Source organism: Diospyros lotus, chromosome 5 (assembly GCF_014633365.1).
Source record: "Diospyros lotus cultivar Yz01 chromosome 5, ASM1463336v1, whole genome shotgun sequence".
NCBI classification, from domain to species: domain Eukaryota; kingdom Viridiplantae; phylum Streptophyta; class Magnoliopsida; order Ericales; family Ebenaceae; genus Diospyros; species Diospyros lotus.
The window spans coordinates 8,767,740-8,839,828 of record NC_068342.1 but is presented as its reverse complement, the minus strand read 5'-3'; the positions used below and the strand labels follow the sequence as shown (position 1 = coordinate 8,839,828).

The following is a 72,089-nucleotide window of genomic DNA, read 5'->3' as shown; positions in this document are numbered from 1 at the left end:
TGTTGGTACTGTAATCGAATAATTAAGGGTTAGGATTGGCAAAATTCATGGGCTATTTCCATAAGGGAATGACTATTTCCATAGGAGTCTCATTTCCTCAGTTTCCTACCCAATCTCTCTCTCTCTCTCTCTCTCTCTCTCTCTCTCTATAGGTTGCAAGTCATTCGGATTTTGATTGAAGTATTGAAAAGTAATTGGGCAATTCGCTTGTTATAGATGCATGCATGCATGCATGCAGTATATATCTACTACCACGACTAAGAAATACAATTTGTTTATTTAATTTATGTCATCATCATCATCAGGGCCACTCTTTTCTTGAGGGTGCAGTTTCTTGCATTATTATTTGTGTGTGGGAATAAATGTTTTTTTTTTTAAAATAAAATAATAATTTCAGATTAAGAAATACAATAAATAACAGTGTATTAAGTCTTAATAATCTCATAATAATAATAATAATAATTTAATCTGATTCTAACTCATTAATTATTTTTATCTGTGGTTGATTTATTTATCTTTTATAAAACCCCGGCAATAACTCACACTTGATAAGAGTTTTACTGCAGCATATATAGAATACAAAAACACTTTCCCATTTTAATTATTATTATTATTATTATTATTATTATTATTATTATTATTATTATTATTATGCCTTAAATCAATCAATGGATCACATTCTCATTAGTCTAATTATTTCCGTTAACATTTTCTTGTATCCAAAATTGTGCAAGAATGCCCTTTTCCCTGCTAACAATAGAAAGAAGATCTTTCGTGAGCCTCATTTTAGAAATTTAAAAATAATAATGTTTAATCTTGCTTTATAATTTAAATTGGTGAATTTATTCGATTAAATATTTAATATATTCTTCTATTAATTTTAACAATCACATCATTATTAACATAAATACAAAAATATATCAAATAAAATTATTAAGTTAGACTTACAAAAGCATAAATTATTGTAACCACCCTTGAGATTTCATATAACTACAAAAACACCCCTCATAATTCATAAATGACAATAACTTCCATGTTGCTAGAAAGTAGAACCTATGGTAACATAGAGTGATTCCCTATAAGCTCGGGACTTTTTTCCCCATGAATGTATGATTTGATAGTCAAGTTAATACTCAAAAATCAAAGAATGAGCCGAATAATAAGTGAAATTAAAATTAATGTGTACTTGGCATTAGAGAATTAAGAGCTATTATAATCCGTTTAGGCATGGTTCAAGTTTGATTTTCGTTGGACATTAGACATCTCATCGTGGATATGCTTTGGCATGGCAAGGACATGGGTTCAAGGCTTTGGGCCATGCTTGTCGGATCAAGCCCATTAAGTGCAAAGGTGTATTTGTTCGCTAGTGGTAGGTTGAAAGGTAATTTAGGTGATAACTAGGCTTTTTGTTGGTGTGTGATGCCATATGTCTTTTATCTAATGGTCTACTTGTCTCATTCGTTTTATGTTTGTCGACGTTTAGAATTGGTCGACTCGTACTAATCGAAGGATCACGAACACAAGGGAAAGAAAACAATAGTGCAATCGGTCAGAATGATATCTAGTCCACGACTGTTCTCTAATAATTTTGGCAGAGTAACAATATGCATTTTTTTTTTCTCTGTACAATGGTTTTTGACCCCCTATTTATAGTGTGGGGGTGTTTACAATTTACACGAAATTCAAAATAGTGGGGTTACATCGTGAGAGACAATGTGTCCTTATCATCTCCATAAAACATGGAGAAAAAGTTTCGCATTATCTAGGACCATGGTTTACCACGGATAAGACAGGTGAACATTATCTCCAGTTATCCTACTTTATGGTTTTTCTTGCGAGCTAATCGGTTCGGCTAGCGAGCTAGAGGCATCGCTAGGAGCTCGCTTGTTATCGCTGTCGGAGCTCGCTTGCTATCGCTGTCAAAGCTCGTTTGCTATCGCAGTCAGAGCTCGTACTTTAGCAATTATACGACCTCGCTGAGATGTTTTAGGCCTTTGGTCTATTGGACTTCGAGAGGTTGGGCCCAATTTTTGGACTATTCCTAGCCCAAAGCAATCTAGACAATAGCCCAAAGTGGTCTAGAAAATACCCATAAGTGTCGCATGGCACATTGGGGTTAGTTGGAATGGATGATTATTTAACTCATATTACCTCCTATTTTGTTAAACAAATAAACAAAATAACTATTTTATCCCTTTTCTTTTTTGTTCTTTTGTGTATAAAAAATAAGTAAGGTCTTCATTCATAGCTTGATCGTGACCACTAGGTTTGAACCATATGATTGAACCCAAATGCGAGGGCTCAAAGAGAGAAGGGTAATAATAATACATCAAAGTTTAAATTGAACCTTACTAAGAAGAAAAAGAACATCATGCTAAAAGAAAGCAAAAACGATGAAGGTGGTAACTAGGGCTGACAATTTTGGACACGACCCGATTACATGACATGGAGTTAAGCGGGTTAGGGTTGGGGTTAATCGAGTTCGGGTCATAAATAAGTCAATCCGTTTATGACACGATTATTTTCGTGTCTTAGGCGGGTCAACCCGTCTAACTCGTTTAGATACAAATGACACATTTAATTAAACTTGTTAACAGGTTGACCCGAACACGTTAACACGATTATATACGAAATGACACGTTTAATTAAAAGGGTTAGTGGGTTGATCTGAACACGTTAACACGATTATATACGAAATAACACGTTTAACAGGTGACACAACACGACCCGTTTAAATTAAACGGGTTAAACAGGTGACACGACACGAGACGTTTAGTTAAACGGGTCGTGTCGTGTTACACGTTTAATAAACGTGTCGTGTTCGGGTTTAAGGAATTTGACACGATTATTAAACGGGTCATGTTCGAGTTAGCCTAATACGTGTTATACGTGTGTTTCGACACGACACGATTACGACCTGCCAACACGAATTGCCACCCCTAGTGGTAACCTTTGGATGGCCGATGAAGGGGTGAGAAGATACAAAACATAAGAAGATAGTAAGGGTACAATTGGAGAACACTTGATTGTCGGAAAGAAAGAGAAAGAAAAAACTTGTAAAATATGAGGGTATTTTATTTATTTAAAAATATTTAATTAGAATTAATTAATAAAAAAATTGCAACACAACATCCAATCTTAAAAATACTCTAATATGACTTTAAATATCAAGGATAATTTTTATAAATGAACTTTAACCTCAACCATAGTAAGCATAATTTTCCCCGTACAAAATTAGACCACAATGCAAGGTGGAAGGAATAATTGTGGGCATAATTTGGGGTTGGAAAATCTGGAAGGTGTTGGATCAATGACAACACCACCCATCAAATACAGTTTAATTAATGAAGAATGGATGAATGAATGAATGAATGAATTGGGAGAGCAAAGCAAAGCAAATCCGGTATGATTTGACATTTGCCTGGCAGCCCAGCCCCCGCAATTACGACTCAAAATGAATCCCATCGCGCTTATCTGTTTAACAGCCGCACCACCGCCACCGCCACCAGCAGCCACAATATTCATTCACATTCGCATGTACTAAAAACGTTGTAAATGTAACAAAACTACAACTTCTTCATTCAATTTCCTCCGCTTCATTTACTTTCTTCCCAACCAACTCGTAACATGTTTTTTGTTCCTTCCTATCATCGGCTCCTGACACGTCATCCCACTGCTTACCTTTCTTTATAATAATAATAATAATAATAATAATAATAATATAAATATGATATCATCTCGTTAGTGTTAATATGATACTATCGTGTATGAGTAATTTGGAATGAATTTTCAATATACGATAGTTTTTATTTAAGTTTTAAATTAATCAAATATCAATAATTGACATTATTCAAACAGACAGTCAATATGTAATTAACTTGTAATAATATGCCAACACCATGATTTGGTATCAATTACCTGTTGGGTTGGGTTAGCCTGCCTAAGGGTTTAAATACCAAAGCAAAATAAGATGCATTTTTTTTTTATTATTTTTGAAATAATATAGCATACTAACTAGTAATTATTTTGAATGAATGAATGAATTTTTTATAATTGTTGTGTGTTTGGTATTCAATTTTATTTGCTTTGAATGAAAACTAAGATTGTGTTACTTTTTAATAAAATGAAAATTAAAAATGATGTAAGAATTAAGATGTTATAATACATTTTGACATATAATTAACTTCTTATAATTTACGTTGGTTATATATATATATATATAGGGGTTGTTGTTGGTCAATAGGATTCAAATTTTTAAGGAAGCCAAATACCCAATGCTCATTTCATTTAATTGCAAAAAAAATTGGTGTTGTACAATACTTAAAATGTTTGATGTAAAGTAAAAAAATAACTTTGATTATGTTAATTGAATAAATGTGGTTAATTAGTCCTACATTAAAACACCAAAGAAAATGTTCATCTTTTTAGAAATATAAACAATATACTAAATGTCATTTTCCTAATAAATATATATATATAATCCAATAAACATTCAATTTACATAACATTATTATTATTATTACCTTGATCGTAAGACCTAAGAGCCAAATGATCATTTTTTCAGAACACAAGTTAAGTGGTTAAACCATAATAAGTTGGGATTCGTATTAATAGATCATGAATTTAACTCCTTATCTTGAGCAATGAAATAAAATTTTCGTCTATAATTTATCTTTTATGTTAAAATTAAGAGCACAAACGATGGGGTACACACGCAAGGGCGGTAATGCAAAAGGCCAAATGATCATACTCAGGTCGGTGTTCAATAAAGTCGGCCCAACCCTAAAACCATATATGTCATGGCATAAGGCTCCCAAAATTAGAAGGGCCCAAATTTTAAAAAATTGTAATATATATATATTTTTATTTTTTAATAATAAATATTTTATTAAAAAAATTAAATACAAAATATTATAAATCTTTTTAAATTCTCTTCATAAATGTAAATATTTTTTTACGTTAATGTTTTGTTTTGTTTTTTTCTATAAATGTATAGTTTTTACTTGCATTAACCTTATTAGCGTTTCAAGAAAAATTAGTTTTATTTTTCTTTGTTTATTGTAGTAAGTTGTTTGGCTTTTTTTTTTTTTTAAATCTCTAGACATTATATTTTAGTTGAAAATTTATTATCGTTAAAGAGATTATTATATTTTATACTCGATTGAATTTTAACTCATTTTTTTATTTAAAAAATAATAAAATATTTATATAAAAATATATATTATTTATTTTTTATCAAAAAAATTAATACATCTCAACAAATCTTTTCGTCCGAGACTCCCAATTCTATTAGGCGGGCTCTAGTGTCCAACATCATATAATTTTCATGGGTGTTATCAACTACGGTGGAACCACCATACAACCATAAGATCATACCAACAAATGAAGTAATCTCCTCATCCTCAGCTCAGGGCAGATAAAGGGTGATGCAACTCTTAACTCCACGGGGTGGTCTTAGCAATCAATTACTGGGGGGGAGAGGTGGGCTAATCAGGTTTTCAGGTTCAAATCCTCCCCAGCATAGCCGCTAATAGATTATATTTGAATTTATCTTTTCATTACTAAAGAAGTGCGATAATGGGGGCGTAAGTAAGGAAACGGGTGATGCTGCTCTTAATCCTAAATAAAAAATAATAATTAATTAATTAATAAATAAATAAGGGACAATAGATGTGTGTGCAATGATTCAGTGCAGCAGAGTGCAGACATTTTAACAAACCAACCACTCGTCATGATGGGAGAAAACGCAAAACACCATCACATCATCATTTGTTTGGTTTTTAGCATTCCTCTGAATAATAATAATAATAGGCCACCCTCCCTCTCCGTCAAAATTCAAGAGCCTCCAAACACGGTGCCCAATTTTGCCTGCCTCTTCTTCTCTTAAATGAGGTGCCAGTAATATTTTTAAAATATAAACTATTTGAGTGGTGTCTCTTTCTTTATGTAATAATAATTTAAAATAAAACTTTGATATATATATATATATATAGGTAGTCATTGACAAACACCATGCCCCTTCCGTTTGGACCTCTTGCCTACAATAAATAATAGATTATTTGATTTGAGATTTTTCTCATCAAATAATATAATTTGTGTAGGCAGCGCCAATGCCAATGCCAAAGCCCTTGACTATTCCATCACAAAACAGCGTCTCTGCATTGATATTGATATAAAAATAAATAAATAAAAATAAAAAAAGGGTAGGATAATTATATCACACAGTTTTATTCAGAAAATAACCCTTGCCCAGGCCAAGAGGGTACTGTTGGCATCATCTTCATTACTATATAATAATTAAATAGTAGTTTTATTAGAAGTAACATATATAATAATTTGTAAAGCAAAATTAATAATATATATATATTTGCATAAAGTTATTATTATTATTATAAAAAAAAATCAATTAATTGGCCTTTCCCGTTTCCCAATACTTCGGTCCACAAGGGGTCTGAAAAAGGTTAAGACAGAACAAGCTTTACAAGACAAATGTGGAGCAAGTTCTCGGCATGATAGTGAAGATGTGGTTTTGCCTTGTTTGGATGGGCAGGATTCGACTTGTCCCTTTACTGCCAAGATCACTTCAGAAAATAAAATAAAACAAACAGCACCTTCTCCATCCCCACTTTATTGCTCAAAGCCAGACTCCAGACCCCCCCCCTAGGGCCCCCAGGCCAGGCCAGGCCAGGCCAGGCCGCAGCAATGTCAATGACACTCAACTCACCCGCTACCAAGGCGCGTGGCCCGAACCGCAAACATGGATCCTGCCAAATCTAAAAAGTATTAGGGTTTCACGTGTGCGTTTTGTCAACCTGGTTTTGTCGGTCAAACTGTTTTTTTTTTTTAAATAAATAAATAAACGACAGATTAAATTAAAGAAAGAAAATAAAGTATAAAATGGACTGTTTGGGACTACAACTCCACCTACTTTACTAGGCTTGGCTAAAGTAGCTTATTTTTATTTATTTACTTTATTAATTATATCTTTTGGATTGATATAATATGTACAGACAAGTAATAAATAACAGATTGCTGGATAGATTCTTTATAAAGACTCTTTCCAGTGTTTTCAATACAAATCGTCCTCTCTCTTTCTTTTTTCTGCTTTGCTTATGAGAGATGGAGCTGGGTTTGAGCTTGGGAGAATCGTCCAGGCCGCCGTTTGGGTTCCTGGCAAAGGATCGAGGCGTAAGAGCCACCGGCAACGGCGGCCTGGGTCTGGCCCTGGGCTTCAGCTCCAACGGAAAACAACCTGAGAGCGGGCAAGCAAGCGGTGTACGCGATGATGGCGATAAATCAGAAGAAGCCACAAAGAGAGGCTCAAGAAATGGCGATCATCATCACCACCCTCTCCAGCTTGATCTCCTCCCTCTCGCTCCTGTTTCTCGCCACAGTTCTTCCCATCAACCGGGGCTGTCTTGGCCTTCCGATAATGGTAAAGCTCATACGTGTCGATACATATATATATATATATATAAACGTTAAATATTATGTGTTAGAATCATTTTGTAGTTTCTTCCGTGTAAAAAAGAAACACTTTTTTTCATCGGGTTATCTCGTTGTCGCGGGATGCTAGACGAGTATTTGTTCTTTTCTCTTGATTTTTGAGTGTGTGATGTGCACTAACAGATAATCTTAGTAAGTGGCATAAGAGGTACTTAATATTATGTGTTGATTTTGGGGTTGATTTTGATTTTGAGTTTGTTGTGGGTCTGGAGCAGGGAGTTCGGAAGGGGGTTCATCGGGGATGAGGGGCCTGGACGTGAATAGGCTTCCGCCGCCGCCGCCGCAGGATCCGGAGGATGGGGCGGCGGTGTCTTCACCCAACAGCGTGGCGTCGTCGTTTCGGATGGATTTCTGCATGTATAGAGGCGCCGGCGGGAGCGCCGGAGCCGGAAGCAAGAGGGACTCGGAAGCCGCCGGCAACGACAGCACAGAGGGCGAGAGAGTGGGCTGCAGAAACAGCGATGACGACGACAACGGCCTCACCCGCAAGAAGCTCCGACTCTCCAAGGAGCAATCTGCTTATCTTGAAGAGAGCTTCAAAGAACATAGTACCCTTAATCCCGTGAGTAATAATTTGCGTGTAAATGTATTTAATTAGTGTTCAGCTTAATTTGGATGTGTTTTGATTCTAATATTGTAACTTAGAGAGAGCTCGTTTGGTTCCTGTTATGATTTCTTGTTCTAATGATGCAGAAGCAAAAGATTGCGCTTGCAAAACAGCTTAATCTTCGTCCACGCCAAGTGGAGGTCTGGTTTCAGAATAGAAGAGCAAGGTATATCATATATGAACATTGATTTTGTCCATTCAATTAATAGAGTTCCTTTTCTTGGATTTTGGCTAAATTTATATAAAATTAATTAATCTGATAATATTTATTTATGCAGGACGAAGTTGAAGCAAACGGAGGTGGATTGCGAGTACTTGAAGAGATGCTGCGAGACGCTAACAGAAGAGAACAGAAGGCTCCACAAAGAGCTCCAAGAACTAAGGGCTCTGAAAACTTCAACCCCATTTTACATGCAGCTTCCGGCTACCACCCTCACCATGTGCCCCTCCTGCGAGCGCGTCGCCACCACCACCACCACCACTACCACCTCCGCCACAGCCGCAGCGAACTCCGGCGATCCATCTCCCAAAGCTGCTGGCCCTTTTCCTCTCTCCCGGCCCAGGTTCTACCCTTTCTCTCAACCTCACCAATCTGCAGCTTCGTAAAAGAGGCAAGACATGTTGCCATGGATAGAGGTGTAAATATACTGGAAAGCCGAAAGCTTTGACTGGTTTTGCTCCAGATCGATCATGGTTGGTAGATAAAGGTTTTGACAATGATATAGGGCTTGTTTGAGGATGGTTTGTGAGTTTCTGAATCCTTAATTATTCCCCCTTCTCTGTGAATCTGGCAAGGGATACACTTTAGATGTCAAAAAAAGAACAGATATCAAGTAGTAGAAGAGATCAGTTCAAAGTTCCCCCTCATTTTCCTTCGTTTTCTTGGGAAGTAAAGAAAAGCCGGGGAAGCAGAAGAAAATACAGAACCAACAACTTTTGTATCTTTTAATCGATATTATTATTGTTAATTGTTATTGTGTTTAATTAATGATGATGATGATGGTCATTATTATAATATAAAAACTTGGGTACGTAATTGATCCGTCCGTGGATGTAGGCATGCTTTAGGAAAAGGGAGTGATGGAATTGTGTCCTTTTGTGGTTTGATTTCTCTCTCCTTGATGCCTCGTTCAAAAAGCCCATTTGCCTTCATGCCTTGACCCCCAAGGGTAAGGTTGGCACTTGGCCCCCCTTCTCTTATAAAAGTATATTTGTATGTATTCTATAATATTCGTAATTTTTATATTATTGCAATCGTTGTGAGAATAAATGGAGCCATTGATGGGTGGGTAGGGTGAGGGGACAAAGATGGAAAATTGGGAGGATGGGTGTTGTGAAGTTGGGGAAAGCCAAGGCGGAGGCCCCAATTATGAGCACACGCGAGGACTAGCACCAAGTCTAAATGAAATCATTGCAAGTTTTCTTCTAAACGTTGGGAGGCACGTGACCACCTCTCTCTCTCTCGAGGATTCTAATGCTTTTTGGCACCTTATTTAATTCGCTGGTTAACGTTGTCTCGTTCTTTAAGGTTTGTTTGGTACACCGCATGACCACCACCAATGCCATTCAATTCCATTAGCATTAGCTGCCACACATGCATGCCCGCTGGCCTCTGCTTTCTCGCATTTAAAATTGCTGGAAACTGGAATCCACACGGCAACTTCTGTACAAACCACTGCCAGGAGGAATGATGCAGAGGAGGAGGAGGAGGAGGAATTGAATTCACATTATTCTTACTTATAATTAACTAGTTTTACTACTACTACTACTACTACTGGCTTTTAGATCCCTCCTCCCTAATATTTGAAGGGTAAAAATTGTAAGATATTATTAAAAAAATGTCAAGTCTTTTTAATCAAACACATGAAATTTTCTATATATATAATAATTAATACTTTATAGGAATGGTGATCCTTTTTCATCTAGGCCAGACCTGAACCTAGATGATGAATAGCTATGAGAATAAAAATGATGTGGTCTCTGGTCAAGACAATTCCCTGGTTTCTTTCATGATGCATAACTATCATGACCATCATTTTCTTGATGCTTTTGGCCCATTCACTTGGCAAATGTATACCTTTGCCACCAAAAAAAAACAAGACTTGGCTACTACTCCTATATGTTCTCAAGGATATCATGAAACTATAGTCGACTTTGATATATATATATATATTAATCTTATTGAAGAAAATATATATATATATATATTCTCAATGACAATTTTATTCAAGTTAACATAAGCTATATATAATAATTAAGTTATTTGGTGAGTTGGGGCTATTCCTGTTTCAACCGGCCGTGATTATACAAACATGTTTATAAATCATTATTATTATTATTATTATTATGTCATGTTTTTCTATTCCACAACAATGGAAAAAATCAAGTATGATTGCGGTTTCCATTTCCATGATATGAATTTGAGAATTACTTTTGACTAGAAAATTAATATGCATCGGCTGCAAAATTTGGACCCATCATTTCGATTTCTAAACTGGGCAAGTCAAATGCTATATATATATATATATATATATGCAGTAGTCCAAGTCTCCCACACTATTTTCCATAATTCTTTTCTCACACTAAATCATACATTTTCTTTTCTCTTGAATTAATTAATTAATTAATTAATTAAATTCTCATACACTACAAGATCGATCGAGTTTGATCATCCACCTTAGTGGTTTCTTGCTTCTTTCTTTCTTTTCTTTTTCTTTTTTTTTTTATGATTTTCCGTCAAGATTGGTGATCTGCTCAGCTTTGGCCACTATTTGAGTTTTTGAGTCTATAGTACACCTCCGTTAAATCATCAAAATATGTATCAAAATCTTATCTTGTCCATTAATCTCAACCTTTGTATGTATGTATGTATGTATGTATGTATGTATGAACCAAACCAGAATGGCTGTTGCCTTAAAATTGCCAAGCAAATTAAACTGAGCACAGTGCGCGTGTGCAAGTATATTTATTATATATGTAATGGATGATCATGCATGCATGCATGCAGGTAATTACATTCTCCTCATTATGAATGATGCATGCATGGGTCACATGTAACAAAGGGTAATCATGTTTTGACACATAATATTACCTTGTCCACAGGTTTCTATATATATATGCTCTCATTATTTCTATCATCATAAATGCATTTATATATTCTCTCCCTCTCTCTCTCTCTTCCATCCTTAAATTATGAGTTACAAATGGAGCTTAAAAAGAAAATAATTAAGAGGGCATAATAGTTAAGGGAAATTATAGTTTTTTTTTTTTTTAATTTTTGTATATATACATATTTATTTAAAGGCATTAACCTGTCAATTTTTGCTTTTAACTTATTTGTGTGTATGTGTATCGAATGTGAATTATTATATGTATTTACAATTTATTAGTGACTAAGATTACTCACTATAAAAAATTAAAAAAAAAAAAAAAAGTTATATCTTAACCAAAACTATTCAATTTTTATCTTGTTTTCAATTTAGACTCAACTTTTAATTTTATCAATCAAAGTACAGGTATGTCCAACTTTTAATTTACTTTCAATTTTCTTTTATATACTGTGTTAATATTATTACATTAATTTTATCATTAATTTTAATTGAGGGCTAAAACTCTTCAAATAATTAACATGATATTTTCATGTAGTTCCATCTAAAATTTTAAAAGAATTTTGTTTATATAATACTAAACAATAACCATTTAATTAGCCATCTCAATTTAATTTACAAGAATTCTCAAGCATAGAAATAATGCAACATGAAGTTTTCGATCCTATGATATTCACACAATTTTTATACTGAAGAAATTATACAAAATAAATAGTGTGATAATATGTTTCTCTCTTAAGCTACAAATTATTTTAGGTTGTGTTTGTATAGAGAAATTTCAAATAATATAATTTGAAATTAGAGATGATGGAGATGTCCAAATTCTTCTACTCTTTTATTAGCTACAATCCAACCCTAAATTTAGACCAAATCTAATTAATACTTTCCAACAATAATATATATATATATATATTCAAATAGTAAAATTTTCAAATTTTAAATTCTAAATAACAAACACAAAATTAAACTACTACGTCCATATCCAAATATATATATATATATATCCTTATAACAAATTTGAATATAAAAATTCGCATCTAATTTTCAGGCCAACCACCGTGTAAAGCAACACTTCTGATTAGGCCAGCACCAAACCCTAGCCATCAAGTTTAATTAATCATCCATGCATAGGCAGATAGGCATGCAAAACACACACACACAAGGTGATGAGTCCCCCAATTCATGGCATATGAAAGGGGTTAGATGATGATAATGATGATGAGCAACGGACAATGGAGGGGGGACCCTTCAACACAAATCCTCATTGGGAATTGTATAATGGCAAAAGGGCCATGACCTAATCACCCAAATGGCAACAATTCAATTCAACCTCAGCACCCCCCACCCCACCCCACCCCACCGATTATTATTTTATATGTCGCCCAATGATTTGTGCTGGGTTGGTGCGTCTATCTATCTATCTATCTCACTCATTGCATAAGCATCTTGGAATTATTACAATTATATATTTATTCAACACTTCCTTTCTCTAATTTGTTCTTTTCTTCTTTCTCGATATCCCCTACCAGACAACCATGATTATCAAATACCCATTAATCATATCCATGAGATGCATGACTTGGTCTCTCTCTCTCTCTCTCTCTCTCTCTCTCTTTCACCATCACTCTCCATTTTTAAAGGCTGTGATTGAGAAAATAGACCACATCCACATATGTATGAAGATTGCATCTTTATTTGTGGAAAATCATTCCCTTTAAATAGAAATTTCATTGAAACACGCACGCTGGCTGGCTGGCTGGCTGGCTGGTAGATCAATGATCCCATCTCCTATACAATCTAATTAAAACGATATCATTCATTAATAATTATGTATTATAAAAGAAAATAGGCATAAACGTGAGCTTTTTGCCTTTCTGTAATAAGTATATAATTTACGTTTTATGCTACTATTTCAATTTGAACTCAATCTTCTTCTTTTTTTTTTTTTACTTTCTTTTCATCTAAAATTCAAGCTATAATAATAGATAACAAATTAATTTTATTATTATTATTATGATGATGATGATTTTTACTTTAACTGTCCTTATTACAATTTCTTAAGTTAATAATATATATATATATATATATATATTTGATGGAGGAGATCAAAAGTGTAGCAGTTGGGACGGATTATTCCTTGTCAACTGCTTCAATGGTGAATTATTTGTTATTTGTTGTACAGATAGAGGACAACCTAAACTGCCATTATATATATATTATACATACATTGGAGGTGGAAGCAAGGCATGGAGAGTTGTACTAGATTGACCCTTGTGGGATGGGCGGGCGTCGTTTGGATGATGGGAAAGTCAATCGAGATTTTCTTTGGTAAAAGTCAGTGAGCCTTCTTCGAATTATCATCATCTGAATATTAATAATTAATTAAAACTGGAGGACATGTTTTTAGAATGTGGATTCCAAATAATCAACACGTTTGCCAAATTGCCAACCCAAAGTCATGCAAAGTCAAATTATATCATCCAATTCCAATATTTTAAAAGATTAACAAAGTAACAAAAAAATTATAATAGTTTTTTTAACCAAAGTTTAAACCTCTATCAGAACAAATTTATATATTAATTATATATAAATTTACACTTACTTTGTGGTACGTACCCTTTCATATATATATATATATATATTGACATTGTGGTAACTTTTCTATATTTTATAAATCTATACGCACTCAATAACCTTTGATATTTTTACTTTTTTTTTATTTTTTGGTAATTAAGATGGGAAAATTTTTAAGAATATAGTTAATGTAGCTAGTGATTTTTTTTTTTAGTTTTTACTCGAAAGGGTATAGAGGCACATCAGTCTATATATAATTAAAGTGATGTATAAAATTCAAATTTTTAACATTGAGGACTTACCAATTACCTTACCATATCCATCTTTAATTAGCTACTTGAGCTATTATTATATATATCTTAGTGGTTAGAAGAACAATTTTTCTTTTTTAAATATTTGCAAGATTTAATCGCATCATTTCTTTTGATTGGATTACTTAAAATTTTTATAAAAGATAAAAGCAAATGTATTTTGTTTATAATAACTGATATTTAAAAAATAAATATTGTTCAAGCAAAATAATTATAGAAAATCTCACTTTTCTACCAACTCTTTTCGCAGGGATAATAAACTATGCACTTTTGGGAATATTTGCAAATATAAAAAATTGAATATATGTAAATCTAATTATTAAGAATTCACATGACTGACTATATAAAAAGATTTTCTTTATCAATTATTACGCTATAAGAAGTGTGAATTTGGGAACAATTTTGTCAACCGTGAGGAAATTGGAGAGAGCGACAGAGAGAGAGAGAGAGAGAGATGGCATCTTCAACACGCAAAGTGCAATGATTTGGAATTTTGAAGGCAACTTTTGAGGGTTGAAATTCTCCAAAGAGCACAGAGAAAAGAAACCCTTTTGACTAATCTCAAATCATTTTCAGACTTCACTCTTATCCATTTTCAATCCCACAAATAGAATTTATTTTTCACCCAATAAGATGCTTTTTTTTTTTTTCTTTTTTACACTCGGCTATAATTAGAAAGTACTATTTATAATGATACCCATAATGTTATAATATATTTAAGCTAGGTTGTCAATTATATTCTTGAATTCGTTAATATTTAAATGTTTTGTAGTTAAATAACTATAAATTTAAATATAGAAAATGGATAGTACACTTATGAGATTAATTTAGATGTGTTCCTCTTACTTAAAAAAGGGTTCAATGAGTAGTCATTTTTTTACACTTTTTATTTTTTTAAAAAAATATATAGATTTTTTTGTCAAGTAGGTCCTTCAAATCTAAGGGTATTTTCTAAGTTAGAATTAGATTGGTTTGGTTTGATCCGAGATTATTTTTAATCTTATTTAATTTTAATTTTTTTAACTTAATTAATATCAAATTAGGTTTGAATTTAATCATTTAGTCTATGGAATCAACCCAATCCAACTAATTAAAAAACTAGTTTGTCCCAAGGTTTGCTTTTCTTTTTCTTACTTCAATTAGGTCGAACCTTTTTGCCCGGTCCGAATGATTTTTTAATAGAATTTATGTTAAATTAGGTTTTATAAATGTTAATATTTTAGTTTACTATAAGTTTTTAAATTATTATATATAAATTTTGGACCCAAAACCCAATTACATCTAACTCAAATTGGGTTAGATTAGATTGGTTCAGTTTTACATTACAATCGAATTAATATATGTCCAAAGCTTTAAACTCAATTAAAATTAATTCAAGTTCAAGTATATATTATAAAACTGGAAGCAACGTAACTCATAAACAATTAATTCCACTCAAATATATTCTTGATTTTATTATATATGAACATCAAATATTTGTTTCTTCTTCTTTTAAACTTTGGTTAAAATTATTATATTGTAATCTTTGTATGTATAGATGTAATACATGCATGATGTGATAAAATAGCATATAGTTTACGTTTCTCAAACCCAGTTAGAATTTAATAAATTTTAATATTTAATAATTAAATTTTATCATTTAAGAAACATAAAAAAAATTCACAAATCTGATGGGTCACTGTTGCGAGATTCAATCTAACATGCATTTAATTTGGATGGGTTGAACTTAATTTGTAGCATCAAAAATTGACAAAGTTGGAACGTGACATTGGATATAAAGTTGATTTGATTGGGCTAACTGTCCAAATTTATTTCCCATCTCAGGCGATTAGTTTCTACAAATTTTCCATGCCTTGGAATGGAATTTTCTTTCCACGGGGACTCATAATTATTGGAAGATGACAAGGGCAGGTCAGGCCAGGCTGCTTTGCTTAGCCATGGAGATGGGAGGCTTCTCTTCTCTTCTCTTCTCTTCTCTATTATTGGTCAATGCCAAACACGACTCTCCTCTGCCAGATAATGGGATTGGAACCCCACCCCACCCCACCCCCCAAACAAAACAAAATAAAATTAGGGAAATTAAAGTCAAATAGAAAATCCACAAATCTTTTTGGTTGCAACTTGGATTCGGGATTTTTCTACCTTGGCGACTCATAATGATTAGAGCAATGACGGTAGGGTCATACAAAGCATGTTCTATTGACCTTAAACTCGGCCATAATAATAATAATAATAATATAGATGCCGTCTTTGACTTTTTTGGCCTTTCTCAATTTGGGTATTTTTATTATATTCTTATTTTATTTAGATGTGTTATATGGGTTAGTTAATTTTACATGAGTAAAATCATGTCTTGTCTTAGCACGACGACTTATTAAATGGGGTGAATTAATTGTTTTAGGTTTATTTTTTGTTTTTAATGATTTGTTGGGCCGTTCAGTCAATCCACTTAAATGTTGATATTATAAATGATGGTTGACATAAAATTATAAAGTCATAAATAACTTAAATCAAATAAAACAATACCTCGTCTTATAAATACAACCTCACAATAAATCATAAATGTACACTAGATCGTCCGGCCCAATCTCGGCTCTCACCTTAAGTTCAATCTTGGCCCCCTTATTCGAGCCAATCTCGGCCCTTAAGTTCAATCTTGGCCCCCTCATTCGAGTCAATCTCGGCCCCTTCATTCGGCCCAATTTTGGTCCTTCTCCTTAAGCCCAATCTTGGTCCTCCCTTTGAACCCAGCCTCGACCCAGCGCTAGTCTGCCACGACATCATTACGATCCCTACTGTGTATCCCTGCGCCCGCCTTAGATCTCACCCTCATTAATAGCAGATCTCATCTACATTAATAAGAATCCTGTTGCTACCATGCCACCACCTGAAAATTTTCACGAGTGCCGGATAGCCAGTCTCATCACCTACAAACGCACAATACATTGTTTTCTCCTCATTCTCTCACTCACTTGAGTATCGGAGTGCTTACAGGTGCCAATCGCCCCCTGGACTGATCGGTCGCCGGAGCCCGCTCCCTGCTATTGCGATCATGCCTTCAATCGTCCTTTTTTGGTTAGGAAGGGCCTACGAAGTCGGTAGTCAACCAAGGACCCAAAGCTTGGTACGTCCTCAGCTTGGCTCAGGAAGCCCAACGTGTCAAGAGCTTGATCAAAAGACCTTGGTTTGACAGGTACTCGGCGTCTCTTCCGGTGGGGAGGGAGTGCCAATGGAGAGTGCAGTAATTAGTCGGGCATGAATAGGACCCCTCAGCTTCGAAGAAGTAACTTTTACCCCACTCACAAACACTCCACATAGTACCCCAACACCTTTCTCCATCGTGCGCCTCGCCACTTCTTCAGCCGTCAAGCCCGACGCCCTTTGCCCTGAAACATAAAGTCCCGATAAGAGCTATCGTTAAGATAAGGAAAAACGCAGATGCACAGTGACAACGTACCTATATACTTAGCCAGAGCCCGAAGGTCTTCTCCCAACTCCACAAGCTTTGCAGATTCGAGCTGGGGGGAAAACGTGAAAGCATCCACCAGGGCTTGGTCCTCCAAATCGAAACTTCCATACTCCACATCCAAGGGAGGATTTGGTTACGACTGCCAGAACAAAGGGTATTTCTCCTTACCTTCCTCGTCCAAGAAAAAACTGAGCTCTTTCTTGCTCGAGCCCACCTTGAAGAAGTTGTCCTTAAAATGCTTGAAAGACGTGGTAAAAGTCTTCAGCACCAACTTCCCCGTACGAATGGTCAGAGAAATCCAACCACCTCGGTACGCTCCTTTCCAGTGATAGCAGTGGAAGAAGACCGCCTTGTTAGGTTTGCGACCAATGAACTCGACCAGTACCTCAAAGTCGTAGATGAAACCCCAACTGTTCGGGTGCAGCTGTGTCGGGGCAACGTTCATCACCTCCAATACCAAACTCTGAAACTCGGTCAAAGGAAGTCGCAACCACAGCCTCATAAATAGCACCTTGTACATATATAGGAACCCAGAATCTAGGGCCAAATGGCAAACGCGTTCCTCCCAACCATAGGGAAGGCAGGCCAATTTTCTCTTCCGAACCTCTATTTCTTCGTCTTTCTCCCTTCCCTCTCCATTCTAGGAGGCGATCCTTCCCCTCACCGCGCCCAAAGATGAATCCGTAGAGAACTTCAACGCGATCCGAGCAACATCCTCATTTACCCAATCATACGGGCGAGCAGAACTCGAAGTAGAGATAGCCATCTACGAGAAGGCTAGCCAGTCGAGTAGAGCAATCGAGCGTCGAAGTAAGAATCCCAAGACAGAGGACGAGCTCGAGAGTGAAAGTAATGAGCGTACACACGTAGGGGCAGTGCATATAAATAGGCATCGCACGAGGCACCTAATAGACGGCCAATGGCCAATGAAAACCCGTTGCGTGTACCGCAATAAGCACCCTAACGAACCTACCCCACCTAGGGCAGCGAATTCTTTCATGCTTGCAAGCAACGCCTCCCGCCCATAAGCAGACGCCTTGATTCCCGAAACCCATGGAGCCCCGCACAATCAAACAAGGGCACCAAAACAAAAACCCAAAGTCGAGACACCCCCTTAAAGGAATGACAGCTCGGCCCCATCCCACGAACCAAAATTATGGGCATAAGGTAACTAGTCACAACATCAAACCATAAGGACCAAACAAGATACACGCGAAGAGAAAGACAGGAAGGAACATCGATAGGGAAAGAAGCTCCGTTTGTTATTAACCAAGAAGCGCTCGACAAAATTACAAAGCAGACGCTAAAAACCTATGCTACCATGCAAAATCACGGTTCGACTCGAATTTCCTTGGGAATGCCAAAACCTGAAAGATCTAGCTTCGAGAAAGCAGCTCGAACATCGGATAGGGCCGCTTTATACCTTTTCTTTCTCGACTTTTCCGTTTCCATCTTCGCCTTTGCCATCTTGAACTAAGCAACAAACACTTCATCCCTCGCTCTCATCCCTGTCGCCGTCACCTCAGATTTGGCTAGCATCATCTCCGCCTCCAGCTTCTTCAACTCTGCGCAGCAGCATCCAGCTGAAATTGAAGAACGCCAACTATACGACTGGCCTCATTAACCTGCTTCTTGGCTTCAATAGTAGCCGTCTCCACAGCCTTCTGAACCTCTCCACTTATTGACTCTTGAGCCCAACACAATTCCTCTCCGTGATTTGCCTCCACCTCGAAAAAATGAGCCTCCACCCCCGCCTTAAGTAGGCGACAATCCACAGCTAGCTGGAGTGCCTGGTGCTCAAGTCGATGAAATGCGACCGGCGAGTTGGCACCTAGTAACCTCCCCTGATCCAATAGTAGATTATGATAGGCGTCGATGAAGATGTCACTTCGAAACTCTGGGTCTTGAAACGAAACCAAGCAACCACTAATCCCGACAGTATTCAAGCCATTGGGTGACTGAGCCTCCCCATCAGCACCCTTCTAGCGCTTCTTATGCCAGGCTAGCCTTTTCAGAAATTGTGGGCTCCCCAGGGTCAACACCCGCAGTCAAGGTATCAACAACCACAATAATAGGTTGTGCAGTAGGAGTAGCAGGTGCCGACGCAGCTAGGGCCCTCCCAACTGCCTTATCCACCGGAGCGAGATTCAACACAACTTTACCTCCCTCCGTGCGAAGCAAATCGATCTCTTCCCTGATATCTTTCTTACGATACACAGAAGCAATTCACCTTACAAAGCATGCAGGTGCAAGAACAATAGACTGGGCCGTTGCTCACAAAGTCCACAAAAAACCCTCATGCCTACCTTCTTCGTCCTGACACTGAGAAAGCGAGGAAACCCTCACCCAAAAGGAGGATCCTTATAAGGATCGTCGAAAAGCGCCTATGGCACGTCCCACGAATCTACCATCACAAAGCTACCACCTGTCACACATCGAAAAGAGTCAGCAGTAATTACCCAAGTAGCCCCCATATATCGTAAGCGGAACGCCTTGAATCCTCAGACCATGCGCGTTACAAGTCAGCACACAAGGAAAATCGCTTTGTTTTCGAGGTCACGTCGGCCTCAAAAGGACTCTAGGACCACCATTTAAGCAAAGCCAAAATCAGCTCGGCCGACTGCCTCGTCATATTTTAATCCGACTCTCCAAAACTAGTGCATGTAGCAAAACCGCCTAGGCTTTCCTTTTTTAGCTCGAACGCTCGTTACTCGAGCATCCGACCTGGGGGGCTGCAGACCGTCCAAGCCCAATCTTGACCCTCTCATTGGGCCCAATATCGGCCCCCTCCTTAGGTCCAATCTCGGTCCCCTCTTTCGGTCCAATCTCGACCCCCTCATTAGGCCCAATCTTGGTCTTCCCTCTGAACCCAGCCTCAACCGAACGCCAACCTCCCACGGCATCCTTACGATCCCCACTAGGTATCCGTGCGGCCGCCTCAAATCCCACCCTCATTAATGGCGGATCCCATCCACATTAATGAGGGTCCCGTCGCCACCATGCTACCACCTGGGAACCTCCACAGGCATCGGATAGCTAGTCTCATCACCTGCAAATGCACGACACATGCTTGTAGGAGAATGTCTCCTCCTCCTATATCAGCTAGCTCTTCTCAGAGCCAAGGTATGTTTTGACCTCTGACCTACTAATACATTGTTTTCTCCTCACTCTCTTACTCACTCAAGCGTCGAAGTGCTTGGAGGTATCAGCCGCCCCCTAGACAATCTGTCATTGGAGCCCACTCTCTGCCATTACTACCCTACCTTCGATCATCCTCTCTTGATTAAGAAGGAACATACACAATTTTAGGTAATACAATAGTTTATATCTACAGAATGATAGCTCAAATATGATAACATGCATGTCACCTTACAATAACCAAATGTATGAAATATGCATTTACGTAGTTTAGGCATAATTTGCACAATGTAAGCAAGCTACGAGGTGAGTGGAGGGGCAATAAACTACTCGTTGTTAGAGCTTGGCTTTTGAATATATCCATGAGACTATTTTGATTATTAATAGCAAAACAACTTTAAAATTCAGCAATACTAAGACGAGGGTTTGCTTAGATAATACAAATTAAAATAAACAAATTCTAAATTAGTTGTTGAATAATCGAAGCATAAAATGTAATTTCACGCACCACATTTTCTTATTCTAATAAGTTCATATATAATAAGTGACTATTAGGGAATGTTTGGTATTGGAGAAGTTTTTAAATTCTTGAAATTCATGAATTTTGGAAATGCTCTTAAAAAAAATTTATTCCTAGAATTTATGTAATTCTATGTTTGGTTATATTTAAATATTCCGATGAATGTTGAGTATTCTTTTTTAAAAATCTTATATTCTTGTTTGGTTTAAATGCAACATTCTTGAGAATTCATATTCTTTTTTTAAAATTATCCTTATTTAATTTTTTGTTTAAAAATGATAAAAAAAATTTACTATATAAAATATTAAGACCCATAACGTCTTTAGTAGTAAAAAAAATGTTATTTTTTTACACATTATGTATATATATTCATGTGAATATAATATATATACATAATATATATGTTTGTATAAATATCTACTTTAATATATATAATGTTTTATAACAAATATATTATAATATATAATATATATATAATATGTTTGTACGGGTATAATACATATTTATATAATATAAATATATTACATATATATAATATATTTATATGAAGTTATAAAAGGGTAAGGGGTATTTTAATTTTTTTTATTAAAAACATTTCTAACTCCATGAAAAACTTAGATTTTATCCCCTCCCATGAAATTTTTTTTTTTTTGGGTAAAAAATTACTTAAAAATCATTCTAAAAAATCCTATTTTTCAAAATTCTTTTTATAAAAACATTATACCAAATATGGAACTATACATTCCTAATCTAATATTTTCTAAAATTTTAAAATTTCTCTTATACCAAACGCCGCTTTAATGCAATGTTTTCTAGTGTGAAATTTATAATACGTCAAATTCTTGTTTGTCAACGAATAACTTTTAACACACATCTCCAATAACAATGTAAAGATAATAAAATAACTTATTACAAATTTAATTTCACTTAACTTTATCAAAACTTGAAAAGACTTCGATAAGTTATAATTGTGCATCTAATATTCACCAAAAGATAGTATTGAACCAAACTCATAACACAATGCGTGTATCTAAAGAGTTACCATCGCGTATATTTACCCTGTGAATTAACCCATTGCGTCTTAAAAGTGCTGTTACTCATTTCATCTAAGTACCACCCTTCGAACTAAAATTGAATATTCAACATGAATATATTTTTAGAACTCATTTAAATCAACTCAACCAAACATGAATAATTTTTTAAAACTAATTAACAAACCAAACTCCAACAATTTCAAACTAAACACCGTCAAAGCTTCATTCAACTACTGGATCATGAAAAAGAATCCCAAAACATCATCTTGAAAATTCCATCTCAAGGCTGCACAAAGAGGAGAGGTCTCAAGAACCAAAGCTGGTGACAATTAAAAGCTACATTCTACAAGAACAAAAGCCAAATGGTTTGCCATGCCGCTCACATTCTGATTCACCTGCTCTCCATTACGTTATGCAATCAAGTGGAGAGCTATACCTCTCATTCAGTTCAGTGATGAGAGGGGCAATCAGGAACCCATGCCGGCAAGGAGCCAATATCAAAGGAAGGATTTCAGATCATCCAAGTCAGTTCCCAGCAACTGTGTCATTTCTGAACTGTTGTTGGTCCACAAGTGGAGGCAGGAGTAGGGCGAGCCTAGTTTTATATCTCGCTATTCGGTGAAGCCGTTCTTCCCTTAACCTGAAAAGGAATGCCAATAATATGCTTGTGACCCCATAAAAGATGGAAAAGAGAAATTTTGGATCAAACATTGAGTAATCATAATTCCTGTAACAAGAGCAGCAGTGATAATTGACAAATTAATTCCTCTCATACAGAGAATTAACATTAAATGAAGAGTGCAAAACCAAACTGTGTTGGGCGAATTATTCAGGTAATCCACAAAAATATGGTGCTCAATTTGCACAGAATAAATAAAGAAAATGGAGATATCCCCTAAGATAAGTAATAGAAAAAATCAGAAAGAGAGAGAGAGGGGAAGACTAGAAAGAATTCCATATCAACATTTAACATCTATAGTAGCGATGCATGATGCATCCCAAGAGAAACATGCTTGCTTGCATGCATGAAAGAAAAAAAAATGAGAAAGCTCACTGTTACTTTGTCCTGTTATACTAAAATCTTGATATCTCCTTTTTCTTAATTTAGAAATAAGATCTCCTATTCATTTGATAAGAGAACTAAAATTTTACTTCTGTAGTTATTTCTTTGATTTTAAGAACCACAATCCCACCTAAGTTGATTGGATTTCGTACCATATGATATTTCAAAAACCAACCAATATATATATTCTCTTCCTTTTTAAGAATTCTGAAAGAGAGGTGCAGAATGTTCCAGGGAACAGAAATTGGATTTGAGAACCATCATGAAAATTTACGGTGGACACTCCACCACGACTGCAGTTTCTTTCTTTCTTTATTTATTTATTTATTTATTTTTTTGGCTTGATACCTTTACTACAGGTTTTTAATATACATAATAAGCATGCATAAACAACATAACGACTTCAATACTGAGGCAGCTCCTTGGAGAATCATTCTGGGAATTAAAAGTGACAGGATAATTAGACTAAGAAATGATTTAAGTACTTGAAGAAACAAACAAGACAGAGATGGGCTATGGGAACTATAAGGCTGCATAGAATTCTAATACATGCATGGTCAACCCTTTCTTTTTTGGTTTTTAATTGTTGACGACTTGATTTTTGACTGTCCTAGTAGAAGCTGGCTTGCCAATATAGATAAAAGAGTAAATTTCACAGAACATCCCCTGATGTTTTACTTATATTGCTCCGACCACCCTTATATTTTTAAAAATAGGATGCACCTCATTTCTCATGAATGAAACACAAATTGATCATTTTGCCCCTATATCCTCCCCTCTGCTCTCCTCCCTAGCAATCAGAAATGCCTAGCAGCCATGGCAGAACCCTCCAACAATGGGGTCTTCAGCAGCTATCATCGCTATTGTCAATGTGATGGCTAGGTTTCAATGTTTCTCCTATCCTATTGCCTCTTGTTTCTCTCTCATCTCCCTTGCTCTTTTATCTCCAATAGCCAAACCTCAGCCATTGCTAAACCTATTGCTAAAACCGCATTGTAATTTCACGATGGGGTCTTACCGAACCTTATTGTGAAATCAAGACGGGTTTCAAGCACTATTTTGGAGACTGCGGCTGTGATGGCATGAAAGAGGCAATGATAGGTATCTTGCTCTCTCTCTGTCAACACTAGAAAAAACTCATCAACCCTATCACATGAGGTTGGGTTTCACCGAATACCCATCGGTTGTGATTGATGGGTGTTCAAATCAAGAAACCTAAAAGGTGATATGGTGGTGGGTGCTAGCCAACCACCATTTGCTTTATTTTTTTTTTCCCGTAAGTAAATTGAAAGAAAAACTCCGCCTGGGGGTGTTATCCACTGTCGGTCCCAAGCCCGAATAAAGGAGGAGGGTTGTGTTAGGTAGCCGACAGCCAACGTAAAACTTAGTCGGATCCAAAACATGAACTCTAGACAAATTATGAAAAATCGTTTGGGCGTGGGCGTAACCCTTCATAGCGACGCGCTACACTGCCCCCGTGTAGTGACAAGTGAGCTAGGGCCGCTGCATCGGCGCCCGGATGTAGTGATAAATGAGCAAGGGTTCCCGCATTTGCTTGGACGGATGTGGGTAAAGAAGCTAGTCCAAAATCAAAATCAAAACCAAAATCAAATTCAAAGTCAAGGCCAAAAACAAAATCAAATCCAAAGTCAAGGCCAAAAATAAAATCATAGATTAAGGATTGGGTCATGGAACATAGGAACATTAACAGACAAAGCTATGAAAGTGGTGGATGTGATGATTAGGAGAAAAATTAATATTATGTGCCTTCAAGAGACGAGATGGGTAGGGAAAAAAGCAAAAACTTTATCAGAAGCTGGATATAAAATATGGTACACAGGAACTGATCGAGCAAAAAATGGAGTGGGGATTATTATGGATAAAAGTTTAATAGATGAGGTAGTGGATGTAAAGAGAATAGGGGATAGGATTATTATGGTGAAGATTAGTCTAGGAAGAATGACTATGAATATCTTTAGTACATATGCACCACAAGCGGGGTTAGGTGATGAGATAAAAGCAAAATTCTGGGAGGACCTAGAGGGACTCATACAAATGATACCAAGAGGAGAGAAAGTGATTATAGGAGGTGACTTAAATGGGCATGTGGGTAGAGACGGAAACGGATATAGAGAGGTACATGGAGGGTATGGATTCGGAGAAATTAATAATGAGGGTAAATCTATCCTAGATTTTGCTATGGCATATGGGCTCATTATAACCAATACTAGGTTCAAAAAACAGGACGAACACTTAATCACATATAAAAATATCACCTCAAACACCCAAATAGATTACTTCCTCATGAGACAAGAGGATCGGTTATGTTGTAGGAATTGTAAGGTGATACCGGGAGAGTGTTTGACTACTCAACATAGACTTCTAGTACTTGACGTCCAAGTAAGAAATTGGAAGAGAAAAAATCACATAAAACAAAATCCAAGAATCAGGTGGTGGAATTTAAAAGGGGAGAAACAACTAATCTTCAAAGAAAAATTAAGGGGTAGAAGAGAATGGAATGGAGAAAGACAAACAAACCAAATGTGGAAAGAAATGGCTAATGCTCTGAGAAGCACGGCAAAGGTAGTCCTTAGAGAGACAAATGGTAGAGCCCCTAACCTTAAGGAGTCTTGGTGGTGGAATGAAGAGGTACAATTGAAAATTAAAAATAAGAAAACTTGCTATAAGGCGGTATATCAATGCAACAATGAAGAAAATCAAAAAAATTATAAAGAAGCAAAAAAGGCAGCAAAAAGAGCTGTTAGTGAAGCAAGGTCAAAAGCATATGAGAATCTATATAAACGACTTGATACAAAAGATGGAGAAAGGGATATATATAAATTAGCTAAAGCAAGAGAAAGAAAAACACGGGATTTAAATCAAGTGAAATGCATAAAAGATGACAATCAAAATGTTTTAGTAAATGAGGGAGCGATTAAGGAGAGATGGAAGGAGTATTTCACAAAATTATTCAATGATGGTGGTGACACAAGAGTTAGGTTGGGACATCTTAGTAACTCCGAAGGGAATGTGAGCTATACATTCTATCGACGCATAAGTTCAAATGAAATAAGGCAAGCATTAAAAAAGATGAAAAATCATAAGGCAGTGGGACCAGATAATATACCAATAGAAGCATGGAAATGCATGGGAGAAGAGGGCATCTCCTGGCTAACGCAACTATTTAACGCCATCCTTAAATCAAAAAAGATGTCAGATGAGTGGAGGAAGAGTACTTTGGTTCCTATATACAAGAACAAAGGAGATGTTCAAAACTGTGAAAAATTATAGAGGAATTAAGTTAATGAGTCATACCATGAAACTCTGGGAGAGAGTAATAGAGCAGAGGCTCAGAAAGGAAACAAAGGTGTCAGAAAATCAATTTGGTTTCATGCCTGGTAGGTCAACAATGGAAGCTATATATTTACTGAGGCGTCTAATGGAAATGTATCGAGATCATCAGAATGACCTACATATGGTGTTTATAGATCTAGAAAAGGTCTATGATAGGGTCCCTAGAGAAGTATTATGGAGGGTTTTAGAGAAGAAAATAGTCAAAATAGCCTATATACAAGCCCTTAAGGACATGTATCATGGTGTAGAGACAAGGGTCAGAACATGCGGAGGGGATACTGAACCATTTACAACTACAATAGGACTGCATCAAGGTTTTGCACTAAGCCCATACTTATTTGCCCTAGTAATGGATGAACTCACTAAAGATATTCAGACAGATGTGCCATGGTGTATGCTATTTGCAGACGACATAGTGTTGGTGGATAAAACAAAAGAAGGAGTGAACACTAAGTTTGAGTTGTGAAGAAACAATTTAGAATCTAAGGGATTTAAATTAAGTAGAAAGAAAACAGAATATATGGAATGCAAATTTAGTAAAAATGCAAGAGTGGATGATGTTATAATAAAATTAGAAGACCAAATCTTACAAAGAAAAGATCATTTTCGATATTTGGGATCAGTGATTCAAAAAGATGGAGAAATCCATGAGGATGTCGCACATAGAATTAAGGCAGGTTGGCTAAAATGGAGAAATGCATCGGAGGTGTTATGTGATGGTAAAATCCCATTAAAATTGAAAGAAAAATTCTATAGGACAGCTATAAGACCAGTCTTGTTGTATGGCTCAGAATGTTGGGCAGTCAAATACTAGCATGAGCAAAAGACGAGTGTAGCGGAGATGAGGATGTTAAGATGGATGTGCGGACATACAAGAAAGGATAAAATTAAAAATGAAGTTATTCGTAATAAGGTAGGAGTAGTGCCAATCGAGGAGAAGATGAGAGAGACTAGACTAAGATGGTTTGGTCATGTGAGAAGGAGACTAAGAGACGCTCCTGTGAGGAGAGTTGATGAAATGGAACAATTAATCACAAAAAGAGGTAGAGGTAGACCCAAGAAGACTTTGGGAGAGACATTAAAATTTGATATGAAATATATGGATCTAAATGAGAATATGACAAAAGACAGAAATACATGGAAGTCTAGAATTCATATAGCCGACCCCACATAGTGGGATAAAGGCTGGATATGTTGTTGTTGTTGTTGTAAGTAAATTGAAAGAAAAAGGAGGGCATTTTGGAGATTTAGGAAAATTAATAATCGTTTATTAATGGCAAGAGGGAAAGTAATTCATGATTATAAAACTTAGGGGGTGTGCGTGCTATTTTTAAAAACATAAGAGTTGTCGATGCAATTTATGCAGACCTTGGGGGGGGGGGGTTGATAAAATAAGAAGATAAAGAAATTTAAAGAAACAAGCATTGATGTAGATACTCTAGAGAAAATACTACAATCAACCACAAAACAACAATGATCTACCAAATTGTAGAATATCGGCATTTATTTATTCAGTTTTTTGTAACTTAAGTGTACAGTTTTTGTTCCTAAGTGACAGTTTCTTATGCATAACCGACTCCATAGGAGCAGTTTCTAGTGTATACATATATATGTTTGTATGATACGATTGATGGATATGGTTTTTCTGTCCAAAAACCTACATGTATCAGAGCATTCTTAATTCTGATCCTGTTTCCATAAAATTCTGGACCTGCTTTCTTTGAGTTTTTTTTCCTTTTGCAATGGCGTCCACCTTTGAAGCCTCTTCTTCCACTCAAGTTCCAAACACTAATGAAGGATCCGATTCCTCTACCGTCCTTATTAAAGGACACAAACTGAATGGGCACAACTATCTTCAATGGTCCCATTCAGCTATGATGTTCATATGCGGCCGAGGCAAGGATGATTATCTCACTGGTGCAACCCCTAAACCGAAGACAGAAGATCCAAAGTACAAGGCATGGAAGACAAAAAATAATATAGTCATGTCATGGCTTATCAGTTCCATGACATATGAAGTTAGAGAAAACTTTATTCTCTACGAGACAACACAAGAAATCTAGGCTGCAGCAAAGGAAACTTATTCCGACACCAAAGACACAGCGGAGGCATTCGAAATTGAAGGAATCCTCCATGATTTCCGTCAAGGGGATCTCACGGTCACTCAATATTTTAGTAGCCTAACTAGATATTGGCAGCAACTTGATATGTATGAGACAACCAAGTGGGAGTGTCAAATTGATGCCAGAAAATATAAGAAGATTGTTAAGAAACAAATGTACAAGTTTCTTCTTGGTCTCAACAAAAATTTAGACGAAGTCTAAGGGCGAATATTGGCCATCAAGCCTCTACCGAACCTGTGTGAAGTCACATCAGAAGTTCAACATGAAGAAAGTCAGAAAAAGGCTATGATGGGCACAACAGTTCAGCCACGAACCACTGAAGCATCTGCTATGATTTCTCGGGGAAATGATGACCACCGCACCAAGAAAGGAAGACCTTTTTACGATCACTGCAAAAAGCCTGGTCACACCCGAGACACTTGCTAGGATATCCATGGGAAGCCCACTGATTGGAAACTGAGAAGTAAGAAAGAAAGTCATGGCCACCATGCTGCAACCAAGGAGAGTTCCACTTCAGCCCAAACTGGTCAATTCAGCAAGGAACAACTAGAAATTCTGTAGCAATTGATCACCCAGGCACAACAAACATCAATCTCCCCAAATACTACCACTGCAGCAACAGCCACGGTGGCTCAGAAAGGTAATTTCCTTACTGTACTTCAGGTTAAAAAGGTGGATGGTAAAGGCAGTTGGATTGTAGATTTTGGAACTTTTGATTATATAACAGGTGATATATCTCTCATTCAAGATTTCACACCTTGTTCTGAGAATTACACTCTGTATTGCCGATGGTTCTATCTCAAGGGTGTCCGGTATAGGTTATGTTGTCATTTCAGAGAACCTCATTCTTGAATCAATTTTACTAGTTCCCAATTTGAATTGTAATATTTTGTCTATTAGTCAGCTTGCTCGAAACAAAAATTGTGTTACTAATTTTTCCCAACTCATCGCGTTTTTCAGGATTTGAATTCAGGACAGATGATTGACAATGTTGAATTGCATTCGGCACTCTATATGTTCAAAGGGACCGAATCCTCTAGAAGACAACCTCGGAACACAGTTGAAGGAAAACAATCTTTTTCAGATCTTAGGTCTAGTAAAGATAGTGAAATAATGTTATGGCACTACCATTTGGGTCATCCTAATCTTGTGTATCTCAAAGAACTCTTTCCATCATCATTCAATAAAAATTCTATTGATATTCAATGTGAAGCCTGTCAATTGTCTAAGTATGTTTGCAATTCCTATCCAATTCAAAAATACCAAGAATCTCGTCATTTCTCATTAATTCACAGTGATGTTTGAGGACCATCTAAAATTAAAAGTAAAATCGGGGCAAGATGGTTTGTTTCATTCATAGATGACCACACTCATCTCTCTTGGATATTCTTCATGAAAGAAAAATCTAAGGTAGGTCAATTGTTCAAAAATTTCAGCAAAATGGTTCAAACTCAATTCAATGCCAAAATTTAAATTCTTTGCACTTATAATGCCAAAGATTACTTTAATTCCGTTCTTGGGGCATACCTAACTCAAGAAGGCATATTCCACCAAAGCTCTTATCCTTTTACGCCCCCAACAAAACAGGCTCGCTGAATGGAAAAATCGGCATTTGTTAGATATTACTTGAGCAGTTATGATATCTTCTCATATTTCTAAATTTTTTGGGGGGGGATGTTGTTCTTACTGCCACATATCTAATTAATAGAATGCCTTCTCGGGTCCTCAAATTCCAAACTCCATGTCAAGTCTTTCTCAAGTCATATCCTTCAAATCGTCTCATCTCATCTATTCCCCTTAAAGTGTTTGGATGTACTTCCTTTGTTCACGTTCCTTATCAAAACCGAGATAAATTTTATCCTTAAGCCATCAAATGTATCTTTCTCAGTTATACTTCAAATCATAAGAGATATAAGTGTTATTCTCCTCTTACAAAAAAGTCTTACCATTCAATGAATGTTACTTTCTTGAAAAATGAGCCCTATTATTCCAAATCAGACATTCAGGGGGACAGTGATAATCCAGAAGACCACCGAAAATCAACCAGAATCACAGTCACAACAGCCTTTAATTGAACCAGAATTACAGCCTCTAATAGTTACCTTCAACTGCTAACAACAAAGAGTTCATTGTCTACTCTAGAAGGAAGAAAGATCAGGGACATGTAGAAGAACAAGTGCAACTCAACACTAACCATGAAGCTGAACCAAGTTCAACTCCAAAAGAGACATGGCAAGGTAACACTGTTTCTAATTCTGAAAGGGTGAATTTGGATAATCTTGATATGACAATTGCCCAAAGAAGAGGTGTAAGGTCCTGCACAAAGTATCCCATCTATAACTTATTATCTTACAAGAAGTTGTCTCTAGAATACCATGTTTTTACTACTAATCTCTCATATATTCAGATTCCTAACAATATCCAGTAAGCTCTACAAATACCTGAATGGAAACAAGTTGTAAATGAAGAGATTAGAGCCCTTGAAAAGAATGGAACTTGGGATGTGGTCAACTTGCCCCCAAGAAAGAATCCAGTTGGATGCAAATGGATTTTTACTATTAAGCACAAAGTAGATGGAAGTATCGAAGGGTTCAAGGCCCACTTAATTGCTAAGAGTTTTACACAAGCTTATGACATTGACTATTAGGAGACATTTGCTCATGTTGTCAAATTAAACACTATTCAAGTACTTTTGTCTCTTGCAATAAATTATGACTGGAAACTACATCAACTAGACATCAAGAATGTCTTTCTCAAAGGGAGGAGATTGGAAAACTCAAGAGGTTTCTTGCATAAGAATTTGAAGTCAGAGACTTGGAGAATCTAAAATATTTTCTCAGAATGCAAATTGTAAGATCTAAAACAGGTATTGTGGTTTCTCAATGCAAGTATGTTCTTGATTTACTTAAAGAAACCAAAATACTTGAATGCAAACTTGCAGATACTCCAATGGAGATTGTCACTAGAGATAGAGGAAAAAGGAAGAGTACTCTTATTGACAAAGGAGATATCAGAAACTGGTTGAAACACTTATCTACCTTTCACACACAAGACCTAATATTGGCTTTGCAGTATAGCCAGTCAATTTATGAACAGTCCCAATGAAGAACACATGGATCAGTTGTATCACATTTTAAGATACCTAAAGAAAACTCTTGGAAAAGGTCTATACTTTAAGAAGACTAAGAAGAGAAATATTAAGGTATTCACTAATGCAGATTAGGTTGGCTCTTTTACAGACCGTAGGTCAACTTTTGGATATTGTACTTATGTTTAGGGGAACTTGGTTACTTGGTGTAACAAGAAGCAAACGGTTGTGGCCCGAAGAAGTGCTGGAGCTAAATTCCGAGCTATAGCTCATGGAATGTGCAAAGGAATGTGGTTAAAGCGATTACTCCTTGAACTCCAAATTGTAGTAGATGATCCTATTAACATGTTGTGTGACAATCAAGGTGCTATAAGCATACCTAAAAACTCAATTTATCATGATTGGACTAAACATGTGAAGATAGATAGGCACTTCATCAAGAAAATATTGAAGGTGGAATAGCCAATATTTACTACATACCTACTGCTCTACGTATTACGGATATTCTGACCGAGACTCTACCAAAGACTGAGTTTGAAGACATGAGATCTAAGCTGGGCTTACTTAACATTTACAGCCCAAATTGAGGGGGAATGTAGAAAATCGACATTTATTTATTCAGTTTTTTGTAACTTAAGTGTACAGTTTTTGTTCCTAAGTGACAATTTCTTGTGCATAACCGACTCCATAGGGGCGGTTTCTATTGTGTATAATATATATGTATATATTTATGTTTGTATGATCTGATTAATGGATATGGTTTTTCTGTCCAAAAACATACACAAATCAAATAAAAGAAAAAAAAAATTTCTTAAAAGGTAAATAAAAGAAATAAAGGTAGATATGGTTTTTCTGTCCAAAAACATACACAAATCAAATAAAAGAAATATATTTTTTTCTTAAAAGGTAAATAAAAGAAATAAAGGTCCCGAGGATGGTTAGATGGTGACCAATGTCTCATGGCAAGAATGAGGTTGTAGGTTTGAATCTTCTAACGACATCTGGTCTAACATTTAGAGTTATTTTCCATGTACAAAAAGAAGAATAAGAAAAAGAAGAAACAAAACCAAGTAAAAGAAAAACAAAATAAAAAATAAGAGTAATTCAGATGTCCAGTATGAAATAAGAAAAACCTGGAAAGTGATGATCAAATACAATATATAAACACATTCATTCAATGATAAATCCAAAGCCCACTTTAAAACCACCTCTTCCAAAAAATAAATAAATAAATTACATTTTTTCTTCTTTTTAAAGATTTATCCAGGCCAAATTACCATGGATTAATTCCAGCCCGCAGGACTTAGAAACTCATTTCATTAAACTGCCATATTAGAGAGGTAGCTGTATGCCACCAGGCAGGCCTTAATTCAAGTCACAAGCAAATTAAACACATCCACTATAAAATAGAGGAGGAAAAATGTGGGCAATGCGTTAATCCATTATCAAATTATCATCAGAGATGGATGCCCAACGTGTTTGGAACCAACAAACTAAATTGAATTCTGTCAGAAAAGGAGTAGGTGCCAACACAACCCTGCCCCAAATGCAAGGCAAGCATTCAACCAACCACATTTGGATATAACAAATTGAATATGCACACCATGCAATTACTAGGAGAAAATTAGATAGTAATAAACTTCACAAGTGCTCTTAAGCATCATAGATATTGTACAGACCAGTGAGCTCATTAAGATATAATGTCAAAGATTAACTCACCAAAATTGTCTGAAACAGAAGATCGTGGAAATTAACAAATCAAATATATTCAACATGAACTAATTTATTATTGTTATTGTCCCAATTAAATTACATATAATAATTCATGAGGCCTCGCTGAAACCCACTATATCCCAGACTCAGGCAGATGTGATACACTCTGATTCTCACAGAACAAGCCTAACAAAGCATTAAGTTTCTTATCACTAGTTACAGATTTTATTTAAAATAGAACACAGTAGAACTGTTTAGGCATGGGGAGAATAGAAAAGAGAAATTACCCATGTCCAGAACCAGATGTCAAATTTTACAATAGGTCTAACTTGGTTCATCCATGCATCTAATTTAACTTAGTGTAAGCTTCATAAAATTGTTCAACCATCAATCTATATGAACAATTCCAGGTGTAACCAAAAAGGTTAAGTCAAAGGAACATTATACCTGAACATCCATGCATAATGTATAAGATTATGACAAAGATCCCTAATTTGGATGGCAGGGTCAGGTATTCTACGTGTCAAGCAGGTCTCAAAGTTTGTAAGATGCATTTCAATCCCTAGACTGAATTTTTTTAAGCTCAGTAGCATCTGCAGTAGAAATTTTAGTGACCCTCCCCTTTAAATATGGACTAGAAAGAATGTTGTATGCACTTGAAATCCCTCAGCAAAACAGTTGTTTATGATAAAATCTCCCTAGAGTTGATTATTAGGTGAGCTATGCACATCAAGTAATTGCATTCATAATAATAGATTCAAAAAAAGTCAAGCTTCCAGCCACACCTCATTAATATTGCATATATTGCATCTATAAAGCCCATGATAGATATTTTAAAACTAATGTAGCGAGTAGCATGTGTGTGAAGAAAACACCAAAATAAACCTTTTGAAAGAACAAACTTCAATGGCCAAAGCTTGACTTTTAAGAAAACACAAAAATAAAACTGTTTTACTAAGAAAACCTAAATAGGTTGTCGAAATTTGTATTGAGCAGTGAACTAAAATGCGGCCTAGGCGACGCCAAGGCGCTAGGCGGACATTGGCTGCCGCAATTATGGCCAAATCGGTACCGAGCGGCGCCTAGGTGGCCAAGGCGAGTGCCTAGGTGACCAAGTCAGACACCTAGCCCCGTGAACCGTCTGGTCGATTATGGCCTAATCGACCCCCTGGGCCGCGTGAATCGATTTAGTATAAATTTATTAGGGTTTTTGTTTCCCCTTACCCGTTACCCCTTCTCTCTCGCACGCACCGCCACCGACTGTCTATTGCAAAGTCGCTATTGTCGTTGTCGTCGCCTCTCTCATGCTCGCACGCCGCTACCGTCTCTTGCAGTTGTAGAGTCGCCTGTCACGAGATGAACCAGCTTGCTCGGAGATTTTAATTCCTTAGTAGCCAAATATTCTGTTATTTCTTATTGTTGTAACCTTTAGTTATCTAGCTGTATTTTTTCTGTTGAGAGTTAGTTTTAGGCCCCACACGCAATGGGCGAATAGGACAAAAAGGTTGGTTGCAACTGCATGAGGGAAGGAATCTGCTATGGCAGACTTACCCTACCTCCGGCTAGTATATATCCTCTCCAAGGTTCTCTAGATAGGAATCAAGCAATAGAATCTGAATTATCTTCCTACTTCTCATTTCCTCTCTATTTCTCTCTCTTCATCTCGTTCTTTCTATCCTTCTTGCTCTGTTCTCATTCTTCTTTTATTACTTCGGAGCTAGTATCATCTTGTCACAAGTCAAGTCGTGACAAATTGGTATCAGAGCCACCATCCTCGGCCAAGCTAGGATAAAGACAATGGCGGAGGGAACTCGAATGAAGGCCTTGGAATCGCAAGTACAACAGTTCAGCTCGACAATGACCGACACCCATAACCGGATAGAGCAATTGGAGTTAGGAGCTAACCGGAGTCACGAAGCGATTGTGGCAATGGATCGGAAGGTAGAGAGTTCCATGGAAGGATTGGAGCGAAGACTTGAAGGCTCTATAATGCGGGTGCGAGAGGATCTAGCTGCCCAAATGCAATAGTTTATGTTAATGTTCGGTTGCCAAAATCAAGTAAGTATATCTCTCGAATTTCCTCCTAGGGAGAGAACAGAACCAATTCTTCAAGGAAATCGGGGAGCTGGTGGACAAGGTGCCGTGGAGATAGAGGGTGAACTCGAGGATGAGCTGGAAGGATTACTCCACAGGGGAAGGAATGGTCCGGGTAATATCCACCAAATAGGATTTTCCATGCCTCGGGTAGACATTCCTACATTCGACGGATTGAATCCCTGATGGTGGATACGAAAATGTGAGAGAATGTTTGATTGGTATAACATTCCTGACGAACAGAGAGTGTCACTGGCATCAGCTTACTTCAATGAGGTGGTCGATGCCTGGCATCAAGGGTGCATAAGGCGGAGAAGGGATTGTACTTGGGCGAAATTCTCGGAGAAAATGTGTGAAAGATTCGGAGAAAGGAGCATGGTGGATGTCATAGAAGAATTCAATAAGCTCAAACAGATCGGAAGTGTAGAGTCATATCAGGTGCGATTCGAGGAGCTTAGGTCTCTCATGATTCAACATAACCCCCACCTACCTGAGACCTATTTTGTGTCCAGCTACTTGAGTGGGCTCAACGAGGAGTTGAGGCCGATGGTTAAAGTATTGAGGGCTCAAACAGTAGAGCAAGCAGCAGAGAGTGCTCGCCTACAAGAGTTAGCAATGGAGGTACCATTAAAAAAACAGAGGCAACAAACATGGGGAATGGTTGCGGGAGCCTCTAACTCGGGGGGAAAGGGTTACGCTAGACAATCAATGAAGGTAAGCAATGGGAGTAGAGGTGGAGTGGGCACATGTTCATTGTCGTATGGGGATCAATTGAGAGAACAGAGGCGATTACCTGGCCTCTGTTTTCGTTGTGGGGATAAATACCACGTCAAGCACCAATGCAAAAGACAGATCCTACTACTAGAAGGGGATGATAACTAGGAAAAAGGGGTGATGGAGGAAGGAGATTGCGAGGACCTTGAAGAGGAAGATAATGGGGAAATTTCCATTCACGCCTTGAAGGGAGTAGCTAACAACAAAATCATCAAGATGGAGGGACAAACCAAAGGAGGTAACCGCATGATCCTGATTGATAGTGGGAGTACCCACAGCTTTCTTGATGAAAGCACGGCCAAAAGGTTGAATTGTCAACTGGCAGGGACACTTCCCTTAAGTGTGACAATAGCCAACGGCCAAAAGGTGTTGAGCAGGTCATCTTGTAACGGTTTTTGCTGGGAAATGCAAAGAGAAAAGTTTGAGGAGGATTTAAGGTTGTTGCAGCTGGGGAGTTGCGATGTAGTCCTTGGGGTGGATTGGATGAAGGGGGTGAGTCCCATCAACTTCGATTTTAACAAAATGGAAGTATCCTTCGAGAAGGAGGGAAGGAGGATGACTTTAAGGAGGCTAGAACTTGTAAAATGATTTCGGGAAAACAGCTACAAAGAGTGTTCAAAGGAAGATGGAATCAACTGGCACAATTTTTTCTCAATGATGGCCATAGAGGAAGGGTTGGAGGATCAAATGATACAGAACGAGATTGGCCTGACTGTCAGCACACCACCGGGAGGTCCAGACCAGGTACATTACTTAGAAATTATTAATGAACTGTTGATAGAATATGAGGATCTTTTTGTGGAACCCAAATCTCTGCCCCTAACCAGATTATTTGACAATTCCATCCATCTTAAACCCAACATGGAACTTGTCAACAGTAGGTCCTATCGATACCCCCCAATTCAAAAAAAATGAGATAGAAAATATGGTTAGGGACATGCTTCAACAAGCCATAATTCGACCTAGCCAAAGTCCATTTGCCTCAACCGTCCTCTTAGTTAAAAAAAAATGATGGATCATAGCGATTTTGTGTAGACTACAGCCAACTTAATGCCATGACCATTCAAGGATAAATTCCCAATACCCTTGATAGAGGACCTTTTGGACGAACTTCATCATGCCCAATACTTTTCTAAACAGGATTTGCATTCGGGATATCACCAAATTAGGATGAATCCCAAAAATATCCATAAAACAGCCTTTAGGACCCACCACGGGCACTTTGAATTATTGGTGATGCATTTGGGCTCACCAATGCCCCAACTACTTTTCAATCCCTCATGAACAGAATTTTTGAACCACATCTTCGAAAATTTATACTTATATTCTTTGATGACATACTTGTCTATAGTCCTACCTTTGAGCAACACTTGAACCACCTTAGAACTACCCTTAATATCCTCAGATCTAATCAACTCTTCATTAAGAAATCTAAGTGTGCGTTTGGTCAAAGACAAATTGAGTATTTGGGGCATATTATATCAAAGGAAGGAGTTAGCACCGATCCAAGGAAGATAGAAGCTATGATAAATTGGCCAAGGCCGGCCTCGGTTAAGGCCCTGAGGGGATTCCTAGGTTTGACTGGATACTACCGCCGGTTTGTGCAAAACTATGGAACAATCAGCAAACCTCTAACTGATTTGTTGAAGAAGGGGGGATTCAACTGGGATACTACGGCAGAAGAGGCCTTTCAGAGGTTGAAGGAGGCCATAAGCAGGGTGCCGGTTTTGGGACTGCTAGATTTCACAAAACCCTTTGTGCTGGAGACGGATGCTAGTGGGACTGGAGTTGGGGCAGTGCAAGTACAGGAAGGAAGGCCGTTGGCATTCCTAAGTCAAGTCTTGAGCCCTAAACATCAAGGGCTCAGCATATATGAGAAGGAATTCATAGCGGTGCTGATGGCAGTGGATCGGTGAAGGCACTAGCTGGAGGGAGGTAGATTTGTGATCAAAACCGATCACGAAAGTCTGAAATTTTTGTTACAACAAAAGTTCCAAACTCAGCTACAGAAGAAAGGGATGGCCAAATTAATGGGTTTGGACTACTCAATTCAGTACAATAAGGGTAAAGAGAACAAAACAGTAGATGCGCTTTCGAGGTGTCATGAGGAAGGAAGCAACGCAATGATTAGTGGTTAATTTTGTAAAATTTTGTTATAATTATAACCTCTGTTTTGATTTTAAATTAGTTTAATTGAATAGTTATGTGTAATATATATATATATATATATTATATATATAATATAATATATTATAATAAACATGTAAATATAATATATATATTATAACATAATACATATATTTCATATAATAAAACTGTTGTAACGGGGTAACAGTGCAATTATCGGTAGTTAGGAGTAGAAAGGAAGTATTTGATATTAGCTAGCTATGAGGGTGGTACTAAATCAGTTGCTGCAATAGCAGCATGTACATTCTCATGCATGTGGGCGGTTACAGCCCACTGAAGGATAAGGATCCAGCTATATATATGCTGAATCCTTTCCTACGGTTATGTACGGAAATTATCAGAGAATCTTGGATTCCATCTATCTCTCTCTCTTTCTCTCTCTCAATCTCTCGCTCTCTCTTTCTCTTTCTCTCTTTCTTTCTTTCTGTGCAATTCTTGCTGTGTTCTCATTTCACTGTGCGATCGGAAACCATTGTCCGCTTCGGGGAGCTGACAATCTTGGTATCAGAGCAGCTCTTGGGTGACAAAGGTACTCACAAGAAATCGTAATCATGGCCGACGGAACGCGGATGAAGCAAATGGAGTCTCAGCTTCAGCAAGTGACAGCGACCATAACAGAGATGCAAAATCGGATGGGAACGCTCGAAATTTCTATTGGAGCTGGAATGGATTCCCGAATCGACCAAGTGATGGAACGCTGAAGGGTGGAAAGTCGCGAGCAAAGCAACTTGTTGCGGGAACAGTTGATGGAGCAAATACAGTTGATTGCGCGCATGTTCACCAATCAACAACCCATAAGGCTATCACTCAAGTTTCCTCTGAGGGATAGAATGGAGCCCATCTTTCCCAGAGTAGGGGTAGAACCGCGACCGATAGGAACGTCAGATTTTGAGTTTGAGACAGACACGATGGGGGAGAATGTGAGAGAACGGAGGCAGGGAGCACCGGCTAATCGGCACAACCAGAATTACCCCATGCCGAAGCTCGAGATTCCAGTGTTCGAAGGAGAGAATCCGAGGTGGTGGACACGAAGGTGTGAGCGAGTCTTCTCCCTATATCAAATTCTAGAACAACAGAAGATCACCTTGGCTGCTGCTTACTTGAATGACATGGGAGATGCTTGGTATCAAGCATGGCTCGCGGTTAAGGAGGGAAGCCCTTGGAGTGTGTTTGTAGAGGACCTATGTGTGAGGTTCGGAGATAAAAGCATGAGGGATGTAATCCAAGAGTTTAATAAGCTCAAACAAGAAGGAACGGTCCAGGTCTATCAACAGAAATTCGAGGAGCTGAGATCGATGATGATGGTGCACAACCCTCAGTTAACTGAGGAGTACTATGTCTCAAGTTTTATCAGCGGTTTAGGGGAGGAGGTGCAGCCTATGGTAAAGATGTTATAGCCCCAGACCGTGAAGCAAGCAGTAGAAGGTGCAAGGCTGCAGGAAATGATCGTTGAAGCAATGATAAAAAAACAGAGGAATCACATGAAGGGGGTGATATCATGAGGATGGCAAGCGAATAGGTTGGCACCCAGGGAAGGGTGGTCCAACGGAAGAGGCATACTGGCTCTACCTAACCCCAATCCAGTACAGTACCTGGGAGGTAAACTGATAGAGCAAAGGAGGGTAGCGGGCTTATGCTACAAATGTGGGGATAAGTATTTTGTGGGACACAAGTGTAAGAGGCAGCTGTTGCTGTTGGAAGGGGAAGATGAGGAAACTGAAGCAGGAGAAGAACCTTCGGAAAATGAGAAAGAGGACCAAGGGGAAATCTCCTTGCATGCTTTGAAGGGGGTGAACAATAGCAAGGTTATTAAGGTGGAAGGAAGAGTGAACAATCAGCCGATCATGGTTCTCATAGATAGTGGAAGTACCCACAGCTTCTTGGATGAATCTGTGGCAAAAAGACGGGGGTGTGAGGTGAGCCTATCCAATCCCTTATCAGTAACGGTTGTCAATGGCAACAAGGTGTTGAGCCAATCGGCTTGTAAAGGTTTCTGCTAGGAGATGAATGGAGAAAGATTTTCAATAGATCTTAGGCTGCTCAAGCTAGGAGGGTGTGATGTAGTGCTGGGGGTGGATTAGATGAAGGGAGTGAGCCCAATCAGCTTCGATTTCAATAAGATGGAGGTGACTTTCGAAAAAGATGGCAGCAAAAAGGTCCTGACAGGCAATGTGGAAATGGGGGTGTGTAAAATCATCTCGGGAAAACGGTTGAGAAGGCTGTTCAAGGGCAGAATTCCAAAGGTGGCTCAACTTTTCTCCCTCCATACGGTGGAAATTTCTGAGGAAGGCCCAAATCAAGAAGGAGAGGTATGTGTGGTGGTCAGCAGCAAAACATGCAGCCAGCGAAAGGTACAAGAACTGGACTCCCTTAATATACTTTTAATTGAGTATAAGGACCTCTTTGCTGAACCCCATTCTCTTCCACCCAAAAGAGTCTTTGATCATTCTATTAACTTGAAACATCAATCCGAACTTGTGAACCTAAGGTCTTACCGATACTCCCCTAAACAGAAATCTGAAATTGAGCTCCTCATCAAGGATATGTTACGTAAATCTCTCATCCAACCCAGCAACAGCCCTTTTGCCTCACCTGTTTTGCTTGTCAAAAAGAAGGATAGAACATGGAGATTTTGTGTTGATTATCGACAACTAAATTCCATAACCATCAAAGACAAATTTCCCATACCCATAGTAGAAGATTTACTTGATGAACTTAAGTACACCACTATTTTTACCAAAGTAGATCTTAGGTCGGGTTATCATCAAATTCGAATGAAACTCGAAGATATTCATAGAACAGCCTTCAAAACCCACCAGGGGCATTATGAATTTCTTGTAATGCCTTTTGGTTTGACTAACGCCCCAGCTACTTTCCAATCCTTGATGAACCGAATCTTTGAACCCTACCTTCGCAAATTCATTTTGGTATTCTTCGATGATATCTTAATCTACAGCCCCTCCTTTAATCAGCATATCTACCACTTAAGAGCCACATTTGAGGTCTTTAGATTCAATCAATTGTATATTAAGGAGTCCAAATGTGCCTTTGCTCAAGAACAAGTGGAATACTTGGGCCACATCATATCAAAAACTAGAGTGAGCATAGATCCCAACAAAGTGGCAACCATGGTAGGCTGGCCACGACCCACCAATATAAGAGGGCTGAGGGGATTTCTGGGGCTGACGGGCTACTACCGCTAGTTTGTTAAAAACTATGGGGTTATCAGTCGACCCCTAACAGATTTATTGAAGAAGGATGGGTTTCATTGGAGTTCAGAAGCAGAAAGAGCATTTGCTGATCTTAAGCAAGCTGTTAGCAAGGTTCCCAAGTTGGGGTTGCCGGATTTCAGCAAACCTTTCATGCTGGAAACTAATGCATGTGCTAGTGGAATAGGAGCAGTATTGGTTCAAGAGGGCAGACCCCTAGCCTTCTTGAGCCAAGCGTTGGCACCTAAGCATTTGGGATTAAGTATATATGAAAAAAAATTGCTGGTTGTGTTAATGGCAGTGGACAAATGGCGCCACTATTTGGAAGGTGGCACATTTGTGATCAAGACAGACCATGAGAGTCTGAAATTTTTATTGCAACAACGGTTAAATACTCATTTGCAGCAAAAAGGGATGACGAAACTAATGGGGCTAGACTATTCTATCCAATATAGAAAAGGGAAGGAAAACAAGGCAGTTGATGCCTTGTCGAGGTGTTTTGAAGGCCAAGTGGCGGCTGTAACTGTGGTGATTCCAGATTGGTGCCAGGAAGTGAGTGCAAGTTATGAAGCTGATGGGACAACTAAAGAACTGCTACAGTAGTTGGTGATCAACCCCACAGCTAGAGCAGGGTATACATTGGCGAACGGCATCATCAGGTATCAAGGAAGAATGGTTCTGGGAAATGACATGCAACTCAAAAACAAAGTAATTGCAGCCCTGCATAATTCACCCATGGGAGGACATTCGGGTATTGTCAACACTTATCACAAGGTGCGGCAACTCTTTCAGTGGCCGGGATTAAAGAAGGAAGTTGTGGAATTTGTAATGGGGTGTGACACGTGCAAGAGGTGCAAAACAGAAAATGTGGCCTATCCGGGTCTATTACAGCCATTGAATATTCCAGGAAGGCCTTGGGAGAGCATCTCCATGGACTTCATTGAAGGACTTCCAAGGTCAGAAGGTAGGGACTCTATTATGGTAATAGTCGACAGATTTACCAAGTACAGCCACTTTGTGGGGCTGTCTCATCCATATATTGCCAGAGAAATTGCTAAAATCTTCATGGATCAGATAGTAGCATTGCATGGGGTTCCCAAGGCCATAATATCGGATAGGGATAAGATCTTTACTAGCTTGTTTTGGAAGGAGCTAATGCAACTATTAGGAGTCAAGTTGAACATGTCAACAGCCTATCACCCAGAATCTGATGGGCAAACAGAGAGTTAACCAAAGCCTAGAAATGTACTTGAGGTGTCTATGTTTTCTGCAACCAAAATCATGGTTTAAGTGGCTGGCCACTGCTCAGTGGTGGTACAATTCTTGCCATCATAGTGCCATCAAAAGGTCCCCTTTTGAAGCACTTTACGGCTACAAACCACCACTACTTCCGGGGGTGGGAGAGACATCCTCCGTGGCAGCCCTAGATACCTACCTCCAGCAAAGGCAGCAGGCTCTACTACTGATAAAGACCGAGCTGGCCAATTCAAGAAACCGGATGAAACAATTTGCGGATAGAAGGAGAAGTGACAGGCAGTTCCAAGAAGGGGAAAGAGTCTATTTGAAATTACACCCAAGGCATCTGAAGTCCCTAACCTCAGGACCTATCTCAAAGCTGCAACCCAAGTACTATGGACCATTTTTAATAATTGCCAAGGTGGGCAGTGTGGCTTACAAACTGCAGCTTCCAGAAAATTCCAACATTCACCCGGTATTTCATGTTTCCCTCCTAAAGAAATCAGTGGCCGAGCAACAGGTCAATCCTACATTACCTAATTTTATACAGGAGGTGGAGCAGCCAAAAGAACCTAGAGCAATTCTAGATAAAAGGGTGATCTACAAGCATGGAGCCCCCATCCCTCAAGTATTGGTCAACTGGTCGGGCCTACACACAGATAACAATACCTGGGAATATCTCCCAGATCTACTTAATCAATTTCCCTGAGCTGCAAGCCTCCTTAGTATTTCTTGAGGACAAGAAAATTTTGATGAAGGGGGGTATTCTCACGTAATAAAACTGTTGTAACAAGGTAGCAGTGCAATTATCGGTAGTTAGGAGTAGAAAGGAAGTATTTGATATTAGCTAGCTATGAGGGTGGTACTAAATCAGTTGCTGCAATAGCAGCATGTACATTCTCATGCATGTGGGCGGTTACAGCCCACTGAAGGATAAGGATCCAGCTATATATATGCTGAATCCTTTCCTACGGTTATGTACGGAAATTATCAAAGAATCTTGGATTCCATCTATCTCTCTCTCTTTCTCTCTCTCAGTCTCTCGCTCTCTCTTTCTCTTTCTCTCTTTCTTTCTTTCTGTGCAATTCTTGTTGTGTTCTCATTTCACTGTGCGATCGGAAACCATTGTCCGCTTCGGGGAGCTGACAATATACTCAATGGAGTGCATGCATGGAGCATTTATATAATATATAAGTATATAATATACCATATAATATATCATATAAATATATACATAATATATAATTTAATAACACTTAATTGTTTGCTTGTAGGCATGAAGAAGGTGGGCTTGGAGACTCAAATTGGATTGAAGAATGAAGAATTAAAGCCCATAAAGAATTAAGGTCCAACTTGAGCAACCCATGGAAGATATCATTTGGAGAAGGCCCGAGCATTATTTTTAATCCTAATTGTAGAAATTTATTTTTAAATATTTATTTTGTGAGTGCTTTATTATGTGTGTTTTTTAGCTAAAATCCATTTAACTATTAGGTGTGCATTATAGCTAAAATCCATTTAACTTTAAGAGTGCTTTATTAGGTGTGTATTTTAGCTAAAATCCATTTAATATTAGGTGTGTATTATAACTAAAATCCATTTAACATTAAGTGTGTGAGTGTCCATTAGATATAATTATGTTTAGTTGAATAATTGAAATTATGTGATTTGAATTACATCTTGTGGGCTATAAATAGCTCATTTGATTGTATTTGTAAGAGAGATTATTATTCTTGAATCAAAGTTTAGTTATTTTCTTAGAATTCTCTCTTTGAGAATTGTTTTTATTCTTTCTTATTTTCTCTATTATTTTCTCTTGTGATCTTACTTCATTTCTTTTTTCTTTTAAATTCTTATGTCATTTATTGTTACTTTATTATTCACCGCCTAAATAGCCGGTTAATTTATGCCTTTAAATTTCTGTAATTTTAATTCTTGTCTTTTAATTATCCACTGCCTAAATGGCCGATTAGTTTCTACTATTTTAATTCCTGTCATTTAAATTCTGTTATTTAAATTACGTCATTTAAATTCCTGTCAATTAACTTTCAAATAAATATGAGTAGCTAAATTTAATCTTGGATTAAGGCAAGGACAGTGTCCAACGCCAATGATTCCCAAAGAAAGCTGCGCTTAAAATGAGTGACATTAATTTAAATTTCAGTATGAGTGTGTATTAATTATTGAGAAATCACTAGGTTTGGATTGAAGCGTAAGCTTAACTTAGAGCTTTCATGCCATGTATGGGAGTTACTAGAACTGGAAACGCTATCATACCCAAACCCGGATGATTAATTTAGTTGTTTTGTGTATTAATTACAATTGGATTTATGATAGTTGCTTAAACTAGAATCCCGCATATCATGTATGGGGATTGCTTAAACTAGAACTATCATCATCTCTAATTGCATTTAATAACAAACCCTCATATCTGAAATTAAATTAATGTTGCTAATCTTTTCTGCTAAAATTTGGGAATCAACGGGTTGGCGCTGAAATTGTCTTAACTCAAGTACTATCTAATTTCATATTCTCACATTCAGTATTTATTTCCTAGTATTTGTTATCTAAAAAATCCATAAAAAAACCTTGTTGCCAATTCATCTAAATGCGTGTGCGTGTGTGACATTCTTTTTTTCTTTTGCCATAAATAAATCTCTCAGTGGACGACCTGGACTCATCCAGAAAATATAAATTTAAATTTGGACTACAACTGTACTCGTACACTGACGAGTATAAATCTCTCACCAAAAAATATATATATATAAAATTTTTATTGTGTTTTGTTTTGTGTTTTAATTGCAGGGTGAGAGTGCAGCCACGCAGCTATGACGGCTATAATTCCATATTGGTGCATGGAGGTGATACGCAGTTATGAAAGGGATGAAAAGGTGATAGAGATGTAAGAAAGATTGGCAGTAGGATCCGAAGAACAAAAGGGGTACACTTTAGTGGACGAATTACTAAGGTATCAAGGCAGAATTGTAATTGGCAATAGTGTCAGCCTCAAGAGAAAGATTTTGCAAGCTCTACACGAATCACCGATAAGGGGACACTTGGGAATTCAAAACACATACCTACGAGTGAAACAACTCTTCCATTGGCCGAGGCTAAAGACAGAAGTGAAGGAGTTTGTGATGGCCTGCGACACTTGCAAGAGATGCAAATATGAAAATGTAGCTTACCCAGGACTACTGCAATCGCTACCCATACCCGAACAGGCTTGGTCGAGCATCTCAATGGATTTCGTGGAGGGGTTGCCGAGATCCGAAGGAAGGGATAGCATTCTGGTAATCGTTGATAGGCTAACCAAGTTCGCCCATTTTATAGGGCTTGCTCATCCTTACACAACCAAGGAGGTGGCCAGGGTTTTCTTAGACCAAGTGGTGGCACTGCATGGTGTTCCTAAGACGATAATTTCGAACCGAGAGAAGATTTTTACAAGCCTCTTGTGGCAGGAACTCATGAAGGCTATAGGGATTAAATTGGGTATGTTAACAGCTTACCACCAAAGAGTCCCACTCATTCAAGTATTAATCAAATGGAAGGGAGGCTCAATAGAAAACAACTCATGGGAATATTTGTCGGATTTGCTTAAGAAGTTCCCTAGATTAGCCAGCTTACTCAAGATTTCTTGAGGACAAGAAATCTATCAAGGGGGGAGAATTGTCACGAGATGAACCAGCTTGCTCGGAGATTTTAATTCCTTAGTAGCCGAATATTCTATTATTTCTTATTGCTGTAACCTTTAGTTATCTAGCTGTATTTTTTCTGTTGAGAGTTAGTTTTAGGCCCCACACGCAATGGGCGAATAGGACAAAAAGATTGGTTACAACCGCATGAGGGAAGGAATCTGCTATGACAGACTTACCCTACCTCCGGCTAGCATATATCCTCTCCAAGGTTCTCTGGAGAGGAATCAAGCAATAGAATCTGAATTATCTTCCTACTTCTCTATCTCTCTCTATTCTCTCTCTTCATCTCGTTCTTTCTATCCTTCTTGCTCTGTTCTCATTCTTCTTTTATTACTTCGGAGCTAGTATCAGCTTGTCACAAGTCAAGTTGTGACATCGTCGTCGCCGCTTTCCATTCCTATTAGCCTTCTCGTCGCCGCTCGTCGTGAACGGTGGACTCGCCGCCGACCTTCATTCCACTCTAGTTGTCTCTTGCAGTTTCATTTTCCTCACTCACCCTTCTGCCTCCTCCGGCTTCTGCCTCCTCCGGTAAGCAGTAAGCAAGCAGCAGCAAACGCTACTGCTTGCTATTGCCTCTTTTCTTTTCTTTTTTTGTTATTTAATTTATTATTTATGTAAATATTTGATTATTTGTCATTCAATTATTTGAATATTTATTAATGCTTTAAAATTTTTAATATTTGTAACTTGCAAGCAAGCAACAAACAAAGCCAACAAGTAACATGCAACAAGCTGCATTTCTTGCTACTTGATGTTTGTTAGCTAGTTGTCTATTTTAATTCAATCATTCAATGTCAATTTACTCCCAAAAAAAAAGAAGAAAAAAGAAAGTCATGTCGGATGGAATTGGGAGTACGGAAGCATTGTTCGATGTCGCCTCAGTTCTTAAAAGGAAATCAAATGATGTCGGATGGGAGTATGGAATGTTAATTAATTCGAAGAATATGGATAAAGTTAAATGCAAGTTGTGTGGTAAAGTTATGTTTGGAGGAGTTTACAGAGTCAAAGAACACATCAGCCACATTTTCGGAAATGTTTCTGCATGTCCAAAATCTTCTTCGGATGATAAAGCTAAATGCAAGAATGCTATTGCCGAGGCAAAGAGTAAGAAGAAGAATAAGAAGCAGGAGGAAGATTTGATGAGATCCTCTATTAATATTTCTGAAAAGGGGAAAGGGGTGGATGATGAAGATGAATTGGAAGAGTTAGGGAGCAAAAAAGCGCCTTGTACTCCTGGCCCTATAGATAAGTTTGCAAGCTCCATTAATCTTGAAATTTGTTTGAGTTTGAGAATGACGCAAAGGCAGCAAAAATTAGTGAAACACTATTTAAAGAGAGAACACAGACTGTACAGGGATATTGTGCTAGATGGGTGCACGAAGCTTGCAACGAATGGCAACAAGGATCCTCTCGTTAACTAGTAGTTTATTCGGTTGTGAAAGAAATTGGATCACTTTTGAAGGAGTTAGTGCATATTTTAAAACATTTTTAATATTTTAATTTCGTTATCCCTATGAAAGTATGAACTATATTTCTTTAATATCAAATGCTTATCTATCATTTAAATTGATATTACTTTTATTTTATTTATGTAGATACATACGAAGAAAAGAAATAGACTGGATGTGCATCGATTAAACAATCTTGTTTATGTCCAATTTAATGCAAAACTGATGAACAAGCAAAAGAGGGAAAAGGAAAGGAATGTTGATGTGCTACTTGGTAGTGATGCTAGCAATGCACAAGGATGGATTGTTGAAGGAGGAGATGATGAAGAAATTGAGCCTGGTAAAGGGCATACTTGGGAAGTGGTTGGTGAAGCATCCGGAGCAGACAAGATACTTCAACCTCGAAGAAGTTCTAGGATGAGAGAGCTTCATGAAGATGATTTCCAATCAGAAGAAGAAGATGAGCAAGAGCTCAATGAATTTGATTTTGAGTCCGATGAAAATCATGTGTTGGAAGAATATGGAGAGGAAGAAGTCCAATTAGATAGTTAGATACTTAGATTCTTCAAGTATGGTTTATGTTGCATTATTGTTGCTTTTGTCTTATTGAACCTAGAACTGATTTACAACAATTTGTTTTCTCATGTTTAATTCTATATTTCACTTGTCATTCCATTATTGTTGTATTATTGGTTTATGTTGCATTATTGATACTTTTCAACTTTGATTTAATTGAAAATAACATCAAATTATATCACAAAGTTAAAAAAAAAAAAAAAAACAACAAATTTCTTAGGCCCCAGCCTGGCGCCCAATTAGCGCCTAGCGCCTTTTAAAACATTGGTATTGAGAAAAACTTATCACAAACTCTAAATTCTAGGCATATTTATAGTGTTTGACTAATCCAAATCCATCTAATATTTGTAACAAAAATCCAACTAGAATAAAATCATTTAACTAAAATCCTAATAAAAATAAAACCCTAATCAAATATGAAGTAGAATCTGAAATCAAGTAGAATCCTAAAATCTTAATCAAAAATGAAGTAGAATCCTAAATCAAGTAAAATCCTAAAACATATGAAGTATTAAAATATTGTTTGCTACTGTTTCAGCGCCACTGTTCCGGTTTGGTCGGGTCGATCTTGGCTCGGGTATTGATTGGTGACTGCATAATTCACCTCCACTTGAGAAGAATTCATCATCGAATTATGATTTGGGTATGACAACTCAACATTCGGAAAATACAAAGAAATATCAGCAATATTAAAGGTTTTGAAAATACCCATATGATTAGACAAATCCACAACATAAGTATTATCATTGATCTTCTTTGTAATCTTATAAGGACCATACTTCTTTAGCTTGAGCTTGTGTTTTGTTTTCCTACTGAAATCCGTTCCTTCTTCAAGAATATCATAATTTCATCTCCAACCTCAAATACTTTATGCTTCCTATGCTTGTTAGTTGTCGCCTTGTACTTCTTATTCGTTTTACGCAACTTTTGCTTGACATCTTCCTAAACCGCTTGAACTTGTTTGGCTAAGTCACTAGCTGCAACACTGAAACTTGGTATCTTTGGCAACTTTACCAAATCCAATGCATGATTAGAAACTTTCATGTATAAAATGAAAATTGGTGATCTTCCTGTTGAGCTATGCACGGCGTTGTTGTAGGCAAATTTCGCTTGAGCTATGACTAAGTCCCATTGTCTTGGCTTGTCTTTGCAAACACTGCGAATCGGATTTCCCAAGGTACGATTCACCACCTTTGCCTGTCCATCAATCTACGGATATGCTGTGCTACTAAAATTCAAAGATGAATCGAACATCCTCCACAAGATAATCTAAAAGTGACTCAAGAACCTTGTATCACGATCCAAAGTAATAGTTTTAGGAACTCCATGTAGTCTACCAACCTCCCTGAAAAACAGTTTGATTGCAGCTACTGCATTTGCCGTCTTCTTGCATGGAAGAAAGTGTGTCATCTTGGAAAACCTGTCAACCACTACAAAAACAGAATCCCTACCTCGTCGGGTTCGTGGTAAACCCAACACAAAGTCCATAAAAAAATCTTCCCAAATAGCATTGGGAACAAGCAATGGCATGTAAAGACCAGCGTTAGAAGATTGCCCCTTAGCTGTTTGACATACATAACACCTAGACACAATAATAGAAATATCTCTCCTTACCATTGGCCAATAATACATTCCCATAACAACTTCAATAGTCTTGTTCCTGCCAAGATGCCCAGCTAAGCCACCACCATGCAAATCCCGAATAATTTTCTTACGAAATGATGTGCAAGGGATGCACAGCTGATTTTCCTTCATGAGAAACCCGTCATGCACAGAAATCTCATGACGGTTGCTGAGACATGCATAGTTCCCACACGTGTTTGAAATCATCATATGTCGCATATAATTCTTTCAAGCACTCAAACCCAACAATCTCAACACTAAGGGTCTTAATCAAATCCACACGTCTACTCAAAGCATCTGCCACTCGATTATGCTGTCTCAACTTGTGCACAATTTTATATGAAAATTTATCAATAAAAGCATACCATCTAGCATGCATATCACTCCTCAGTTGCCTTTAGCTACTCAAGTACTTAAGAGCTTGGTGATCCATGTAAAGAACAAATTCTTTAGCAATCAAGTAATGTTTTTGTGTCTTAAGAGCCCTCACCACTGCATAAAACTCCTTATTATAAGTAGACCACTTTCTACTTATAAAGACTGGCGTTAGAAGATAGTCCCTTAGCTGTTTGACATACATAACACCTGACCACAATAATAAAAACATCTCTCCTTACTCTTGGCTAATAATACCTTCCCATAACAGTTTCAATAGTCTTGTCCCTGCCAAGATACCCTGCTAAGCTACCACCATGCAAATCCCGAATAATTTTCTCACGAAAGGATGTGCAAGGGATGCACAGCTAATTTCCCTTCATGAGAAACCCGTCATGCACATAGAAATCCCTGATGGTTGTTGAGACATACATTGTTCCCATACGTGTTTGAAATCATCATATGTCACATATAATTCTTTCAAGCACTAAAACTCAACAATCTCAACACTAAGGGTCTTAATCAAATCCACACGCCTACTCAAAGCGTCCGCCACTCGATTATGTCATCTCGACTTGTGCACAATTTTATATGAAAAATTATCAATAAAAGGAGACCATCTAGCATGCATATCACTCCTCAGTTGCCTTTGGCTACTCAAGTACTTAAGAGCTTGGTGATCCGTGTAAAGAACAAATTCTTTGGCAATCAAGTAATGTTCCCGTATCTTAAAAGCCCTCACCACTGCATAAAACTCCTTATTATAAGTAGACCACTTTCTTCTAGCTTTGCACAACTTCTCACTGAAAAATGCAATTGGTCTTTCCTCTTGGGACAACACAGCATCTATACCCACTCCACTCGCATCACACTCAACCTTAAACAATTTGTCAAAGCTTGGCAAAGCTAAGACAAGAGCGGTACATAACTTCTCTTTTATCAATGTGAAACTTTGTTCTTGTTCTTCACCCCAATGGAACTTTTCTTTCTTTAAACACTCAGTAATTGGAGCCACAATACTACTAAAATGTTTGATAAACCACCTATAGAAAGTTGTTAACCCATGGAAACTCTGCATATCACTAACATTTTTAGGGGTTAGTCACTCTCTAATAGTTGGCACTTTTTCTTTTTCCTCATCTACCTTTATACCCTCTTTGCTTATAACAAAGCCCAAGAACAAGAATCTCTCACTCATAAAAGTACACTTCTTCAAATTAGCATAAAGTTTGTTTTCTGTCAACACACTCAACACCTCCCAAATATGCCCCACAAGCTCATCAATAGATTTATTATATATCAAAATATCATCAAAATACACCACAACAAATTTACCAATGAAATGACGTAGTACCTGATTCATTAGTCTCATGAAAGTGCCCGGTGCATTGGTTAGTCCAAAAGGCATGATTAACCACTCAAACAACCCATCTCTCGTCTAGAAAGTTGTCTTCCATTCATCTCCAGGTCGAATTCTGATTTAATGATAACCACTTCTAAGATCAATTTTGGTAAAAACCGCAGCCCCATCAAGTTGATCAAGCATGTTGTCGAGCATAGGAATTAAAAACTTGTATCCAATAGTAATCTTATTGATGGCTCTATTACCAACACACATCCTCCAACTCCCATCTTTCTTTGGTGTTAATAATGTTGGCATTGGACATAGACTCATGCTAGTTTGAATGTGCCATTTTCTTAACAATTCCTCTACCTGCTCACGCAAAATCTCATTCTCCTTATGACTCATCCTGTAGTGTGGTAGGTTAGGCAAGCTAGCACTAGGAATCAAGTCAATGTGTGTTGAATATCCCTCATAGGAGATAGCTCATTAGGCAACTCCTCAAGAACCACATCGTGAAATTCCTCCAACAATTCCTGCACCTCCATTAGAATTTGATTCACCTTCAGTGGCTCACTCACACTCTCCCCCTTGACAACCAACAAGTGAACCTCTCGAGTATCCTTACACTTCCTCACAAACTCAGTGAGCTTATGTGTAATGGTAAGAAAATTCCACCCCTCCACTTTAAAAGGTTTGGTTTGGTTCTTTTCCACTATGGGTAACAAAGTATAACGCACACCCTCTTTCTCAAGCCGATATGTGTTCTTCCTACCCAAATGCTTAGCATCCACATCAAATTGCCAAGGCCTCCCAGATAAAATATGGCAAACATTCATATCAACAATATCACAATAGACTTCGTCAGAGTACTTACCAATAGAGAAAAGCACCCTACAACGTTCATCCACATGTATGCCACCAACTTCTTTGATCCATCCAATCATGTAAGGGCTTGGATGTTTTTCAGGAGTTAATTGCATTTTCGCCACCATGTCTCTTCCTATGATGTTCTCCTGACATCCACTATCAATAATCAACTCAATGATTTTTCCTTTCACCGTACACCTCGTGCGAAAAAGCTTATGTCATTGAGTAGTATCTTCATTCTTTTGAGATAACATTAACTTGCTCACTACATAGGTATACTCTCCGTGTCCATACTCTTCTTCGTCATCCTCCCCATCAGGCCCGCAATATACTTCCTCTTCAACAACATCTTCATCCTCCCTTTCTACAATGTTAACTATTTTTCTCCTTAGGCAATCACTCGATCGATGTCCAACCTCATTGCACTTGAAACACTTTAAAAGAATAGGCTTTGCATAAGGATTAAGGGATTTTGGAAGATTAGAAGTAGTACCTCGAATGTTTTCCCCCATTGTAGCCTTATTAGGGTTGATTGTATGAGGTGAATTGGAGGGTTGCGCTCCCTGAACCGACTTGCCTTTATCAAAAACTGTTTGTTTATTTTCATTCCCACTATACCGACGATAGTTGTCATTATGGGCTCTCTCACTCATCATTAACTTAGCATTTAAAGCTAAATTCATTGCTTCTTGCACACTCAGAACCATCTGAACCCCAATTTTATCACGAATAGCAAGTTTCAATCCATTCAAGTAACGAGCTGCTTGTTGATTGACACTTTCTGATAATTGATTTCTCTCCGCCAATCTCAAAAACTCAAAGGTATATTCATTTACACTCTTCATTCCCTGTGCACACCTTTGATAAGCTTCAAACATGTATTGTTCATAGTAGGGGGGTAAAAACCTACCTCTTAACAGCTACTTCATTCGTCTCCATATTTTAACTGGCTATCGGCCTTCCTTCAATCTCGTCTCTCTCAATCGTTCCCACCAAACAGATGCACCGCCTTCAATCTATAAGCCACTAACTTTACTTGTCGTTCATCTAGGATCTCCATATATTTGAAAAATCGGTCAACCTCAGTGATCCAATCTAGGATCAACTCAATATCAAGATCTCCACTAAATGTAGGAATATCAACTTTTAGTTTATACTCATCGTTGCCCCAATGGTTGTGTTGATGCGCATTCCTCCTAATCCCTCTACCACCAAGGTTAGCTATTGCTCGACCAAGATCATCCTCTTCATCGCTATCTTCAATCACTGGTCTTCTAGGATTAACAAGGACATGATTAATGGGTGGTCTTCCCGCTTCGGCTTGATTCACCCCATTATTCAAGTTCCTGTTATCATCAACTCGTAGTAAGGCACCCAATTGGTTGTTAATTTGCTCTAATTGCTGCTAGATGGTATGAGTTCCCTCCCACTGTTCTTCGATTGCTCTCCAAACCGCAGACAACCCCTGATCACCGTCACGAGGCTGGTTGCTACCATTACCTTCAAGATTAGCCATCTGATTGGTTGATTAACCGCTCTGATACTACCTAACACAACATGTAGCGCGTGTGTGAAAAAAACACACCAAAATAAACCCCTTGAAAGAGCAAACTTCAATAGTCGAGGCTTGGCTTTCAAGAAAACGCAAAAACAAGACTATTTTGCTAAGAAAACCCAAATAGGTTGCCAAAATTTGTATTGAGAAAAACTTACTACAAACTCTAGGTTCTAGGCATATTTATAGTGTTTGGAAAATCCAAATCCATCTAATATTTGTAACTAAAATCCAACTAGAATAAAATCATCTAACTAGAATCCTAATAAAAATAAAACCCTAATCAAATATGAAGTAGAATATTAAATCAAGTAGAATCCTAAAATCCTAATCAAACATGGAATAGAATCCTAAATTAAGTAGAATTCTAAAACATATGAAGTATTAAAATACTGTTTGCTATTGTTTCAGCACTATTGTTTCGATGCTACTGTTCTGGTTTGGTCGGGTCCGTCTTGAGCTGGATCTTGATTGGTGACCGCATAAAAAACTAAGCCTCTAATGCATTTTCACCTACAATACTAAAGATATGTGATTCACAGCATGAAAAAGAGACTAAAAGCATAAAAATATGGTGATTGCTAAACTTACTGGGCTCGAACCCTTTTAGCACGTTTGATATGTCTTTGTAATAGGTCCGCTGGAGATAAATGCTCAAAAGATTCCTCCTGAAAACGCACATATCACTTGTTCAAGAATCAGATGTGAAACTTTTTTTTTTTTTTAATCAAACATATGTGCAAAATTGGGCATACAAAAATATGCCTACATGTTACAATGACAACAATAAGAGCAACTAGGGTGAGACATAAAATGATGGATGTTTCCAAATTATAACTCAGAAAAAACAAGGAAAAAACATAAACATCCATTTTTTTTTTTTAAACAATATACTAAGAACAAAGGATGATCAACATTCAACTCAAAATCCCCATTTGTTGAGATTACGAAAATATTAAAAAAAAAAACAATTTCCTTCAATATCTACAGTCGAATAAATGCAATTTCAAGTTATCTTTCATGATCTATCCATTAGAAAACAACACAGATTATCCTATAGACAGAAAAGAAAAGGCAATCTCCATCATAAATAAGAGGATGGCAACTTAACCACTTCGAACTTTAGCAGAGCATGACCCTCCTCTAGTAATCACACGAAGCACAATGAAAATCTACATGAACACACTACATTCACCCTCTAATTTTGATAGTGTCATTATTTCTGGGTATGGGTTTATAACTTTTAATGTTAGTGAAACTCTACTACAAGTTTAACAATGCCATTAATCTGCTTTTACTTCTGAATAAAATCTTGAGGCCCAGCCAAGAAAGAAAGGGGCTGAAAAGCTAAAAGCCCAAAGTGTCTACAACACTCAGAATGTGCATCTAATTTTGAAAAATGATAGGAAAACAGTGAGTTGTACATTGAGAAATTACTGACCCAGAAAAGCCCAAAACCCTAAGTCTTTTCTGGCAATTTTACTCAACTATTGGTCAAAACTCCCATGTGCAACTAGTTTTGGAAAACAATATAGAAGAAATTTATATTTAGAAAGTGCAGAAAAAGGCACCACGGAATCCTATGCACCGAAATACTAATTTAACCAACAAGAGTCTCATCTGTGCTTGACAAATAATTCTTTTGCTTCTTTGGACAATATCCCAAAACTCAAGTAATAAAAGTGAAATATCATAAACAACAGAAGGCGCAGTATTAAAGCTACTACAAAGCTGTCCATTTCTTACCACTAGATAAAATATCCCTAACACCATCAAAAAAGGTTGATGATTAACAATAATTGGGAAGGAGTGCTAATTCCTCTCAAACATCAAAAGGCTGTTGACACAATTACAAATCTTAACCATGTGAAAAATCAATAAATCACAGGAAAGCAGCAACATCATCATGCATTTCCACGACGACTGTTTGTGGATTCCTTTTACCTAAGTTATATGTTTGTTGCACTTTTATTGTAACAAAATTGAATGTACCTAGAATGCTATCTTTTATTGTAACAAAATTGAATGTTCCTAGAATGCTTTTAAGCAAATATAAAACCAAATTAAACAAACATTTAGTTTAGGTAAAAGGAAGCCACAAACAGATCTGCCCCTACATACTTCTTGATATTATTGACATTTTTTCCCCTCATTACAACTGCATTCATTGCTTACCATCATAGAGATTGATAACTCTCTAAATGATACAAATTTCTAGAACTAATAGTTTGTGTACAAACCTCCTCTTCTTTATCACCTTCCTTTTGGGTAGGCGAATGAGAATCTGCCACAGGTGTAGGTGAAGGTTTTGGAAGTGACTTCACACCATCCACATATTGAGGCTGCCAATTAAAAGAAAGGAATAAATAAGAATCAAAAAACACTCAGAATAAGCATAGGATATGATATGCAACAACTAGAAAATGTGTCATATAAACCTCAAAACAGAATGTAAAAGCTGTCTAAAAAAGAAAACAAAAGTCAAGGAAGTTTAAAACACTGGCATATTTATATTCATAGAAACTACAATAAAAGTACCCTGTTCATAGAACCCATACTCCAGAAATCACATAATGCCAGCCCTAAAAGCAGAAGACATCTAAATCTTTTACCCCAGTTTTGGGAATTGTGATTTGATTCTGATTTGTGGCACAATTTGATCTGATTTGGGGCTTAGGGTTTCATGTGTAGTTAATTTTAACTTTGTTAACAGACTATAAACAGCGTTGAAACCTGTTAAAATGCCATCAGTGCAAAGAACTAATGTGGCCCTTAGTATGAAAGTAGAATTCAGCCCCTAGGCCAAGGTACAGAGGCCACCCTGGTACTTCACCCGTTCTTTTTCCTTCTAATCCCTTGTTTTTTATTTTTTGCTAGGACTTATAATCCCTTGTTATTTCTTCTTTTACAATGTTTTTGGTGTTTCTTTATTGAACATTTGCCATTTTACAGCTTCAGCTGTTCACAGCTTCAGCTTTTTTTTCCCTTCTTTCTTCTAATCTCTTGTTCTATTTTTCTGTAATTTTGTTTTGCAATTAAGTTTCTGTTTTTTTCTTCTCCTATTGGCTAGTGCTAAGAAGTCTATGACCTCCTCCTCTCAAAAATATCCAGATTGGAGATACTGCCACTTGCAAAATCTGAATGACAGAAATCATGCTTTTTGCAATTTTTGTAGAAAAATAACCAAAGAGGGAGTACATCAAGGAAAGCAACACATTGTTGGTGGCTTTAGGAACACAAAAAAATGCAATCAATGTACAGCTCATGTTCATGAAGAGATTACAGACTTCATCTTGAAAAATGCTGAAGAAGGTAATGCAAGAATATACATTAATAAAATTGGTGCTTTTGATGTCGATGGTGAGGAGATTGAAGTACAATCTAAAGGAAAAATGGCTTCAAGTTCCCAAAATAGCAACCAAGTCGCTACAAAGCAAGAAAAACAGAAGGGCACTTTGGATTTGTATTTTATTCCTAATCAAAAGAAATATGTGCAAGACATGAGAGAAGGGAAGATGAAACAAGAAGCAATCAATGACACATCCAAGTAACAATTAAGAGATAGGACTGTAGAGAAATTTCAAGGTGGTTGTATGATGTTTGTAGACCATTTAATACTGCAAAATTGAAAGGTTTATTGTGGCAATTGAAGCAATAGGACAATATGATCCTGGTATGAAACCACCTAGCCAGGAGTCAAGAGTTCGTCCCTTAAAACAATTGCTCAACTCTCGTGAAGAAGATTGAGAAAATATGGATGCTCTATTCTTTCTGATGGGTGGAGAGATTCAGTTTTAAATAAAGATATCATAAACTTATTTGCAAACTTCCAAAAGGAATTTGACTGGTAATGCCTCCATTTGTATTGTTGCAGGTATGTATTTAAATTCTTAACATGATATTCATCTTTAAATTTGTTTTATGTTATACATAATTATACAATTAAGTTTAAAATTAATTTATAATGAATCTAATATATTCAAATTTTTATTTGCATCAGCCAAATTGTTAGAAGCAAACAGACCACATTTGTATTGGCCGCTGTGAGCAACACATTTTCTTGATTTGATGTTAAAGGATATTGGAAAGCTACCTTTAGTTCATTGAACATTAAAGCAAGCAATATTTTTAAATGGTTCTATTTATACATGAATTGCTGAGATTAACATGATAAGGTAATTCACCAGAGTTAGAGAATTAATGTTGGTATTTTATGAAGAAAGAAGAAAATGAAAAGGAAAAAATACCAAAGCGAAAGTCATATATTTTATTTAATCGTAAACTCCAATTTATACAGCTAAGATATAAACTAAAATGAGCATAAAGTGGAGAATAATATGGCATAATATCCAGCCAAAACAACTAACAAACAATATCAGATATTTACTAATTTATTGGTTATGGATAATCCTATTTTATTTTGACTTCTTCAAACCACATCAGCAGCTACTAAGTCAAAATTCAACACTCCTCCTTGACTTTGAGGCTACAAATGTAAATTTTAAATTTTGGCATGTCTTGGATATAGCATATGGGCATTTTATAATTTTATAGTTATGAGGCATAGGTATGGTTATGGGTTTTGGGGCATAGGCATTTTTTTTGGGTATAGGCAATTTTTTTTAGGCATAGGCATGGATATGGTTTTTTTGAGTAGAGTTAAAATAACTCCTCCTCATGTTGATAAGCAGCAGCTCTAGCTTCTCCTTCTTGTTGTTGTGATCTGCAGCATCCATTTAAATGTAGAAGGATTCCTCATCTGGCAAATATGGATAAACCATCTTTTGCACAGTTGGATCTTCCATCATTTTTTCCAAAGCTTCCACTGACAAACCAGAATTTTTTTTCCAGGCTAACGATGAACCTTGAGAAACACCAACCTCAGATGCAGAAGCAGTTCCATTCTGAGAAACTTGGTCCACAACCTCAGCATTCTTTGATGATTCTAACGCAATTATTTCCTCAAAACCTCCAAAAGAACTCTTTTGTAATGTTTCTTCAAGAGAAACATCTACAAACGCATATTTCTTTGGGCCCTCCATTTTTGGTTTACTCAATCTCACAGGTCCCTCCAAAAGAAGGGCTCTGATACCATTTGTTAGTATTTTATGAAGAAATAAGAAAATGAAAGGGAAAAAATACCAAAGCGAAAGTCATATATTTTATTCAATCGTAAACTCCAATTTATACAGTTAAGATATAAACTAAAATGAGCATAAAGTGGAGAATAATATGGCATAATATCCAGCCAAAACAACTAACAAACAATATCATATATTTACTAATTTATTGGTTATGGATAATCCTATTTTATTTTGACTTCTTCAAACCACATCAGCAGCTACTAAGTCAAAATTCAACAATTAACAAAATTTGCAGTTACAAGGGCAACAGCCTTTCTCACACTTAATTTGTTGCATCTTCAGAAGACTAACTTAAGGAAGATTTTCACTTCAGAAGAATGAAACAAGAGCAAATAGGCAAAGGAACAAATAGGTAAAAGAAGCTTTTAGTATTGTACCGATACCTATATTCTGAAGTAATATAATTGAAATCCTTAAAATATCTGGTCCTCTTATTCATGTTCTTCACTTGGTTGATGGAGAGAAGAAACTTGCTATGAGTTACATTTATGAGGTATGTTTCTAAAAGAAAACATTGCAAGGTCCTTTAATGAGAACAAGAAGTATGGACAGTTTTTATATCATTAATGATAGGTGGTCTTGTCAACTTCATTGTCCTTTTCATGCAGCTAGACACTTCTTAAATCCATAATTCTTTTATTCAAACCCCAACATAGAGCAGGATGTAAAAGTCATAAAGGTGTTGATTGCACTGAAAGGCTAGTGCCAACTGTTGAATCGCAAGATAAAATTGTTGATGAGTTGCAAATGCATAAGAATGCAAAAGGACTTTTTGGAAAGGACATGGCTAAAAGGAAAAGGAATAAAAACGCACCAGGTAATTTCTAAATTAGTTTTGTGATTGGTTTTTATTTTTTGAAAAATAGTATATGGCCAGTAAGTATTTACTCAAGAGTTTATTTATTAAAATGATGGAGTTTGTATGGATCATCAACTCCAAACTTGCAAAATTTGCAATTATAGTTTTAAGTCTCAAATGTAGTGATTGGGGTTGCAAGAGAAATTTGAGTGTTTTTGAGCATGTAAGTGACTGTGATTATCTATTTGGTATTTTGATTAAGTTAGAAACAATAATTTCAAGACCAGTTATTATGAAGTAAAATCCTAGCACATTTCGGCACCACAACTCTTCTTTTTTAAAGAATCACAAAACTTGGTTTTCTAGTATGTTGTGGGGAGAGTTGGACAGGGATATAATTAATTTTTTCAGTCTGAGAATAAACGAATGGTGAATTCATTAATACTCCTTAATCCCGGTACATTCACATGATTAAATATATTTTGATTAAGTTAGAAACAATTATTTCAGACCATTTATTATGAAGTACAATCCTAGCATATTTCAGCACCACAACTCTTCTTTTGTAAAGAATCACAAATTTGGTTTTCTAGTATGTTGAGGAGAGACTTGGGCAGGGACATAATTAATTTTTTCAGCCTGAGAATAAATGAATAGTGAGTTCATTAATGCACCTTACTTAATCCTGGTACATTCACATGATTAGATAGAACAGAGCATATAGGATTAGCAGCTCTTTTATTAGATTATGGAAACAAAAATCTAAATGTAAGTTCCAGTCATTAGCTCAGAATATGCTTTCTTCAGCTTTACTTCCATCGTTTTAAGACAAAATGGAAAATATGATGCAAACAAAAGTCAGTTTTCCATTACACAAACCTGACTTTCTTCAGGAAAGCCATTCCTCATCCACGACCGACAGAGGGCATAAAGAGAAGAACCATCATAAATCCTCACCTACAAACATAAAGGGAAATAATAACACAAGGGAAAGGAAAAATAAAACTATAACCAAAACCAAGTGTTCTTTCCTACTTGATATGCACTGACAATATATACAATATTGTAAAGGTAGGCTTGAAAGATTAATTATTATATTATGAAAGTCTATTTTGAAGTGTTCAATGGCCAACCCTATAACTGCAGCAGAAGAGAAATCATGAGGACGCAAGTCAAGTCACACACTATTGTTACCTCTACCAAACATCAGTAAGAAATGGTAAATAGATCTAACATTGGGTCTTTGAACATACAAAAAGGAAGCAAATTAAGAAATGCATATTCGTTTTAATATTAGATGAAATGGTCATGCAAATACATGTAGAAAATTACAGTAAGGATGGCCCGGGAGTTACAATACCAAAAGAAGTTAAAAAATTGGGTGTAAGAATTCCTACATGTTGATCTTCTGCTTGGCATTTGATTAATAGAGGATATATCACTTCTCCATCCTATAACTCCCCTCCAGTATTTCTTATTCTTGTACAAAACCACAATTGTTCAAAAATAGAACAAAAATATCAATTTTGGGAGTTTTGGGAAGAGAAGGCAGTCCACCACGAATGGCAAAAAGAATAAGAAGACGACAATGATGATGATGATGATGATAACAATAAAAGGGAAGATCATGACAGCTTGCTACATCCTTATAGTTCATTCATCCTGAACATATTTTTCCATAAGTTTATGCCTTAATACCAGCTTCCAAAGAGTTATCAGTTTTAAAAATATAAACTAATAGGACATATCAGACAAGTACCCAACAGACATCAAGGAGTATCCTACGCAGACAAAACAGCTTCTTGCATGTGCTTGTGCTTCTTAGGAGTTAGGATAGAGCATACAACTAAAACCCAACATTTACAAATAAATATAGCCCAAAACAATGTAGATCTGAAATGATATCCACAATCTACATCCATTGAACTAACAGTAAAAAAACTCAAAAATACAAAGAAGTCTTATCCTTTGGAAGATCTAGGTTGAAAAAGAAAAGTATTTTGGGGATTAGACACTTTAGTTTCATTAAAATAAAGGGAAAAATAATTAAAATGTGAATGGTTCAAATTAGTGTAAATTGCAGCAAAGAAGGGGCTGTTCATCAAGGTCAGTGGTTCATGACAATTTGTTATGGCTAGTACAACTTAAGAGTAATGTATGCCTATGATGTAGATTAAGTGTTATCATAGCAAATCATAACAAGCTCTTTCAAGGGGTAAAAAAACCATTACAAAAACAGAGTGCCGTTTGGACATGGCTGTCCACTCTATCCTTTCCCGGGTCATTGCAGAGTCAGGCTCTGATTCATTATTGATGTCTCCCTCCGGGTTCTCTTTCCTAGGCGTTTCTTTGATGCGTGGATCAGCTGAGCTGGTCTGTGTTTATTTGATTGTTTGGTTGAGGTCAGAGGCCTTGTTTTGTTTGTTTCTGGTTGGTTTTGTTAGTTTTGTGTTGCTCGGGGTATGCCCTAGCTATGGTTGTGTGTTGTTCCTGTTTTCTGTTTAATACAAGCTTATTTACCCGGGGGGGGAACATTACAAAATAGTAGGCAACATGCCTAGTAAGATTAAGGCTTGGTATAATTGTATGCTTGTTATTGTATTTTCCCACATAGATCATCCCATCATCTCCTCCCAGGAGGAAAACTAAGTTGACCCAAATGGTGTGTTTGGCATCCAGAGGTTCACTTGAAATCTATCACCATGGATTCAAGGGTGAAGATAACTACTACTTAACTCTTTTTATGATTACTCCCAACAATATTTCAGACCCCAGCAATTTGATCTTCATTGGCCTTGCTGTCCGCAGACCCGTAACTCTCCTTTGAATGTGAAGCCCGGCCAAGGAACCAAGATTCATGTAGAAAGAATGGCACTATTACGGGAGCGCTAGCATTCAAATATTCATTTATCGTGCATGTCGTATCATACTAAGAATTAGTCAAGATAACTATTATCCCAATATGTGATAAATGTGAAAGAAAATAATTCACTTTTCCATTTTTCCCATGTAATTTGGAATGCCCTCCCTCCTTGCTTTTTTGGCTTTACCATCCACCTTCATGACAGAAGCAGACTACAGCTATCCATGTGATAATCTGTTAGAATTAGACAAACAGAAAGAGCAGCAGAGGACAACAAAATAAATAACTAGACGCCCTTCCTGAATGGCTTTACTTGGGGACTGAACATGTCAAAAAACACATCTCCAAGACTCCAACTAAGGAAGAATATCAGGCTTCTTTCTAGCAAGTCTTGTTCCACTATATGTAGTTCAAGGATTCATTACTTATCAGATGCATTTCAATACAGATCTAGCAATTTACAATTTGCACCCAAAGTAGACAATAATTGTTCCTAAAGTATTTGTAAGGCAATGTAACATTATAAGACACAGTTTTCTATAAAATGTACAGGTGTCATCTGCCAGCATGACATTGCATATTCTGCATGTCACGCTTAATTTATCAATGAAAAAATTCATTAAGTTTGCTTGTGTGCCACTTCACATGATGCATATAAATGTATATGCTGAATCTTCCATCAGGCACACTTACAATTTTCATCTATGTCACAATCAAATGAATAGACAAGAGTGGTTTCTTACCTCTCGATCTCTAACAATCACCACTCTGTCATCCCTACTCCTGTCCCTACAAATACCATGAGGAATAGATTAATGACTAGAAAAAATGAATAGCTAAAATAGAACAAAGAACACAGATTCAACATACATCAAAATAATAACATTACCTCAAGTCCTTGTAGCCATTACCATCATAAATTGAAGGGTGAGATGGAGCAACCTAAAAGAGCAACCATAAATAGGTCACAAATGCAATGCCAAAGAAAAGCGTAAAGAATACTGCACTCATGCAATTTACTATAAAAAATCCAACCATATGAACCAAAGGAGTCTGGGAGAGTGAAGTCAGGAACTCCACAAAGTTAGACAAGAGTTCAAAGATAAAAGATCCAGTTCCATTAAATGTTGTTCAAGTGCCAATTGACCTGGAAACTGACGCATTCTGAAAGCTAACTGAGAGACATAAACCAAATCCTATCAAGTGGTAAAAGCCACTTTTATAGTTGTTTACACACTTAGCAACAAGAATTATGAACGAAATACTTTTAGTTTAAAATCATGAAAATGAGGCCCCGCAGCCAAGTTTTGCTGATTAAATCAACCAATTAGTACTACAATTTTATATCTAACAAAAACACAATAGAAACACAAAATCACATTAATATCTATTTCATATCTTACAAAAACACTATAAAACAAAAAAATTGCATTAAAATCATTCAAAAAGTTCATGACCCTTTTGAAACAACCATATGGAACTCACACACCATGAGAAACATCGTAAATAAAGGGGAAAAAGTCAGAACCTTTTGGTGGGCAGAGGCAGGCACGCCCTTGGCCATGGCTGGCATCATGCCAGGGGCCGAACCCAGAAGAGAATGGTGCAAGTGAGCAGGCCTGATGAGGTCCGAATTGGGAAAGGTCGCAACCCCAAAAGGCGGAATGGGGTGGAGCTGGTTTTGCGGGTACGGCCCTGCCGCCACCACTGGCCGAGGCTGCAAGGCGGCGGCGGTGCCACCGGCCTGAGGGGGATTGGGGACTGCGATTCCAGCGTGATCAGCGGCGGATTGGGGACGAATAGGGAGGAAGCCACGGCCGGACGAGGCCACCGGGTAGAGAATTCCCTGAGGCAACGACGGATCGTGATGCGATTTACTGTTGTTGTTATTGAGAGGATGCCCTAATTGAATTGAGGGCACTCGGTTGGCCACGTATGGATAGGGTTGAGCAGCCGCCGCCGCTGCGGTGTAGAGATAATGATGGTGAGTTTGCTGAGAGACTCTTGCTGGCGCCGCCGGAGGTGCTGGCGGTGGATTTGTGAAAATCCGGGGGGCGAGGGCTGCCGTTCCGGTGGCGGTGGTGGGCGGAGCGGTGGAGGAAGGAGGATCCGGTGGCGGGGAGGACAAGGCCATGGTGGCGGGGAATTTTTTTGGTTTGGAAGGAGGAAGGATTTTGGGTTTGGGTGGGGCTCCGTGATTTTGAAAACCAATGCCAGTAAGCAGGCGGTCCTTAATTATTAGGAAGATGTTACTTTCTCCGAATATCGTTGACGCACAGGATGATATCAAAATAATAAAATTGCTCTCACACATAAAAAAATGCTTTCCTTTTTCTTGATTGTCTCCTCTCTCTTCTCTCTCTTTTCCATGGTTGTCTTGCCTTGCGTCGATTGCCACTACATTACCTCACCTTGCACTGATCATCGTTGCATCACCTCGCGATGAAGCTCGATTGCTTCATTGATAGATAAAGCCCAATCGATCATCCCATGTGTCATCTACGTTTGAGCAAGTAACAAAGTCATAATTATTATATTTTTTTTAAAACATAAATAATGATTTTAAAATAGGCAATACGTACAAGAGCTTAATTTATATTTTTGTTCATATACTTTTACTCATTTTTTTCTGGTTACTCGAATTTTTTAGTATTTTGATTATACTTCTGGACTATACATTTTCAAGTCAATTACACATTTCACTAGAATTAAATTAGAGTGTGCAACACATGCGTATTGAAATGCCCAAATTATTGTTCACGTGCATGTAAAAAACAACCTGTGACTAGGTAGGGGAGGTGCCATGCGACAAGTATAGCGGTGGATGAGAAGGTTTGTTCAACGTCGCATACCACCATCAGCCCATTGTAGTCACCTTCGATTTCATTAGTCACATTTTTCAATAATTGTGACTATTCTCATGCCTTCTCCAATCATCATGACTGATTATCGGTATTTTCCTATCAACGAGACCTCTTGCTTCATCTTTTCCGATCATGGTCTTCTTAGTCGATGGTGCCTTTGACCATCCTTCTTCTTTTTTAGTTGCATCAACTGACCATTCATTCAATCGATTCATCTTCCCCGATTGACGACTCATTCACCTTTTTGCCTTCCATTGCCACCGATGCCTTTTCACCATTGATTGCCTTCCGCCATAGCCAATAGTCGTTTTCATCTTTCACCCTAGCCATCAACTTGCACTTTCTCTTCCATTTTTCATACTTATCGCTTGCCATCTCCCTTGCCTCATTGTCAACTGTTACTTATCTTGCCACACCACCTACCCAATTTTGTATTCTTCTTGCCATCCACCATCTTTGTCAATCCCTCACCCTCTGTAAACTATATTCTTCTCAACCCATTTTCTTCTCCATCCTCTAAATTCTAATAGTTTTTGGCCCCTAAAGAAAAAAAATTGCGACAAAGATGGGTCAATAACGAGGGTAATTTGTGCATTTCAATGTGCGTGTATAATATACTCTAACTTAATTCTAGTGAGGAGTGCAATTAACTAAAAAATGCATGGTCTAGAGGTATAATTGAAACAACGAAAAGTTTGAATGATCACACAAAAAAACGTAAAAGTACAAGAACAAAAATGAATTTGGCCATAAAACAAGGATAATAGTTAGACGTGTAAAAAGAATAGGACTATTAATGAACTAGATAGACTTATTTGCTTTTTAGTTTAGTCTAGCATGGTTTGTTATCATAGCAAAGCCTTATCCAAGCTTATAAGATCATGTTAAGCCAAGGACATGTGAGTCATTCCAAACCTGACATCGTCATTTTGACACGATCTCTCATGTCCCCCACATGGCCAACCAAACATAAGTCATTTGCCCTATTTGAAGAAATTTTTTAAAAAAATTATGAAATTAAGAAATTTTAATAAATTAAATAATCTTTACAATAATTTAAGTTTTGAAGTTAATATTATATTTAATATTTAATTATTAAATCATTATTCATTAGAGTATTATGCATTAATCTCATTAGTAGTATTACAATTAATTACAATAAATTTAAGTTACACTTTTAAAATTATGGGTCTAATTTAAGAGATTAAAAACATCATTTTATGAGCTCAAAATTATGAATTCAAATTATAGTTTTACTAATATTTGAATGATTTTATGTCATAAAATTTATAAATTTAATCAAAAGAAGTTTAAGTAAGAGATAAAACAACTTGTATGGATTAAGGCAAATACAATATATTTTAACTACTTTAAATTCAAGGTAATTTTTAGTCAATTTGTTATAATTTATCTAATAAATAAATAAAATGTTCTTATATGTATCGAATTGTATTTCTTGTTGAGGAAGAGCAAAAAAAATTAATTATTGTCAAAATATATTTTTCTTAAAAAAATCTCATGATAATTTTGTTTTAAAAAAACTAAATAAATATTTATTATACAAAAATAAATGTTTTTACTTAAAAAGAATCTATATTATGTGTTTCATTCAAGTGAGTTGCACAACTCACTTGCACCTTGTACTTTGTATGGATGATAGATTACGCGTAAATGAAAAATAAAAAAATTAAAAAAAAATAGATTGGTAAATGAAATTATGCATACAAATGTTAATGTTGAAATAATAATATAAAAAGAGAAATAATAAGAGGTGAGCAACCTCTCATATATATACGTACACATATATATTTCAAATGTACAATCCTATCAATTGCAATAAATCCATGCAAACCCATGATATATTCAAATTGTATACCACGCAATCATTTAATTCTCCATTCCCTTCAAATGTACAAATTGCAAGGATTCCGTACTCACTCATCACAAATTCAAAAATTATTTCCTTCTTCAATCCTTTCAAATTTTAAATGGATACATAAAGGACCACAATTTGTTTTTTCAACACAATGCTAGCTCTCTCTTGATTTCATTATCTTGCTATTGCCCTCTCTTTCCAATTCAGTGTGTATGGTGTTTTGTTACTTTTGATAATTTTAATTGTTCTACATTATTTATATTTATTTTTACTCTCAACTCTATGCTCTAGTGTTTTGTTATAAAATATTTATTCTTCATCATGTCTAGACTTCGTTAATCCAAGACTACCTGCAAAAATACTTCTTCCAACTAAGATATGCCTACCATATACACCCCTTGAGCTCATACATTATATACAAATTCCCAACCCCATCAACCTCATTTTCCTCTCCCCCATAATTTTTTTAATAACTAGAGTGGCGCCAAGTAAAGGTGGATGCATCCTTTACTAAACTTCACTAAATCAGAAACGTAACTCACAGAATTATAGAACTAACCAATGTTTGATAACCCTTTATTGTTGTGGTATAGCCTCCAAGGGAGAGTCCTTTCAAAGTAATCCTAGAAGGAGCCACCCTTTTGGGAAGACTTTCCCAAGGCCATAATAATTTCCCTTCAAAAGTCACCATTCATCCGGGATTAGCTTCTTGGACCTAGATGTCTAGGTTTTTGCTTGGTCCAACCAAGCTCCCAAGAGGAACACATCTCACAACAACACTACCCCACGTTGTTTCACAACAATGCAACTCCTTTGTTTTAGGCCTTCTTCCTTCCGAGGGACTTTTCCCACAAGGAGGGCGGGGGTTTCTCCTAAAGGCTCTTTTTGATCTTAACCACGGGACCACACCCCATGTGGCGAGAAAAGTATCGTGCTTCTGTGGAGAAGTGCACCGCACCCTCCCACATGCATGTCACGTGTCCCTGTCATGCTTGGTTCCTATAAATAGCCACGATCCCCCAAACTTTGGGGGCAAGTAAAAAAGTGTAAGTGCAAGTAAGCCAGTAGAAACCAGCATCGCTAGTAATAGCAAGCACCTATCTTGACCATCATGCATCTCCATCTCCTTCCCTTATGCACGACATCCTTGCATTTTATTGTTATATCTTGCATTATACCATGACCTCGTCTAACTTAAGCATAAAAGGGGTTGTGCTAGAGATATCCTTGCGTGCCTCCTAACTACATTTTTGTCTTGTAGACCTATTTATGAGATGAAAATCCTTTTGGATCATCATAATATTCCTTAATCCTCTAGTTCTTTCATAGCTCTTCTAGCCAACAAATCGAACTCTTTCCAAGTTAGTGGATTGGGTCCGCCTTGGACAATTTCCTCATCCTCTGGTGATGGCAAACCTGATGAGAAGACTAAGGGACATCTCTCACTCTTCTAACAAATGAACAAATGTTAATTGTTGTATTGCAACAACATCTACCTTACCAAATGGGCAACCACCATCTCCCCAACCCCCACCAACTATGAATCCATCCACCTTTAAATATAAGCATAAGCATAGGAGAACTAGTAGCATCTAAAGCATTCAAAACTATTAATATAGTCAACAAATGTTAAAGAGCATTATGCATATTTTGTAAAAATAAAAAGTACTATACATGTCAATCAAGAAGAGGGACAAGACACTTTCTCAAGCATGCTAAGAAACATGATGATGGTGGTATTAACGTATCATAATCACAACAACCACTTGACAAAGATATAACTTTTTGATACGGTTGTGAACTTGATAAATCTAGTTTAACAAAGTTGATAACTAAAATAGAATGTTCGTTTTTATTTGGGGAGGACAATGTTCAAATGGTATTATTCACATGCACTACAACCTGCAGCTAGAGGGTTTTCAAGAAACATAATAAAAAATGAAGCAATGAGATTATATTTATGTTATTTCTTAAATACAACAATCAGATTATATTCCGTTGTCTGAGAGAGTTGGCGTACATCTAGGGACAGAGCTCGAGTAATTCACCTGAAGGGTCTTCTAAGAGGCTATAGAGGGAATTCACAAATGGGTCTTCAACATAGGGAAAAGGTGATTAGTGGTTAATTTTGTAAAATTTTGTTATAATTATAACCCCCGTTTTGATTTTAAATTGATTTAATTGAATAGTTATGTGTAATATATATATATTATAACATAATACATATACTCAATGGAGTGCATGCATGGAGCATTTATATAATATATAAGTATATAATATACCATATAATATATCATATAAATATATACATAATATATAATTTAATAACACTTAATTGTTTGCTTGTAAGCATGAAGAAGGTGGGGTTGGAGACTCAAATTGGATTGAAGAATAAAGAATTAAAGCCCATGAAGAATTAAAACCTATGAAGAATTAAAGTCCATGAAAAATTAAATCCCATGAAGAATTAAGGCCCAACTTGAGCAACCCATGGAAGATATCATTTGGAGAAGACCCAAGCATTATTTTTAATCCTAATGAAGATCAAAAACCTAATTGTAGAAATTTGTTTTTAAATATTTGTTTTGTGAGTACTTTATTAGGTGTGTTTTTTAACTAAAATTCATTTAACTATTAGGTGTGCATTATAGCTAAAATCCATTTAACTTTAAGAGTGCTTTATTAGGTGTGTATTTTAGCTAAAATCCATTTAATATTAGGTGTGTATTATAGTTAAAATCCATTTAACTTTAAGTATGTGAGTGTCCATTAGATATAATTATGTTTAGTTGAATAATTGAAATTGTGTGGTTTGTATTGCATTTTGTGGGCTATAAATAGCTCACTTGATTGCATTTATAAGAGAGATTATTATTTTTGAATCAAAACTTAGTTATTTTCTTAGAATTCTCTCTTTGAGAATTACTTTTGTTCTTTCTTATTTTCTCTATTGTTTTCTTTTGTAATCTTACTTACTTTCTTTCTTTCTTCTTTTAAATTCTTATGTCATTTATTATTACTTTATTATTCACCGCCTAAATGGCCGGTTAGTTTATGCCTTTAAATTTCTGTAATTTTAATTATTGTCTTTTAATTATCCACCGCCTAAATGGCCGGTTAGTTTCTGCTATTTTAATTCCTGTCATTTAAATTCCTGTTAATTAACTTTTAAATGGAAATAAGTAGCTAAATCTAATATTGGGTTAAGACAAGAACAGTGTCCAACGCCAATAATTCCCAAAGAAAGCTGCGCTTAAAATGAGTGACATTAATTTAAATTTTAGTATGGGTGTGTAGTAATTATTGAGAAATCACTAGATTTAGATTAGAGCGTAAGGCTAACTTAGAGCTTTCATGCCATGTATGGGAGTTACTAGAACTGGAAACGTTATCATACCCAAACCCGGATGATTGATTTAGTTGTTTTGTGTATTAATTGTAATTGGATTTATGGTAGTTGCTTAAATTAGAATCCCACATATCATGTATGTGGATTGCTTAAACTAGAACTATCATTATCTCTAACTGCATTTAATAACAAACCCTCATATCTGAAATTAAATTAATGTTACTAACCTTGTTTGCTAAAATTTGGGAATCAACGGGTTAACACTGAACTTGTTTTAACTCAAGTACTATCAAATTTCATATTCTCACGTTAAATATTTATTTCAATTACTGCCTTACTTTATTTCCTAATATCTGTTGTTTAAAAAACCATAAAAAAACCTTGTTGCCAATTTGTCCAAATGCGTGTGCGTGTGTGTGACATTCTTATTTTCTTTTGCCATAAATAAATCTCTCAGTGGACGACCTAGACTCATCCAGAAAATATAAATTTAAATTTGGACTACAACTGCACTCGTATACTGACAAGTATAAATCTCTCACCAAAATAAAGAAAAAAATATTAAAGTTTTAATGTGTTTTTATTATGTTTTAATTGCAGGGT

The 72,089-nt window shown here is 36.8% G+C and overlaps 2 protein-coding genes across 2 annotated transcripts; one reads left to right on the top strand and one right to left on the bottom strand.

Annotated features, from left to right (window-relative positions):
- The first annotated feature begins 7,044 nt into the window (after positions 1–7,044).
- On the top strand, positions 7,045–9,101 carry LOC127801042 (homeobox-leucine zipper protein HOX11-like). Its single transcript, XM_052335842.1, has 4 exons — positions 7,045–7,435; positions 7,722–8,068; positions 8,200–8,279; positions 8,392–9,101. Exons 1-4 carry the CDS (start codon positions 7,120–7,122, stop codon positions 8,717–8,719), a joined length of 1,071 nt encoding a protein of 356 aa, XP_052191802.1. The 5' UTR covers positions 7,045–7,119; the 3' UTR covers positions 8,720–9,101.
- Positions 9,102–22,420: 13,319 nt separating this feature from the next.
- Positions 22,421–65,614, bottom strand: LOC127801973 (protein transport protein SEC31-like). Its single transcript, XM_052337556.1, has 7 exons — positions 64,926–65,614; positions 64,287–64,339; positions 64,141–64,186; positions 61,414–61,491; positions 56,832–56,933; positions 55,183–55,259; positions 22,421–22,906 (listed from the first exon to the last, which is right to left on the bottom strand). Exons 1-7 carry the CDS (start codon positions 65,529–65,531, stop codon positions 22,792–22,794), a joined length of 1,077 nt encoding a protein of 358 aa, XP_052193516.1. The 5' UTR covers positions 65,532–65,614; the 3' UTR covers positions 22,421–22,791.
- Between the last annotated feature and the right edge of the window lie 6,475 nt (positions 65,615–72,089).

Bases quoted from the DNA above. Each gene is read 5' to 3' on its own strand.
- LOC127801973 (XM_052337556.1), bottom strand. From the start codon at position 65,531: ATGGCCTTGTCCTCCCCGCCACCGGATCCTCCTTCCTCCACCGCTCCG. The intron at 56,934-61,413 runs GTTTGTGTAATG...TTTAATTGGCAG, and splicing joins GCTTTCCTGAAGAAAGTCAG to CCTCAATATGTGGATGGTGT. The intron at 55,260-56,831 runs GTTTGTACACAA...GTGCGTTTTCAG, and splicing joins AAGGTGATAAAGAAGAGGAG to GAGGAATCTTTTGAGCATTT.
- LOC127801042 (XM_052335842.1), top strand. From the start codon at position 7,120: ATGGAGCTGGGTTTGAGCTTGGGAGAATCGTCCAGGCCGCCGTTTGGG. The intron at 7,436-7,721 runs GTAAAGCTCATA...GGTCTGGAGCAG, and splicing joins GTCTTGGCCTTCCGATAATG to GGAGTTCGGAAGGGGGTTCA. The intron at 8,280-8,391 runs GTATATCATATA...TTATTTATGCAG, and splicing joins TTTCAGAATAGAAGAGCAAG to GACGAAGTTGAAGCAAACGG.